We start from the raw sequence: 72,089 nt of genomic DNA on the forward strand, positions 1-72,089 counted from the left end.
TTGTGCTGCCCTACTAGACACTGACAGGTCAGAATATTATTTGCACTGAGAGTCACATGAGTCAAAGATTTCCAAAGTTCAGTGATGCAACACTGAGCTAATGTTATTAATCCCCTCTTTCATAATGTTCATCTCTATTCCATCAAAGATAAATTGAGAAAATATGATAATCCTAAATGTTGCACAGAGTTACAGGCAATAAAATGTTGTCTTTGGTCCCCTGCTTACAAAAGAGTGGTTGGAATACTAGTTGGCTATGGCTAGACAAATGTATAGATCCAACCTAACATTTGTTTTCATTTCTGAATAACAGAGTTGTCTGCTGCAGAGAACCCTGAAGAGAGCATTGAATACCCAGGTGTAAATATGCTTTTCTGTCCTCCATAAACATATTTGTCTCCATTGATAAAGGCCATCTACTATATGCAACCCAAATTTGGGGGTGATTCATTCTCATTTCCATTCTGGAAGGAGAGTTAGATCAGCCCTTTGATGGAGTAAATATCTGACCATTTCAATGATAAGAAAGGGTCACATCGTATTTTGGGATTGCCGATAAACTTTCATGTTTGTGGGTTGTAAGAAATAGGGATACTAGTTAGAGGAGATAAAACCCTACTCAAGCAGCAACCACAATGCTTGTCAGGATGAAGTCACAAGCGAACCCAAAATTAACCTGTGCTTTACCTTCTGGTAGCTTGACACAGACCAGCCAGGCTTAACGTAGAGGCAATGTGTAAAGTATTCATGCAGCATTTCAAACAGTAAAAAAGTGAAAACACAACACAAGATAAATCTCATACCACTTAAGAACAATCTAATTAGTAGAACTGGAGATATGCAATTTGAACGATTTAGTTAAAATAGAGCCAAAAGCACTCAAGGCTATCTGGTCCCTGTAGCTCAGAACAGAAACTCAAGTCAGCCTGGGATTTAGAATGCAGGTCTTCTTTCTCAGCAAGCAGGTTAGCAGGTGGCAGAGCAGCTGAGTAGGAGGGCAGCCGAGTGGGAGTTCTTATGAGAGCAAAGCAGCACAACAGTGCTTCTTCTGTGGTATCCACAGGTCTAGGAGTATACTGAAGAGTTCGGGGCATATTTATGAAAAATACATGTAGTGCAATGCAGCAAGTTACCTTGTAGCACTGCGTGACAGGGAAAGAGGAGGAATGTGTTGCATTTAAGTCAATATGACACATTTTTGTATTTTCCCATTGCATGCAGGAACGTTTTTGTGCAGGAAGCAGCATCTTCCTGCACAACAACAATCCCCTGAGGCATATTCCTCTATCTATGTGTCCTGCAAAATACAGCACATAAAGAAAGATGAAGTAGCGAAGACAAATAGACATACTTTTCCACATTCTGCCTCCCCTGGGAAGACATAGCATTTTGGTGCATTCTCAGGTTTACCAGTTCTGAGAATGCACCAAAATCCATGGGAGTTGTGTAGAGACACCCACTCAACACCCATGGAAGATGTTCCCAGCGCAGAATAAGGCAACACAGAAATTTGTGCTGAATTGATTTACTTCACATTTATGAAGTCACTCCGGGCTACAGAAAGTGGCCTTGCATGGCTTCATAAATTGCATTTGGTGTTTGGGTTGTGCATGTACCACGTTGCATGGTGAAAAATCAATGCAAACCTGCTCATAAATATGCTCCTTGGTGTCTGAGGTTCAATGTTTATACTATTTTGGAGTAGTAGAAACTTCTAGAGGTTTCCCTTTGAAGTACACCATTTTCCTGCCTCCCTCGCTGTTGCTCCAGACTAACTACAGTGGGGTTGCAATTCTTTGTATGAAGGCAGGGCACATACTATTCAGGTGTAAGTGAGACTGGGACTAACTCTGTTCTCCCATCCTGCCTGTGATAGCCAATCCAGGTACGCCTAGGCTCTCTATTTTGTGTGTAACTGTCTAGGAGGAATATACAAAGACCAACTGCCAACTCCACCCAGTCATGTGACCCGCAGACAGACTGCAAGCACTAAATGGCTAGGGCAGGAAAATGCCAACTTTCCAAAAGTGGCATTTTGAAAATTGTAATTCAAAATCTGACTTTACCATAAAACAGGATTTTTATTACAATTGCAAAGGCACAAAACGTGGACTGTTAACCTGCTTTCATTTGGAAGCTTATTGAATGTAATATGATAATTCCAATGTTATCCTATTGAAGAAGCAGGTCTTGCAGTAGTGAAAAAGGAATTGAAGAGTTTTTCACTAACAGGACATGTAAAACTTAAAATTACATGTCCTGCTTTTTAATACTTTTCACCCTGCCCTGTGGGCTGTTTAGGCCCTACAAGAGGGCTGACTTATACGTATTAAAATGCAGATTTGAGCCAGGCAAAAGGTTTATTTTGCCAGGTTGAAATGGCAGTTCAAAACTGTACACACAAGCTACATGGCAGGCTTGAGACATGTTTAAAGGGCATCTAAAGTGGCTGGCAGAACCAGCGCTGCAGGCGCACTACTAGCATTTAATTTACAGGCCTGAGGTACATGTAGCATTACTCTTCTAGGGGCTTAAAGTAAATTAAATATGCCAATTGAGGAGAAGCCAATGTTATCATGATTTAAGGAGAGAGCACACACACTTTAACACTGGTTAGTGATGGTAAAGTGCACAGAGTCCTAATGCCAAACCAAACCAAACGAGATCAGGAACATATGGAGGAGTAAGGCAAAAAGACTGGGGGAAGACCACTTTAAGGCCGACTGGTCTAACATGGGCGTTCCCATAAATAGAAATTGTCCAACCACTTGAGTGGATGTACATCTGGAAATGTCCACGCTTGTCGTCAGATCCTGCCCATATATTAATGGGTAAACCCCTTTTCCTTAGCCCCTGCTTGACGGATCACCCCGAAACTTTCCAGACAGCAAGTGTGAAAGTTTGTTTTGGAAAATGTTGTGAAGATTCATCAACTGGCGCCAAAGTTATTAGCAATTTTTATTTTTATTTTATAGAAACTAGATCCTAAATATAATGACCTAGTGGCAACGGCAGCTGGGCCCTGCAGCCAACCCCTATAACAACCCAACCCTACATGGATTCCCCTTCTCAGGCCGATATCGGCCCTGATACTCTATCCCCCGGGGCCCAGCAGATTTATTTAAAAAAATTCTTGTAGAGGTAGATGCATGTCTCCCCCTAATATTGGCCCTGGGGAGTCAACCCCTTGGGGTCCATCGTAAATATTTAATTTTGGGGGGCTGTGTGGCCCCCCGGACGATCTCATTCCCAGGGATCCCATCTCCTGGGGCCTGGCCTAAATAATTATATTTGTTTGGGGGGAGGGGAGGCCATGCAGCCCCCATCCCTATGACGATCTTGGCCATAGGAACCCCAGCCTAATTATTTATTTTTTGGGGAGGGTATCCGGGCAGCCCCCCAGGCCGATCTTGGCCACAGGGATCCCATCCCCAAGGCCCACCTAAATATTTTACTTTTTTTTCAGGGAGGTGGTCCATGTGGCCTCCCTCCCCCCAAGGCAGGTCTCAGCCCCGGGGACCACATCCCCTGGACCAGGGTATTTGACCTGGGTGTCCTCACAATGTTTGAGATCATGGGGGGAGCTTGATAACCCCATTGGTCCCAGCTGGCTCCCCATCTCCTGTGAGAGCCAGCATTGCTGTCACAAAAAGGGAGATGCAAAGCAGTGTGAGAGCAGTTTCATCTGTGTGCCTACCTGCTTCTCCACGAGCAGGCACACAGAGAAAATCTCTGCTCTGATGAAGAGAGAGCTGATTGACAGCTCTCCCTTCATCCGAGCAGAGTGTTTCCTGTGACTTTGTGGCAGGCAAACAGCTATGTCCCGGGGCTGAGCACCCTGGGACACAGCAGGAGCTGTCCCGGGGGGGGGGGGGGGTTGTCAGTCCCAGTGGCCATCTGTGAGTTAATGAGAGTGGCCATGCAGCCACCCTCCAATGTGTACTTCCCCGGGGAGGTGGTGCTCCCCTGCATACAATGTGATTAAAGCCCCAGGGAGGTGTTCATCTCAGGGGCTATGGGGGGGGCCACAAGGCCCTCCTGCACACAATGTGATAGATGCCCCAGGGAAGTATTGGTCCCCAGGGCTGCAGAGGTGCCACCCAGCACCCCCACAAACAATTACACCCATTGGAGGTTGTGTTTCTTGGGACTGTGGGGGGAGCCAAGCGGCCCGCATTAACTTTGATTAATGCTCCGAGGAGGCAGTGATGGTGCCAGGGGGTCCAAAATGGACACCCTATCTATTTTGTAAGATATGGCCCAGGGAGGTGGTGGTCTCTGGGGCTGCGGGGGGCCGTGCAGCTCCCCCGCACAAATTGTGATCAATGCCCCAAGGAGGTGGTGGTCTCTGGGCTGCGGGGGGGCCAGGCAGCCCCCAGCATTAACTTTGATTAATGCCCCAGGGAGGTGGCAGTTCCCGGGGCTATGAGGGAAGCTCAGCAGTCCCACATTTAAATAAACAGTGCCCCCGAGACTTCGCCCACCTGGGGGCTTCAAAATGACAAAGCTCAGGAGCCCACGCCTCATTTATTTTTAAATATTTGTTGGATCCGCAGATCCACCGTGAATCATGCAAAAAGTGTAAAAAAACAACCTATTTTTCTCTGGGGGGTTCCCTCTGGGTGACTCTACCATGACCCTCTTTGTATTATTTTGACACTTTTTTCTGGGTCTCAACATGACTGCCAACACCTCCTTGTTCTAGTGTTGGCAGGCAATCAGAACTCAGCACGAGATTGGGAGGGGTTGTGACTCCTTTGCGTCCCTATATATACAAATTTGGATTTTCTTGAATTTCAGGAAAACTACTGAATGGATTCATACCAAATAACAAAAAGACTCCTTTCTGCTAAATTTTGTGTAATTCGATCCAGTGGTTTTGGCACTATCGCTGTTCAAAATCCCTATGGAAAAATGAATGGGGAAAATTCGTTTTGGCACCTCTCTTTTTCTCTGCCCCTGCTTGATGGATCACCCAGAAACTTTCCAAACGGAACCAAAGTTATTAAAAAGAAAAACAAAAAATGCTTTATCTATAGAAACTAGGTCGTAAATAGTTTCTACAGATAAAGAGTGTATATATATATATATATATATATATATATATATATATATATATATATATAATAATGTAAACAATTCAGAAACAAAAAAATGAAATCTTTACAATTTAAAACCCCAAGAAACACATTTACTAAAAATACTACAAACGTTAAAATAAATATTATAAAATATAAATGAACAATGAATTAATGCTATAAAATCAACTTAACCAATATTATGAAAACTATTGGAGTCTAAGAATCAAATATACTATTACTACTATACTTCATGCAACAGTAGGGAAAGTGATGGACTTCGAAGGGGTTGAACTATACTATTCCTACTCCAGTCAGTGCAGAAGTAGGAAAAGTGTTGGCAGTCAGGGGGTTTAAATTTTATATTCCCAATCAGGTCTAACCGACAGTAGGGAAAGTGTTGGACTTTGGAGGAGTTAGACTTCCTATTTCCTCTCCAAACAGCACCACAGTATAGATAGCATCGGATTTCTGAGGGGTAAAATTTACTAGTCCCACTACAAATAGTGCAACAGGAGGGAAAGCGCTGGACTTCAGGGAGGTAAAATTTACTAGTCCCTCTCTAGTCTATGTGGATTTTGGAGGGATAAATTTACTATTCCCATCAAAGAGTGCAAAAGTGGGAAAAGTGTTGAACTGCAAAGAGGTTAGTTTTACTATTCCTACTGTGCTCAAAGCAAGAGTAGGGAAAGTACATTTTACACATGCAAGAAGAAACGAAAAACTCAATATAAAAATATTAAACAACAAGAGGTATATTTGCATTAAAAATTAAAAACAATTGATAATTTATATAATAAACTCTTTATCCCATAAAATAATTATTTACCAATTAATAAATAAATGTTATTCAATTATTATTGAATTAACTTCTCACCCTTTACTCCTACAAGCCTAGCAGCCCACACTTAAATTATAACTTAAAAAATAAGTAGTCCATAAATGTACATGTTTAAAATAATTTAATTAATTATTTAACAATAATTGGTAACTAATTATTACTTAATTAACTTCCCACCTCAGACCCTTACAATCCTAGCAGCTTGCAACTAAAATATAACTAAAATAAATAAGTATTCCATATTTAAATATTTAAAATTCAATAAAATAATAATTTTTAAATAACAATTAATAGTTAATCAATTGGTAATTAATTAACTTTCCGCCTTCAACTCCTACAAACCTAGCCTAGCAGCAACTGAAATATGAGAGAAATAAATCCAGTATTCTGTAATTTAAATAATTAAATAAATAAATGATTAATTAACAAATAAGAATTGTTAATTTAATATCACTTAATTATCTTCCCACCCTAGACCGTACAAACCTAACATCCTGCCACTCAAATATAAGCAAAATAAATCAGTATTCCATATTTCACATGATGAAAAATCAATAAAATACTTAATTTATAATAAACTGTCAATTAATTATTATTTAATTAACTTCCTACCCTAGGCCCATACAAACCTAGCGGCCCACAACTAGAATATAATAAAATATGTATTCCATAATTTATGTATTTAAAATTCAATAAAATAAAATAATTAACAATGAATAGTTAAGTTTTAATTAATCATTACTCGCTTAACTTCCCACATTATACCCCTATAAACCCAACAGCCCCCATACACCATATAAGATCAGTCTTACATAATTTACAAAATAAATATAATCATATAATTAAATTAAATATATTAAATGATTCATAATTAACTTCCCATGTTATCCACCTACAAACTCAACAACAAACCACTGCAACAGTTTAGATTACTATTTAGATTACTATTAATAACTAAATTCATTTTTGAAATCACTTAAAATTACAAGCTATATTTAAAAATAAATAACATTATATAACCAATAGTATCACATAAAATTACTATATCAACTAAAATACTTTAAAATAATAAAAAAATGATATTTAAAAAAAACTATGGGGGTCATTACAACCCTGGCGGTCCGAGACCGCCAGGGCTAAAAGGACGGAAGCACCGCCAACAGGCTGGCGGTGCTTCTAGCCCTATTACGACCGCGGCGGAAGTGCCGCGGTCGCACCGCCAGGGCCAGCGGTTTCCCGCCGTTTTAGCCCCGGCGGTAATAATCCGCCAGGGCGGGGATTATGACACCCCTACCGCCAGCCTGTTTCTGGCGGTTTGCACCGCCAGGAAGAGGCTGGTGGTAAGGGGTGTCCTGGGGCCCCTGGGGGCCCCTGCACTGCCCATGCCAGCCCCCTAACAGGATCCCGGCCAGCTTTTCACTGAAAAGCGCGATGGGTGCAACTGCACCCGTCGCAAGGGCCGCAACACCAGCGGCTCCATTAGGAGCCGGCTCCTATGTTGCGGCCTCATCCCCGCTGGGCTGGCATGCGCAAACTTGGTTTGCGCCCGCCGGCCCAGCAGGAATGTCATAATGGGTGCTGCGTGGGCCGCACAGTGGTTACCGCCTGGCGGGCGGCGGTAGCCACCCGCCAAGGTCGTAATGACCGCCTATATTACTTACCTCAAAAACAATATATTGTCAATGCTCTCAATGCATCAGGGTATCTCTATGTCATGATATTTAATTTCTGATATTTATGTCTCCCAATATTTTAAACTCAATATTTTGTCTAAACACCTAACCAATAAAGCCATGATGCAATGAAGCAACAGGAAACTAAGGAAGGTTGCATTACATTTACATTAATGGGAGCTTCTTATATGTTTTAACTGCCAATGTTTTGACATCATTTAAAGACAAACAAAACAATAAGAACAGAAAGCGTTACTACCACTAGTTCCCGAATGTCCTCATCCCCTTCATCACAAGTGAAGTGAACCTGCCTCGCCAGACAGAAAAAAAGAACAGAAGAATGCTACTATCACCCCTCTACAAAAGGCTGGAACCTATATGGACAGTACTTACCCAGCATTCTTCCTGTTCATTCTGACAGTAAAGGACTAGGAGAAGATCCCGCCTGCTGGGCTCAGGCTGCCATATTTCTGTTTTGACTGGCCTTAATTCCGGCCTGGTGGGAATGCTGGCTGGTGGCAGTGAAGTACGCATCTCCCTGCCTGTAGGGCTTGGAGGAAGAATCCGAAAGTCATTCTGCTTCAATATATGGCCAAACTCTATCCTCTACAAGATATGTAGCAGTCCTTGCCAGATTCCATACCTATTGATTTATTTGTAGCAAGTCTGGTGGGGGAAAGCTTTTCTAGTGGAAGGTGCTTTCATTACGGACTCAACAGATTAAAAGGCTAAGTGTGTATTCTGGTTCACAATTTGCCCTTCGGACAGGCATCTATGGAAGTTATGTGGCCCAGTCACTGACTGCAGACGTTAAACAGTTGTTTAATTCATAGGAGGATTCCTCAGATTCTTCAAGACTGCTGGATTACATTCAGAAGCAGGTGGAATACATTTCAGACATTGCCTTTGATGTAGTGCTAGCTACAGCCTTGTCAGGGGATGCTTGCATTGCTGCTCGAAGCAATTTGGAGCTCCAGGTCTTCTTCACACATTTGGCCCATAAAGCTTCCACATTCTGTTTGCCTTTCTAGGGTACACAGTTATTTGAGGCAGAGTTAGAGCAGAAGCTTCATAAACTCTTTAAGTAGAAGAAACATTGTTTGTCTTTGAAGGCTATTGTAGATGTTCCTCTAAAGGACAGGGGAAAAGGCTTATATTCAGTTGTCTTTCTAGAAGAAAGGTCCATGGGAGGATTTTGTATAGTGCTAGATCTGAAGGGCCTCAAGTATGTGTGCACTCTGCCCTTCTAAATGGAGACTCTGCAGAAGATAATTCTGCTTGTTGTCAAAGGGCATTTCATGTGCACATTAAATCTCCAGGACACCTATTACTATATTCCAAACCACTCAGATCACCAGTGGTTTCTGAGATGTTGCATCCAGTAGAGACACTTTCAGGTCACGGTGTTCTCTTCAGGCTGAAGTCAGCACCCAGAGGCTCATATTTAAAAAATGTTAGCGCTGCATTTACGTCATTTTTTGACACAAAAGCTGTGCAAACTTACAAAGTATAGTTGTATTTTGTACGTTTGCACCACTTCTGCATCGAAAAATGACGCAAATGTGGTGCAAAACAAGTATAAATATGGGCCAGAGTGTTTACAAACATGGTTGCCCCATTGCGGTGTCTTATTAGAGGCATTGGGGGAGTTTTAAGCACTAGTGAGAACAATGTGAGGCCCCCCTCCCCCTCAACAAATAATCACATTTATACAAATCCAATTATATTAAAACTCCAGTGAGTAATATTGGCGAAAATACGTCCTTGAAATTTAACACAAGTTTTGCAATGTCCAATCCAATCCAAAAGTTTATTGAAACAAATCTTCAACTCCCACGGCAACAATCCATGGAAATACACTCCAAGCCAGCCAACACGTGTTTCGTCCTGGGTAACTCTTAAGTCCCAAACGACTTCTTCAGGGCTGGAAATCGTAAACACATTATTCAAGTTAAAACCAAAATGCTCAAACTCCATAATTAGATAAAGTGTGCCAATCCCAGCTGAACCAAAATTGGATCCCTTCACCATGTGAGAGGAAAGAAATTGAGTCTGACAGTAAAGAATTATTAACATCACCACAAGAAAGATACTGTACCCTAATAACACCACATAGGTCACAAATAAAAACCAATACACATGCTCCCAATCACCAAATGCCCACCAAATTCTACATGCAACCCCAAATTATGTGAAAATATCAAATATCTCTAATCTATGAACACACGACCTGTGCATCATGCTGCATTAATCCTATATATATTACATGAGCACTACAATAGTGAACTAGCAATAATTATCATTGTTTTATAGCTAGTGTCTGTTAATCCACAGAAGTCCCTAACCGTACCTCATAAACACGAAATCCAGTACAACAGAAAAATCCTTCCCATTTTCATAGCTACTGCCACTAAATATGACAGCTCAATACAATTTATTCGCACCTGGTCAGACAGAAAAGAAAATACACCATGTTAATAATTCGTAATTATCAATTTTTAATTAGACATACTCTAGAAACACAACCTAAATGCTTATTTGAAGTACCCAATACATACGACCACATGCTAGATATCTCACCTTCAGTTCAAGACCCCATGTAAATACGACAATTTGATGTATAATTGCTTCCATCCAAGTACTAAAACAAAAAACAAAAGACCTCCGTTTGGTATAATGATCCTCAGTTTCAAACCATATCATATTTCTCCTGTGACATCCTTCTCCCAATCACTTACCTATCACAATTCATCCGCTTGATGGCGGCGCTCCCCTATTCGGAACGCTGTCTTGCGAGTACGCTGACACGCGAACCCGGAAGTTAAATAGACTTCGGGGAATAACATCAGAGCTTCAAACTAAACACAGAAAACGGACAAAGGTCCGTTACTATGGAGATGGGACCAAAGGTTCCCAAAAGTGTTGAAGACAAAACGCAATTAGTCCAATTCGAATATAACAATTGTGCAAATACAGCATGAGGAGCTCCAAGGCTACAATGAACAAATTAAGATTGCACCTCCCAACATCAAACTTAATCATATAAAATATTAAGCAGAATCAATCCTATCTGAATAACCCACTTATTTCTGAAAAGAACAATCCTAGTTCACAAGACCCCACACATCGATCCATTACATCACCACCATTGTACAAAAAAGAAGCCACCTGCTTCACTATAAGGCATACTTAATCGGAACCTCCGTCCAAGTCATACATCAATTCGCTTTTCTATCCATATTCCCTTATGCTTTTGGGATAGCATTCTCTCCCCATTCCTTACTATACACTATTCAATAAACTAATAAACGTATTTCCAGTGGTTTAAAGAAGAAATCCTGCTGGACTCCGAGATCTGTAGGCATGAATACATTTGATAAATGTTTTGACCTAGTATGTCAGGATTATGATAAGTATTTGGCTAAGAATAAATATAGGCAATTCTCAAGAAACTTAAATCCGGAGGAACTAGCTGCACTGCAAGTACTCAAACAGGATAAAGACATTTTTATTAGACAGGCAGACAAGGGTGGGAATGTGGTCCTCATGAATAAGGCAGATTATGACAATGAGATAATGTCACAATTAAATGATAAGGCGTGTTATGAGAAGATTTTGGGGAATCCCATTCCCAACTTGGTATACATGATCAATAAAAGGTTATTTACTTGGCAACCACGAGGGTTACTCAGCAAGGATGAATTTCTTTATTTAAAAGTTGATTATCCCAGATATCCATGTCTGTATACACTACCCAAGGTGCATAAGGGTCTGCCGTTTCCGACGGGAAGACCAATTGTCTCGGGCATATCAGGCCCTACGGAGAGACTTTCTGAATTTATAGATTGTTTTTTACAACCTATGGTTCATAATCTTCCGTCTTTTATGAATGACACCACACATATTCTTAGTATTTTGAGTGATGTAGAGTGGGAGAAGAATATGTTATTGGTCACATTGGATGTAGTATCCTTGTATACTTGTATCGAACACGAGTTAGGACTGGAAGCTATTCGATTTTTTCTGAACAAGAGATCAGAAAGCTTGTGGGAACACACTGTAATGATAATTGAAATGGTTGATTTGATTCTCACTAATAACTTCTTTTTGTTCAACAATGAGTGGTTTAGACAAAAGCGAGGTGTTGCGATGGGCTCCAAGTTCTCTCCCTCCTATGCGAATCTTTTCATGGGTTGGTTTGAACATAAATGGGTATGGGGTCCGGAATCCACTCAATGGCAAACCTATGTACTGTTTTGGGGTCGGTTTATAGATGATTGTTTTCTGATCTGGACGGGTGGGGAACAAAAGTTGGTTGAATTCTGTACCTTTTTTAATTCAAATAGCATGAATGTGAGATTTACATATCATTTCAGTTCAGTGAACATTGAATTTCTAGATGTAGAGGTTGTCATTGCGGAGGATAAAATTCAAAGTAGACTTTTTCGCAAAACTACAGCTTGCAATTCTATTTTGCATGCTGAAAGTGCACACCCTAGACATCAAGTAACTTCGATTCCCTTTGGTGAACTGGTGAGAGCACGACGCAATTGTAGTTTAGATGATGAATTTTTAAATCAAGTGGATGACATGGGCAGAAGGTTTAGAGCACGAGGTTACTCGAATAAGGTGGTCAGAAGGGCACAATTTAGGGCCAAACGATTGGACAGGAGTGATACTCTGAGAATCAAAGATTCAAACAATATGGTTAACAAATTTAATGAGGTTCGACTTATTACGGATTTCAATGATGCCTCTCTAATTCTAATAAGATTCATGACCAAACATTGATGACTCAATGAAAGACTTAATTCCAAAGAGAGTACCTACATCATATCGGAAAGGTAGGACACTGAAGTGTATTTTGAGCCCTAGTTTTACTACTTTGTCTCCTATCAGGACTTGGTTATCCACACGTACCTGGGGCTTTTTCAAATGTGGCTACTGTGGTGTATGTCGTTGGGCATGCCATAATATTAAGGAATTTTCTATGGATGGGAGAGTTTTTGGAATCTGTTCAATGATCAACTGCAATACTAGATATGTTATATACATAATACGATGTAAATGCACCCGAATATATGTGGGGAGCACAATACGCCCACTGAAGGTTAGAATTGGGGAGCACATTCGGGTGCTCAAAAACAATGATGTAAGATATCCAATAGTGGCTCATATTACAACTTGTGACTCACAATCAGCTCACAAAAGCTTTGAATTTTTTGGATTAGAACATGTCCCTCGGGATCCGAGAGGTGGTAATAGAGAACTATCCTTACGTAGGAGAGAGGCATTATGGATAATGAGATTGAAGGCCGTAGAATTCGGCCTAAATTCTGACAGGGAATTGGAGTTCTTTCTGGGGGATTGAAAGAGTATTGAATTATGTGTATGATGATGTATCTGAACCTGGTAAATGTATTTCTTGCTGTATTATTGCAATGGTGATGTTTTTTATTGTAATTGTATGACATTTTATGGGGGGCAGTCATTATAATTGGAGTTACTAACCAAAATTCTCAAATGAATTGTCAAAAAATTCTTCAAATTTGGTGGAGTGATATGAAAGGTGAATATTGTAATGGGGGTGACATCAACAATTAATACTTCTGCCTTCTTCTTACTAACCAGTTGAATTTGTAGGACTGGCTTTCTTTATTGAATGGTGTATAGTAAGTAATGGGGAGAGAATGCTATCCCAAAAGCATAAGGGAATATGGATAGAAAAGCGAATTGATGTATGACTTGGACGGAGGTTCCGATTAAGTATGCCTTGTAATGAAGCAGGTGGCTTCTTTTTTGCACAATGGTGGTGATGTAATGGATCGATGTGTGGGGTCTTGTGAACTACGATTGTTCTTTTCAGAAAAAAGTGGGTTATTCAGATAGGATTGATTCTGCTTAATATTTTATATGATTAAGTTTGATGTTGGGAGGTGCAATCTTAATTTGTTCATTGTAGCCTTGGAGCTCCTCATGCTGTATTTGCACAATTGTTATATTCGAATTGGACTAATTGCGTTTTGTCTTCAACACTTTTGGGAACCTTCGGTCCCATCTCCATAGTAACGGACCTTTGTCCATTTTCTGTGTTTAGTTTGAAGCTCTGATGTTATTCCCGGAAGTCTATTTAACTTCTGGGTTTGGGTTCGCTTGTCAGCGTACTCGCAAGACAGCGTTCCGAATAGGGGAGCGCCGCCATCAAGCGGATGAATTGTGATAGGTAAGTGATTGGGAGAAGGATGTCACAGGAGAAATATGATATGGTTTGAAACTGAGGGTCATTATACCAAACAGAGGTCTTTTGTTTTTTGTTTTTTGTTTTAGTACTTGGATGGAAGCAATTATACATCAAATTGTAGTATTTACACGGGGTTTTGAACTGAAGGTGAGATATCTAGCATGTGGTCATATGTATTGGGTACTTCAAATAAGGATTTAGGTTGTGTTTCTAGAGTATGTCTAATTAAAAATTGATAATTACGAATTATTAACATGGTGTATTTTCTTTTCTGTCTGACAAGGTGCGAATAAATTGTATTGAGTTGTCATATTTAGTGGCAGTAGCTATGAAAATGGGAAGTATTTTTCTGTTGTACTGGATTTCGTGTTTATGAGGTACGGTTAGGGACTTCTGTGGATTAACAGACACTAGCTATAAAACAATGATAATTATTGCTAGTTCACTATTGTAGTGCTCATGTAATATATACATAGGATTAATGCAGCATGATGCACAGGTCGTGTGTTCATAGATTAGAGATATTTGATATTTTCACATAATTTGGGGTTGCATGTAGAATTTGGTGGGCATTTGGTGATTGGGAGCATGTGTATTGGTTTTTATTTGTGACCTATGTGGTGTTATTAGGGTACAGTATCTTTCTTGTGGTGATGTTAATAATTCTTTACTGTCAGACTAAATTTCTTTCCTCTCATGTGGTGAAGGGATCCAATTTTGGTTCAGCTGGGATTGGCACACTTTATCTAATTATGGAGTTTGAGCATTTTGGTTTTAACTTGAATAATGTGTTTATGATTTCCAGCCCTGAAGAAGTCGTTTGGGACTTAAGAGTTTCCCATGACGAAACACGTGTTGGCTGGCTTGGAGTGTATTTCCATGGATGGTTGCCGTGGGAGTTGAAGATTTGTTACAATAAACTTTTGGATTGGATTGGACATTGCAAAACTTGTGTTAAATTTCAAGGACGTATTTTCGCCAATATTACTCACTGGAGTTTTAATATAATTGGATTTGTATAAATGTGATTATTTGTTGAGGGGGAGGGGGGCCTCACATTGTTCTTACAAGTGTTGGGTTTAGCTTAAAACCTGGAAGGGATGGGTGTTTTCCCTTGTGCAGGCATCCCATAATAATCATTATACTTTGGCCGACTTATATCTTGAGCGCCCTTTGTTCCTCTGCACTACACCCCATCAATTGTACTAACTGAGTTTTAAGCACTAGTGTTCTCCTCAGAATCTATCCCCATTGGATTGCACTTTGCATGATGTCGTCCAATTTTTGTTGGAGTGTTTTGAAAAGAGGCTGTCCATTTTCACCTTACGTGCTCAGTGAGCAGGTATTTGGGCTTTGGGCTCCATGGGGTAACCTTTCGGGCACAGAGGGCTTGATTGCTTGGTTACTATGTAGCTTTTCAAAATAGTACCGGCATACCTCAACCACCGCCTTGCCTTCTATATACCCAACAGACATCTCTGCTCTTCCCAGCTTGCCCTCACAGCAGTTCCCAAGATCTTGAAAAACTCAGCAGGAGGAAGATCCTTCTCCTAACTCTCAGCCCAGGCATGAAATACACTACCTCTCAAACTCAGACAGATTGCATCACTGAAGCAGTTCAGGAAGGACCTCAAGACCTGGCTTTTTGATTGAGCAGCACGCCCACAATCAGTGCCTTGATACCCTACGGGGGATTAGCTGTACTTTAGAAGTCACTGATTCATTGATTGATTGATTGATTGGCTTGACATTTTGAAAGTCATTACTCCCTTTATGGAATCTGCCCCTGGTATTGAGCATCTTGGGCCCGTATTTATACTTTTTGACGCTAAACTGCGCTAACGCAGTTTAGCGTCAAAAAGTTTAGCGCCGGCTAACGCCATTCTGAAGCGCCATGCGGGCGCCGTATTTATTGAATGGCGTTAGCCGGCGCTAGCAGACCGGCGCTGCCTGGTGTGCGTGGAAAAAAACCACGTACACCAGGCAGCGCCGGCGTAGGGAAAAATGGCGTTAGGGCGTCTTAAAATGGTGCAAGTCAGGTTGACGCAAAAAAAATCGCCTCCACCCGATTTGCGCCATTTTTAACGACGCCCAGACGCCATTTACATGACTCCTGTCTTAGTAAAGACAGGAGTCATGCCCCCTTGCCCAATAGCCATGCCCAGGGGACTTATGTCCCCTGGGCATGGTCATTGGGCATTGTGGCATGTAGGGGGGCACAAATCAAATTATAAAAAAATTATTAAAAAAAAAATATATATACTTACCTGAACTTACCTGAATGTCCCTGGGATGGGTCCCTCCATCCTTGGGTGTCCTCCTGGGGTGGGCAAGGGTGGCAGTGGGGGTCCCTGGGGGCATGGGAGGGCAGCTGTGGGCTCATTTTGAGCCCACAGGTCCCTTAACGCCTGCCCTGACCCAGGCGTTAAAAAGAGGCGCAAATGCGGGGTTTTTTGCCCCTCCCACTCCCGGGCGTGATTTTTGCCCGGGAGTATAAATACGACGCATTTGTGTCGCAGTCATTTTTTTAGACGGGAATGCCTACCTTGCATCTCATTAACGCAAGGAAGGCGTTCACGCAAAAAAATGACGCTCTTTCCTCCTACTTTGGCGCTAGACGCGTCTAACGCCAAAGTATAAATATGGCGTTAGTTTTGCGCCGAATTTGCGTCGAAAAAAACGACGCAAATTTGGCGCAAACGGAGTATAAATATGCCCCTTGATATCTCAACCCTTTATGCCACTGGAGTTGGCTAACAATAGGATTTTGACATTTAAGGTTATTTTTCTTGTAGCGACACATTGGTGAGTTGGGGGCTCTTATGGCAAGAAAACCTCTCTTGACTTTTTTTTTAGGATGGTGTGGTGCACAATTGGATTTAGCTTTTGTTCCCAAAGTCTCCTCTCATTTTCATAAAGACCAGAAAGTGGTTATTCCTGCATTATCTCAGGGAGGATGTTCAGCAACAGAAGTTCAGTTGAGTTTACTAGATGTTAAGAGGGCTCTCTTAGAATATCTAGACAAGACTTAACCATTTGAAAGTCAGATTCCTTGTTGTTGTCCTTTGCTGCTTCTAATATAGGGGATAAGACTTCATCCTTGTCCATAAGAAGATGACTCGAGTAGGTGATATCTTTGGCCTGTTCTTCGTCAGAGAGCTTCATGGCATGTCCACCAGGGGGTTTTGACTACCTGGGCTGAATTCAAAGGGGTTCACATTTCAGAAATTTGTTGTGCTGCCACATGGGTGACTCCCAATACTTTTATCAAATATTGCTGTTTACAAAATGTGATACATGATGAGGTTATTTTTGGTATGGGGGTTCTAAACTCACTGTTCTTTTATGTGTGGGCCTTTACAGTTTAAATAAATCACTGTGGGGTGCCACAGTTTGATTGTGGTCTCCCTGTTGATTTATTTCTAGTACATAGGCTGTTAGGAAATGCCTCACTTGTGATGAAGGAGAAGGGGACAAGGGGGACTAAGGGTAATGGTTTATTACGTCAGACACTTATGAAGGAATGGCTCATTACTTACCGGTATTCTTCATTACTACTGGTCTTGTTATCCTCATCCCATTCATCACTCCCCTCCCTCCCTCCCGGACTGCCAGCCTTCATATGTTGTGGCCTGGTAGCCCAGGCATGGTAGTCCGGGGGAATGCTGGGTAGGTGTTGCTTATATAAGCTTCAGCCTTATGGGGGGCAATATTAGCATGATGCTGTTCTTTTTTCGATCTGGTGAGACAGGGTTCACGCTAAATGTTCACCTCCTAAAAGTGTTGCACAGAAACTACTAATTTAAGGGTGAACTTGGGGGTCACCTGTTGGGGGACATGGGACTATGTAAGAACAAAGTAGGCACACCTTCTTTGGAACTAGAGCAGTGTTTTGAGCTGCTGCTACACATTTCATTTCTGTGATCTCTCTAGCTCAAGTTTTAAGTTAGAAAGTTAGCACACACACTGAAGAAAACAAGTTTTTAAAGAAAGTAGGCACCTGTTTCCAGCCACCACCAGGCACACTCATTGGAACCAGCTTCAAGACTCAACTATTATGTTGCAATGTTCAGTCTCTGTGATGACACAGGGAATGTACTGTTAGACTTGAAGAGTAGCAGGACACTGAAGACATAGCACCAAGCTGCGTTCTGGCTTGTCTCACAAAAACAGATTTTGACAAGAGCTCAAACTCCTTCTGTAGTCCATGACAAGATGATGGCATGCACTGTGTCATGTAAAGCGGTACCAGGTCTGGAGCACCTGCACACCCTCTGTCAATATGCACCTGGGCTTTTTAAACAAAACACGTCAACAGAGTATAATGGCCTCCCCTAGCTACAACTGTCATTGAAGGTCACAAAAGCCAGGTCCAGGAGTCGATGGCACTGTAAAAGCTGTGCTTCTACCATCTCAATTTAGCACTGACCTAAAGGTCTGGATGAGAAAAGACACAAATTGTAGACAACCTTCTGGATGGTCAACATATTTTACTCTCCAAGATGGAAGGATTGGCTCAACACACAGGTCAAACGTATTCCTGCATTTGGGCTTAGAAACCTGTGAAGCAAATGAAGATATACACCCTATTCGATAGCATGACAGAGAAAAGCCATTTTATGTATATGCATATATATTACCTAGTGCCAGTCGCCAGTAGGCAGTTATAGTTAGTGCCATGTTTCCATAGAAAAACAGTTTTTTAACTTGTCTATATCTTTAGCACCGTTTGATGAATGCTCGCGAAATTTCCCCCCAAAAAAGTGTGCCAGTGATTCTTGTTGTGCGCAGAAGGTTTCAGGGTAATCCGTTAAGCAGGAGCCAAGAAAAAGGGAGGGTCAAAAATGTTGCATTTTTCATGTTAATTCCCACAGGACCTTTAGAAACGACTACAGCCCAAACCATTTTATGTAAGGACACAAAATTTGGCAGAAAGGTAGGTTATGGTATACAGATTACACTTTTGTATATTTGGTGAAAATCCATTCAGTAGTTTACGAGAAATTAAAGAAAATCCAAATTTAGCTATCAGAGGTCGCAAATAAATCGCGAACATTCGCGAATATTTGTGAATGCACACGTGAATAGAAGTGCTCTAATTGGCTGGCTACAACCTGAACAGAAAGTTGTGCCCACCATTTTAAGGACTCAGGACACAGTCCATGGGGATGAAAAACAAAATGAAAAGTAGCATAAGGGGGCAGGGTGAAGGTACCCGGACCCCAGGAGTGTGATATTGGGATGTTTGAGGTTCAAATTATAGGTATACAATGATTTTTCATCACCATGCACAATTTTTGTGAATAACCGAAATTAATTGGGATTAATCGCACATTAGCAAAAAATGTTGTTTTAAATTCACACTCATTCATACATCAATTTATTCAGTCAGAGACTCATGTGCCCACTCACGCACCCAGTCAGACACTCATGCTCCCACTGAAAGCCACTCATAGACTCCCACAACCAATTTGAGACACACTCATGTACCCACTCACAAACCCAATCAGACACTGACACACCCACTCACAGACCCATTCAGACGCTGAGGCACTAACTCACAGACCCACTCAGAACCTCCCACTCCCACTGACAGACCCACTGAGACACTGAAGCACCCACTCACAGACCCAATCAGACCCTCCAGCACTCACTCACACACCAACTCAGACACTGAGGCACCCACTCACAGACCCAATCAGACCCTCATGCACTCACTCACAGACCCACTCAGACACTGAGGCACCCACTCACAAACTCACTCAGACCCTAATGAACCCACTCAGACACTGACATACCCACTCACAGACCCACTCAGACACTGACACACCCACTCACAGACCAACTCACACCCTGACACAGTCACAGACCCACTCAGACACTTGCGCACACTCAGAGTCCCACTCACACCCTCATGAACCCACTCACAGACCCACTCAGACACTCATGCACCCACTCACAGACCCAGTCAGACACTGATGCACCCACTCACAGACCCACTCAGACCCTTACGCACCCACTCACTGACCTGCTCAGAACCTTACACACCCACTCACAGACCCACTCAGACACTCATGCACACACTCACAAACCCACTCAGACCCTCATGCATCCACTCACAGACCCACTCAGACACTGAGGGACCTACTCACAGACCCAATCAGGCCCTCACGCACTCACTCACAGACCCACTAAGACACTCATGCACCCACTCACAAACCCACTCAGACGTTCATGAACCCAGTCACAGACCCACTCAGACACTGACACATCCACTTACAGACCCACTCACACCCTAACACACTTAGTCACAGACCCACTCAGACACTCGCGCCCACTCACAGACCCACTCACACCCTCATGAACCCACTCACAGACCCACTCAGACACTGATGCACCCAATCACAGACCCACCCAGATGCTTGTACACCCACTCACAGACCCACTCAGACCCTCACGCACCCACTCTCAGACCCTCTCAGACCCTTATCAACCCACTCACAGACCTACTCAGATGCTGAGGCACCCACTCACAGACCCACTCAGAACCTCACACACCCACTCACAGACCCACTGAGACACTGATCCACCCACTCACTAACCCACTCAGACTCTCATGCACCAACTCACATAACAACTCAGACCCTCACACACCCACTTTCACACCCCAACAGACACTCTCACACCAAGAGAAACGGTCTCACACCTACTCTCACAAAAAGAGAGGCAGACAGTTCGGTTGTACATGGTGTGGGTTTGGGTGGGTGTCAGGGGTTGGCTGCTGGCCCTATGGCCGGCTGTGCGCAGCATGGTGGTTAGGTGGTTATAGGTGTTGGCTTGCTCTGCCCTGACCTGCGGTCAACTAATGCTGGGGTTGGGTTGTTATAGGGATTGGCTGCCGCCGCACACAGCTAAAGGTCATGCGTGATGGTGTTGGATTAACATATAATAATAAGAATTACTGTATGTTAAAAAAACATAGAAATTCACTGAAAAAACTAAGATTTCTGGGGCGTTAAAGTTTGAACATAGAATTAAGAAAACCATGGAAATTCATTTAAAAAAACAAAGGTTTCACGATTACCACACAATTTACTGCACCCATGACATCTTCAATAACATCATTGATAATATCAATGTAGTGTTTGCAGCAACACTTTTGACAAATAACTGTGCATGGTGGGGGCGAGTTACCTTAGTGCATGAGTTAGAGCTACCTGAGATAATGCTAACTATAACAGGTGAATTTCTATGGTTTTGTGCATTTAATATGTGTACCTAACTATAACGTCCCTGTAACCATTGTTTTTTTGATAGAATTTCTATGGTTTTCTTAATTCTATTTCCTAACTATAACATCCTTGTTACCTGTGACCTTTGGTGTATATATATATATATATATATTTATAAACGGATTTGCATTCACCAGTGGGTAGTTGTAGTTAGGGCCATGTTTCCACAGAATTTTTTTTTTTGACTTGCCTATATCTTTGGCACCGTTTGACTAATCTTCCTCCAACAAAATTCCAGAAAAAAGGATGCCAGTGCCTCTTGTTGAGCAAAAACTGAAAGTTTTGGAGTGATCCGTCAAGTGGGGGCCGAGAAAAAGGGGGGGGGGTCAAAAAATGTGTACTTTCCATGTTAATTTCCATAGGAGTTTTGGACACGACTACAGCCCCAGCTGCTGGACGGAATTAACCAAATTTGTCAGAAAGATAGTTTTCGGTACACAGATTACACTTTTTGTTATTTGGTGTAAATATGTTCAGTAGTTGTTGAGAAACTTAAGGAAATCCAAATTTGTATATCTGTGGCCATGACAAATAAGAACAAGCTCATGCAGAGATCTGCAGAGCTCTGATTGGATGCCAACACTTCAAACAGGAAGTGTTGGCAGCCATTTTGGGACTAGGCTTTAGCCGAGTCCCAGAAAAAAAGGTAAAAAAGGGGCCGGGTAGGGACACCCTGACCCCTTAGCTCTGCTACAAAGAATTTGTATCAAAAAATTAAAAAAACCAAGCAAGGGCTCTTTTGCTTGTTTTACTAAAGCCCCCGGGTGGGTCAGAACCTGAGGGCATGTAAAAATAAAGCAGGGGTGCACAGAACCCCCCCCTCCTAGGGCATTTCTATTCCCCAGGTACACTATCTCCCTGGGGCTTATTAATGTTATAATGTGGTTAGGCCCAGCGTCCCCGGGAGACCGCCACATCCCCAGGGCTAAATTTACATTGTATGTGGGGGGCCACGTGCCCTCCCGCAGCCCTGGGGACCACCACTGCCTTGGGGCTTAATTTACATTGTATGCAGGGGGACTGTGCAGCCCCCCACATCCCTGGGGACTGTCAGCTCCCCAGGGCTAAAGAAATAATGTATGCATGGTGACTGTGTGGCCCCCTCCATAGCCATGGCGACCGCCACCTACCCAGGGCTTAATAAATTACGTAGGTCGAGGGGCCACATGCCCCCCTGCAGCCCTGGGGACTGCCAGCTACCTAGGGCTAAGTAAATTATGTATTCAGAGGAGCCACATGGCACCCCCACACCCTGGAGACTACCTCCTCCCTGGGGCTAAAGAAATAATGTATACGGGGGGTGCGTGCCCCCCCTGCAGCCCCAGTGCGACCACCTCCCCAGGGCTCTTCATGTCCCTGGGGTCAGAATTAGCTGGGAGAAGGGGGCCGTGAGTCACACCTCCCAAAAAATAAAAAACATATTAAGCCCGAGCCCTGGGGGATGGGGTCCCTGGGGCTGAGATCGGCCAGGGGAGGGAGCCACATGGTCCCCTTCATCTATTTATTGAAGGCTGGGCCCCATGGGAGGGCGTCCCCAGGGCCAAGATCAGCCAAGGTAGAGGGGCCTCACAGCCCCTCTCCCCCAAAGTTGACATTCAACCAACAATGTAGCACTTACTAACTAACTGGTAGAAACTTCTCCAGATGGATAGAAATTTTGTGCAAATGTTTGAAAAACGATCTGAAATCCTTCATGGAGTGCAATCACAACCACAAAGACCCTTTCACGCCTACTCTCAAACACAGACACACACTCTCACAGCCCCTATCACACCCAGAGATACCCTTTCACACCTATCCACAAACCCAGAGAGAGACAGCTCCTGTGGTCAACTCCAACCGTGCACAGCCAAAGGCCAGGGTTGGGTGGTCTCTGTGACCAACCCATCCTGCCATTGATTCCAATCCATTTTATTGATACTCACAGTATCAATACAATTGGACACAAACTCAGAAGAATAACTCAAGACCAATTTACAAAAGTACTTTAGATTTTTATAAAATGTTTAGGACCAGGATCGTCAATATACGGAAAGTACTTATTTTCTTATTAATTTTTAAAGTTTACAAAATGTTCAGTGTTTGTGCATATTTACACACATAAAAATCAATTGGAAAATCTTTAAAAATACATATAAATCAGGCAATGCTCTGACTACTTAGAAACACATTGCAAAGTTGGACTTAAAGGTAAGTCTGCTGGGTCCCCTTGGAGCGTTGAGGTTACAAGGGGTTAGGGACTCTTAGAACACAGATGGTTGGTTGATGCAAGGGCCAGGGAGGTTGGATGCAGTACAGATGGGTGAGCCAGGAGTCGTGCATCTTAGCGTCCTTGGAGTCAGGAGAGGGTGAATTTGAGGGTGGAGTTCAGGTCAGCAGGGCACCTCTGAAAAGTGATTCTTGGGTGTCCTGGTGTCCCTTGGCTGCTCCTTTTTTCTGGGCTTTTGGGAGTCTGGAGTGGACTTTTCTTCTGTGTGTCCAACATTGGGGGTCAGGTACCCCAAACAGTAGTACGCCACAGACCTGGAGAGCAGCAGTGCCACCAAACTTGGCATGGTGGCAGGCCTTGTCCTTAAGTATTGTTGTACAGAATTTGACTGGGTCTAGGTCAGAAGCTGGTCACTTTACCAGATTTCATGGGTTCCTTGCCTGCAGAGTGCAGGGAGTGAAAACTTCACTCAAAGGAAGTTTTTCAGTGCTTTTTAGAAGGCTGGAGGTGCTCTGGGGTTTTGTAGAGTCCTTCAATTTTCCAGGCAACACCGCAGTGGCGATTGTCGAGTCTTTGGAGCAGCAGGCAAAGTTTGGAGCCTTGTGCAACAGGACTCCAGTTCTCGTGCTTTGGGTCTTCTTTGTTCCTGGTCTTCTTGGGTCCATCAAATCTAACCGCTTGGTGCAGGGATGCTCTGCAAATATTGCATTTAGGAGGTGTTGGGGGGGTACCTGGTAGTGGCCAATGGGCTACCTACCTTAGAGTGGTACCAGCCATTAAGTGACGACTTCCTGTGGAAAGAGGTCACTTCCCTAACCCAGATTGGATATTTTCCTACCATCTAAAATGGAGGAAAATAAAATGGAGTGGTCACCTCACCTGCCAGACCTGCACGGTGGTGCAGGCAGAGGATGGGACTGCTCTTATCATTGCTAAGTTTCCCACCTGTTTTCCTGCCTGAAGTGGGGGGAACCATTGGAAAAATCTTCTGCTGCTATCAGGAGAGGCGGAGGTCAGATTTCAAAGGTGGCAAAGCCTTTGAAGCTGGCCCCTGGTGCAGGGTACGTGCCTGAAGGAGGAGGTGTAACACTGCCACCCAGGAAAGGATTTGTGTTCTGGTCCTTGAGAGTCACAGGCTCTCATCCCAGGAGTCCAGAATCATGTCTGATGGTGGCAGGCTGGCTAGGACCAATCAGCAACCAGGCCAAGTTTTGCAGGGGTTACCACTAAGATGCCATCTGGGTAAATTGTCTAATAAACCCAACACTGGCATCAGTGTGGATTTATTATTCTGAGTTGTTTGATACCAAAATACCCAGGGTTCAGAGATGGCATCATGAAGCTGGGGACCAGTGTCCAGCACACGCATTTGCTATGGCTTCCCTGTACACTTACTATGTCTTAAGAATTAGTAAAGACTCAGAAGGGGCATTTTTGCTCATGCACACATATGCCTTCACATGTATTATAGTGCGCCTGCCTTAGGGCTGCAAGGCCTGCCAGAGATGTGACTTACCTATATTGCATACAGTGTTAGTCAGCACAGCACTCTTGGTGAGTGCTATGTCAAGTTTGTAACTTTGGATTCACCTTATCATGCACTTGCAATGACAGTCTGCATGAGGCTGGTGTGGGCCCTCTCAGAGTGGCAAAACTGGTGGTGCAGCTCTGAGGGGTCATCTTCAGTGCCAATGCCTTAGGTACCAGGGGTACCATTAACTAGAGACTTACAAAGGTGGCTGAAGTGCTAAACATGGTACAGTTTTGGGGAAAGAGCTCTGGCCCTGGGAACCTGGTTAGCAGAGGCCCAGGGCACTTACAGTTTGAAACCACATCATTTTCCAGGGGAAAGGTGCCTGGGGGGTAACCATGTCAAAAGAGGCCTTCTAACACCCACTCAGACCTTGATACACCCACTCACAGACCCCCTCAGAACATTATGCACTTATTCACACCCCCTCAGGCATCCACTCACAGACACACTCAGACCCTCATGCATTGACTTAAACACCCAGTCAGACACTCATGCACACACACTCACATACCCACCCAGACACTGACATACACACTCACAAATGCACTCAGACACTCATGTACTCACTCACAGACCCAGTGAGACCCTGATGCACCTACTCACAGACCCATTCAAAGACTCATGTACCCACTCATAGACCTACTCAGACAATCATACACCCACTCACACACCCACTCAGACTTTCACGCACCCATTTACAGACCTACTCAGACACTCATGCACCTACTCACAGACCCACTCAGACTATCATGCACCCACTCAGAGACCCACTCAGACACTCATACACCAACTCACATACCCACTCAGAATCTCACGCACCCATTCACAGACCCACTCAGGCCCCCATGCAACTGCTCATAGACCCACTCAAACAGTGACACACCCACTCACTTAGCCACTGAAACACGGACATACCCACTCACAGATCTACTCAGAGACTCATGCACCCATTAACAGACCCAATCAGATCCTCATTGACCCACTCACAGACCCCCTCAGAAATCACACACCCACTCACAGACCCACTCAGGCCATCACGCACCCACTCACAAACCCACTCAGACCCTTATGCACCCACTCACAAACCCACTCAAACACTGATGTGTCGACTCACATAGCCACTGAGACACTGACACAATCACTCAGAGACTCACACACCCACTCAGAGACTCACTTAGAACCTCATGCACCCATGCAAAGACCCACTCAAACACTGGCACACCCACTCACATAGCCATCGAGATACTGGTGCACCCACTCACAGACCCACTCAGAGACCTATGCACCGCACCCACTCACATACCCACTCAGACCCTCGTGCACCCACTCACAAACCCTCTCAGACCCTCAAACACCAACTCACAGACCTACTCAGACCATCATGCACTCACTCACACCCCCACTCAGACACTCATGCACCCATTCGGAGTCTCACTCATATAGAGACATGGCCACTCACTTTAACTGTTATATATGCAGTCACAGACAAAATCAGAGTCAGATGTTTTTAGAGTTATTTAGAAAGTGATATCCATGGTATGTTGTAGAAAATGTCTTATATATCTAGTTATACATTTTGAATGGGCTGGTGTCTATTGAATGCCTACTTTTGTTTGACGTAGTCATGACTATGTCGCAAAGAACACAATGTTGTGACTATTTAAAAAAATTGAAAAAATATATTTTAATGAAGAAAATTTACAAATTTGGGCAATAGGGTGGCCCTGAGAAGAGCCTTTGTGTTCATTGTGAGTAAGTGACAGTTACATTTAAGACCAGATGCGTTCAGATTGGAAAGAAACACCTGTTTGCCTTTGTGTATGAAATGCACACCCTCACTTCTATAGATGCCATCCATGTCAGAGCGCAGGCTGTTGTTGTAGATACAGCCCATTTTATGGTCTCTGAGGAACGCATAAAGTTTTATTAACATGTTTACTGGCTTTGTCAATATGTTGATAAAATTGATTTGACCAGTTCCATTTCTTCCTTTGGCATATGTTGGAGTACACCAAGACAGTGTGAGGAAAAAAAGACATAATTTGTGCAAAGATATCTTTCATTAGAATTTCCAGTCCTACCCCAGTCAGTGTACCTAGGTCATTTCCACCATATTGGACAATCATGAGGTCAGGGGATTGGTAATCCACAATGCTTTGAACCATAAGGAGCAATTGATGGCCCTTTAACTCTTTCTGGTCAATCCAATTAATGTCCACATTAGCCTAATCTAAGTCTCTGTCAATACCACTCTTTCTAGCAGCCCCTCTAACCCAAAAGACATAGCTGTGGCCCACAATCCACACTCCAAACATGTTGAAATGAAGCAGCAGTATCAGACAGGCTTGGGCTCAATGAGGTAGTTTTGATAATGAAAGGCAATTCAAATGGAGGTGTGCTTCAGGTTTAAGAAAACATTTTATTGGATGCTGTGAATGTGCTAGCAAATAAAATTAGGTAGTGTCTTGAAAAGATTAGTTATTTGATCTATAATTGGCTCTGGTAAAAATAAAAATAAATGTAATGCAGATTTGTATATGCTTTTCAATCTGTACAGTAAACCACACCTCCTGCAGCTCATTTTGTAACTAATATGCCCCTTCTAGAATGTGCTGTGAACTTGTACCCTACTGGTTGTAGTGGGCTGCTGTGGAGGTTGTGCTAAGAGCATATTGGAGGAAGGGTGTTAAAGAAAGAGTTCTGTCTTTTAAAAAAGTAAAGGTGTTTCTACTCTTTATTGTTTAATGAGTGTTTAATTTCCTAGTGAGGGATTGCTAATAAATTGTATTATGGCACTGTAGTCATAAAAATACAATTTGGAATTTGGACACCTTTTTTTTGCAATTTCATCATGACAATCGTGAATAAGATGCAAAAATGTACAAAAAATCCACCATATTGCGTTTCTTTAGAAAAGTGCATGAAAGGGTGAACACATCCTAACGGGGCTTACAAAACTAGAACATGAAAGGTATGTTTTTATTTGTTGACTTTCACAGCATCAGACGGTGCAAAGTTGAAATGGTTGCCAGTCATGGTTGCTTTGCATGAGAGTGGTGTGTCATTCTTATGCTTAATTTTCACAATTGCTGGGACTATTGAATCTATTTCTAAGTGAAAAATAATTTACAAACAAACTCAATCTTCAGGTATGTAAATTACATTTCTAAGATGAAAAAAGTAATTACAATGTATATGTCCAAGTGAGAATGTTAAAAGAGTGCACAATATATAGAAATGTATTGAAAGTACCTGAGATGATATGTGAGTGGTAGTGTGGGTGCTTTTATTTATTTGTTAATAAGTGACTAAGATGCAATTTCTCTGAGGTGCAGACTATGTGTGTGAGAGGATGTTTCACAAACTGTTGACATGGAACTACATATTGCACAAGTACTGCTTTACTGCATGGTCTAATTACTAGAAAATAACTGTACACTAAGGTTTAAACATATACCTAACAATGTATTAGTGAAGGTGAAAGTTTTACATGTCTGTACATGTTTTGCTGTTCTGAAAGATTGTTGTTCTGTAAATTCCGGGAGTTGTGGTCATATTAATCCTATTTAAAACTAGTTTTACAAGACTCAGAACTGAAAGGGAAAAACATGCACTGTAGGAGTATATGAAGCATGAAGTTGTGAAAGTTTAGAGCAATGTACTAGGTACTCTTTAGGGTGATTGTTGGTAAATTATAAGGCAGGTTTGTATGTGATTAGATGTTAAGATGTTTTCTTTAAACTCATACTGAGTTACATGTGTAGTACAAGACTGCTAACCATACTTAAATATGCAGTGTTCAAATATAGGTGAACAATCAGTATCAAATGCAGTTCCAGACACAACCACATGCTCCTCTATTCCCTAACAAAGGTACTAAGGTATTTGTTCAGCCACTTACATACCCATTTAGAAAGCCATAGAGGTATTCAAACAGAGAGACACATACCGGTACAATTACTGTAACATCTCATAGCACTTGGTAGGTGTTTTTATTCATTCAGTGAGAAATATGGGGAAGAAGCAACATAATCTTGTTATATATGTAGACAAGTACTGCTTTAATCATGGGTGAGGCCCACTAGTGCAGAACCTGTGAGTGGTGTGCACTCTCACCACCCAGTCATGTTGGTGTCTAAAGTCCATTTGTCAGGTCATAAACCCACGTTTTAGTGGAAATAACTCTGACAACTGTTTATATTGCTAGTTAACTATTTAAAATATTTAATGTGAAGCTGTAGAATTAAAACATAAATGTACCTTTTTTGTTACTTTTCAGATAAAACATTCTAGTTAACTATACAGACTTACATTGCCGTCAAAAAGTAAGCAAAAAAAGAAGCATGGACAACAACTACTAAAGGAGAAAAGAGCAGCTGGTAAGAGAACAAAAACATTTCTTAAAGACAGCAAAATGAAGTAAATATAAAACAATGCATGAGATCAACTAAAAGTTAAAGAATGTGGGGCCAGATGTATCAAATGATTTTGCATTTGCAAACGGTGCGAATCAGTAAATTCCCCTGTTTGCAAATGGAAAACCGCCTTTCAGGATGTATGAAAGGCAGTGCAATTTTAAGGAATCACAATTTTTAGCGATTCCCTAAAATTGCAACTGTAAATAGGGAGTCGCAAATTGCAATTCCCTAAATAGGAAATCGCAAATAGGGAATTCTTATTTGCGATTTCCACAGCACATGTATCATGCATTTCCTAAATGTGAATTTGGCATTTAGGAAATGCAATTACCACAAATTCAAGTTTGGTGGTAAGCATGTGCAATTTTGAAAAATGCATTACAAATTCATTTTTAAAAATGACATGTAGCGCATACATGCCCCTTGCGCACGTATGTGCTTCACATGTCCACAAATATTTTTTTGGCGTGCATCAAAGGGGGCCTTAGGCCCCCATCACCCTGGGGTTTGCACTAAATAATTTGCGAATTCCTGATAGGAATCTGCAAATTAGTTAATGCAAAACCATTCGCACCTATGAGTATGCAGGCCTCTAGGGACGAATGGAGTCCCAATCCCTAATTGCGATTCGGTAATAGCGATTGAGACTTTTAAGAAATCGATATTCCCGAATTGCAATTTTCATACATCGCATTTTGCATTTCTTAAATAGCGATTTTGAAAATGCAAACCGGGATGATGATACATCTGGCCTGTGATATAAGAAGTAAAACAAAATCCTACAATGAAGGACAGAGTTGAACCCGAAGGCAGCGCAGGCTCAAGGAAATCAGAGTTAGAATGTGTTCTGGCAGAGTAATTCAGAATCTAATGAGAAACATAAAAAAGTATAAAAGAAGGAGAGAAACTGTTGCACAAAAGGAATGTGTTGAGGATGTGGTTGATAAGGCCCTTACTCTGAAAAGGAAGCTATTTATTTGATTGTAAACAGAATGAAAACACTAGATAAAATAGTGTTGAGTTTGAGGAGAAAAAGTCAAAAGAAAATATTAGTCAATGGAACTAACTTTTGCAAAGTTTTCAGTGGTGAATTGAGGCATACTTCTAGTACTGAGACTTCCTTTAACGAAGGGAGCTACTTGCAAGAAAACACCTCAGTGCATGCAGTTGAAGAATCTGGACAATGGTATGAGATGAAAGATGGTTCGCCTATTGATAAAGAGGTAGTGATGTCTAAAAATGTAGAGGAAGCCGTAGCTGAAGAGGAAGAGGGAAGGTGTAGACAGGCCCCTGTAAATACGTGGAACTGTAGCAGTATTTGCGGTGTTCAGCAGAAATCAATTGACATATTGAGACATTTGCTACATATTTTTCCATGCAACAGTCTTAAGCAGAACATTTACATTTTCAAGGATTAGATCCATACAAAGTAAGGAAATGTACAAATCTACAGGGATATTCACTATCAAAGAAGGGGAGCCAAAATACCTTTCTTCATTTTAGAATGTCAGCAGTACACCACTCTCAAATGCTAACTTTAGTTTTGGAGTATTCACCATGTGAAGACTCCAGTGCTATGTTTAGAACAAATGAATAGAGCTCTTTTGCATGGTATAGTGGCAGAGGTAGAAAAGTTTGTGATGATGTACAATTTTGTTTCTTTCGACCTGAAGATTAGTGTAGGGAAATGGAGATTTGATATCTGGAGGTGTAACAGAAAAAGTCACAGGGATTACTAATGATAACTTTCATGAACACATTAGAAAGTTTAAAATAGTCTGTTCAGAGAAACTAGACTATGGGGGTCATTCTGACCCCGGCGGGCGGCGGGAGCCGCCCGCCTGGAGGGAACCGCCAGAATACCGCTGCGCGGTCAAAAGACCGCCGCAGGTATTCTGGGTTTCCCACTGGGCTGGCGGGCGACCGCCAAAAGGCCGCCCGCCAGCCCAGTGGGAAACACCCCTCCATGAGGATGCTGGCTCCGAATGGAGCCGGCGGAGTGGAGGATGTGCAACGGGTGCAGTGGCACCCGTCGCGTATTTCAGTGTCTGCAAAGCAGACACTGAAATACAAAGTGGGGCCCTCTTATGGGGGCCCCTGCAGTGCCCATGCCATTGGCATGGGCACTGCAGGGGCCCCCAGGGGCCCCACGACACCCCTCACCGCCATCCTGTTCCTGGCGGGCGGAACCGCCAGGAACAGAATGGCGGTGAGGGGGTCGGAATCCCCATGGCGGATTCCCATGGGCAGCGGAAAGTCGGCGGTACACCGCTGACTTTCTGTTTCTGGCCGCGGCTATACCGCCGCGGTCAGAATGCCCGGCGGAGCACCGCCAGCCTGTTGGCGGTGCTACCGCCGACCCCGGCCCCGGCGGTCCATGACCGCCGGGGTCAGAATGACCCCCTATGTTTGTATATGTTGTCGACACACTCACTACAAGAGTCAAACTTATTATGTTATTGTGTATCAAAAACTAAAGAAAGAAATAGAGATAAGTGGCAAGAATTTCAAGCTTATTTACTTGTATATGAATGCTTTTATTGTTTCACACATCAAACTATGGCCCTCATTACAACCCTGGTGGTCGGTGTTAAAGCGGCGGTAATACCGCAAACAGTCCGGCAAAAAAAATAAATGGAATCATGACCATAGCGGAAACCGCCAACATAGACAGCCACTTTAACACTCCGACCGCCACTGCGGTAGAAACAAACACCGCAGCAGTAACCGCCAACAGACAGGCGGAAGACAATGTACCCCTCACCGTATCACAGGAGGCCTATCCGCCACCTTTTCCGGGGCGGAACCAACGCGAACAAAAAGACAGCGGAAACAGTACACAGAAGGGAAAACACGCACCTCTCCACACCCCACGAAGAACCAGGATGCCATGGAACCCGAATTGCAGATGCTGCCGATGCTGGTCTTCCTTCTCTTCTATCAGGAGCACCAAAGACGGCGGCGACGACCACGGTGAGTACTGCACCTACAACACGGGGGAGGGTGAGGGAAAAGAGAGTGACACACACACGCAACACCCCCACCTTCACCCACATCACACATCATACACACAAATACATGCAGCAACATTACACATTCACCCCGCCCCTTTTGAACGCAAGGACAAAAGGAAATGATTTGAATGAATGTAATCATGTGAAATCTCATTATCAAAGTTCAAAATCCAGTATATACAATTATGTACACCAACTACACAAGTCCAGATAGTGCACCAATCATTGTCCGTGGACCACTGGGCCCAAAATGCATGGGCGAAGCCCACACTAGATACGTGACTGGAAATGGAGAGAACACTGCAGGGGCATCAGATCGAAATAAAACAGGCACCTTAGGGGAAGGGGAGGTGGGCACCTCAGCCAGATGAACGCACAACACCACTGCTGAACGAGGGGGCTCTGTGCCCACTGCTTTATCCTGGGGAGTGCAAGGCCACAGTCTCTCAAGTCTCTCCAGTGGGTGGGTTGCCCACTGCTTTATCCTGGGGAGTGCAAAGCCACAGTCTCTCAAGTGGATAACAGTCTCCACTGGTTCTGGAGGGGGCCTGGTGCCCAGAGTGCTTCAACCTGCCAAGGACTGAGGTAGTGGAAGTACCTCTCCACTGGTTCTGGAGGGGCCCTGGTGCCCAGAGTGCTTCATCCTGCCAAGGACTGGGGAAGTGGATGCTTTTCTCCACTGGTTCTGGAGGGGGCCTGGTGCCCAGAGTTCTTCATCCTACCAAGGACTGAGGTAGTGGATGTATCCCTCCACTGGTTCTGGAGGGGGCCTGGTGCCCAGAGTGCTTCATCCTGCCAAGGACTGAGGTAGTGGATGTCATTCTCCACTGGTTCTGGAGGGGGCCTGGTGCCCAGAGTGCTTCATCCTGCCAAGGACTGAGGTAGTGGATGTCATTCTCCACTGGTTCTGGAGGGGGCCTGGTGCCCAGAGTGCTTCATCCTGCCAAGGACGAAGGTAGTGGATGTATCTCTCCACTCGTTCTGGAGAGGGCCCGGTGCCCAAAATGCTCCATGTGCAGTGTGGCCGGTACAATTCACTCACCTGGGTGTGCGTGGCACAACATTGGCGAGGTACAGGTAGCATGATACGCCATGGAGGCAGCGACATACCACACATTGCTGCGGCTTCGCATTCCATCTGCAGGTGCCAACAGTGATGACAGTGATGCTTCATGGAAGCTGCCCAGGGTCCTGGAATTCACCACCAGCCTTGGACGACTGACCACTGGGGATTATAGGCATGTCAGTGGTGGTGCCACTGTCCGAGGACGTTGCGGGTCCGCTGGTGGTGCTTGCGGCGGTGTCTGTGGTTGCAGTGCTGGCGGCAGTGTCTGTGGTGGTGGGGCTGGCAGCGGGGTCTGTGGTGGTGGGGCTGGCGGTGGTGTCTGTGGTGGCAGTGCTGGCGGCAGGGTCTGTGGTGACAGTGCTGGTGGCAGGGTCTGTGGCGGCGGGGCTGGCGGCGGGGCATGTGTCAGCGCCTACTGAGGGAGAAAGCAGGATTTCTCCTGCAGCCTCGGATGGCTGCCCACCGAGGAAGAGGCTGGGGACTGTCGCATCGGCTGTAGATGTGCCGAAGGTGATGCAGGCGGCGGTGCAGGTGGCGGTGTTCGCCGCCGTACGGTTTAGCGTGGACGTGGATAGAAGGTGTGACACTGGTCCCTCAGTCTGTGCCATCATGCCCTCTCCTGACCTGCCCTTCTGTTTTTGGCCCTTCCCCACCTTGGATGGTGCCGCAGTTGTCTTGCGACTATCCCCTTTCGTTGACCGCTTGGTGGCTGGTGGTTTCGGCTTCTCCCTCTGGGATGTGGGCACCTTTTTCACCTTGGCAGGTTGCGGAATGTCCTTGCCCTCGCTACGTGGCATACTGGCAGCCCTGATGGTTCTCCATGACCCTGCAGTTGCTGGCACCACTGTGCCTGGGGATATGGTGCTGAGGTGCTGGGCTGGGACCTGGAAAGCCTGGCCCTAGGGGAAGGACTGGGGGAGGTGTAGGGAAGAGGTCAATGTTAGCCAGGAAAAGTGTTTTAGACACACTGGGACAGGTAGATGGAGGGGGTTTGGGAGTGGAGGAAGAGGTAGTGGTTGTAGGAGGTGTACGTCTGCTGAATTTGGGTGAAGGTGCATGGGCTGGAGGCTGTTGTGAGATAGATGGCTGTTGGGTGGGTGTGTGTCTGCGTTTGTGTACTTTAGGAGGAGGGCTCACAGACACACTGGTAGAGGACACTGGGGATGTGTGAATGATAGTGGGGGTGGTGATTGCACGTGAGCGGTGTGTGGTGATGGGCATGCTGGTGATGGAGGTAGTGGCTGAGGATGTAGTCCATGCAGGTGTGAGTGGAGATGAGACTGGGAGGTAGGAGTGAGATGTGGAGGAGGGGGACACAGTGGAGGAAGTGGATGTTGGAATGTGTGCATGGGTATGTTGCTTGTATGAGTGCCTGCGGGATGTGTGGTGCTTATGTTTGCCTGAGCCACTCTTGTGTGTTGATGTGTGTGCATTCTGGTCTGGTGGTGTGATTGGGATAGGCAGAGATACAGGGGATTGGGTCTGGGTGGAGGCGGTTGGAGGGAGGAGGCTGGACACAGGGACAATGGCTGACATCAGTCCTGAGGCCAGAGCCTGAAATGCTCTCTGTTGGGCTGCCTGACCAGAAAGAATGCCCTCCAGGTATGCATTTGTTTGTTGCAAATGCCTTTCATCACCCTGGATGGCATTCACAATGGTAGACTGCCCAACAGTCAGGGATCTCAGGAGGTCAATAGACTCCTCACTGAGGGCAGCAGAGCTGACTGGGGCAGGGCCTGAGGTGCCTGGGGAGAAAGAGATGCCCATTCTCCTGGGTGAGCGGGCTCGGGACAGACACTGAGGGGTTGCTGGGAGGGCGGTGCTGGTAGGTGGGGTGGCGGCTGTACCTGTTGATGCGGTGGGAACAAAGGGGCCCGCCACCGCAAGGGAGCTCCCATCAGAGGAGGAGTCGCTGTCACTGGTCTCTGCTCCTGTCGCCGCTGTGCAGCTCCCCTCCGTCCCACAAGTGGCTTCAGACTCCGTTGCTTCACCCTCCAGGGCCAAGTGGGATGCAGCCCCCTCCTGCTCCGGTGCCAATGCTCCTCCACCTGATGATGCTATTGCACACAACAACAGGGAGACCACAAAAAGGGGGGGAGACAGAAGAAAGACATGTTCAGTGCATGCAACACCACTACCTTTGGCGGACACAACAGACAGTGAGCAGCCCTCTGCACTACGCCATGCACTTATAGTTCTTAGATTTTTCACATGGCTATGGGGTACGAGACCTAAGCCCAATTGCTGCACACCTGGAAGTCACAGGAGCCTGACTAGGTGTAGATGGCTCTTACCACTAGTGGGGTATGGGTGCCACATAGCCTGCCTCACAAGGGACCTTGCCTACCAAGATCGCCCGGGCCTAGTGGAACCCACTGCCCACCTCCCCCGCCCAGACACCTTGTAATGCGCACAGAGTCAGCTGAATGAGAGTGTACTCACCCCCTTGTGGCTGCTGTGATGCCCTCAAGCGCCCATCCAACTCCAGATAGGCCACCGCCAGGATCCGGAACATCAGGGAGTCATGGTGCGACGGGCACCCCTCCCACATTGGGAGGCCATCCCCAGCTGGGCCTCCGCCATCTTCTTGCTCCAGCGGCGCAGGTCCTCACATCTTTTACAGCAGTGGGTGCTCCATCTGTGGTAGACCCTTAGGGTCCAAACATCCTTGGCGATGGCACGCCAAATAGCCTTCTTCTAGTGGGCACTGACCTAGAGGAATGGTACAGGGTGAAAGGACATTACTCACCCGGCCGGACCATCATACTCATTGCCCACCAGTTCCCACCCATGCCATGACACACATACACTCACCATCCGCACATGTAGGCCTCACAACCCCCATGTATCTTCCATCCACACCACTCAAAGCAGGCATTGCCAATTCAGCATGCTCACAATGTACTCACCTGTTTGTCTGGAGGACCGTACAGTTGCGTGTACTGGGGGAGGACCCCATCCACTAGTTTCTCCAACTTCTCTGAAGTGAAGGCAGGGTCCCTTTCCCCAGACACTGTAGCCATCCTTGCTTCCAGACACAGGTCACAGCAGCACTTCCAGTGTAGGTCCTCTCCTGTTTGAGGTCAGGTATCAAGTGAGTGAACAGACAGAAAATGACGGTCACGTCCGCTGCGGTGCGTACCGTCACTGCCGGCGTACATCGTCATTGGCTCCTCGGACCCATAGGGCCCAATGTTAACCAATGCTGAATTGCGCCACGGTCTTCGACCGCCAACCGCGACGATGTAGAACGCCAGCGCAGTTACCTCATATCCCCTTGTCCCACCTTACAGATCAGGCAGCCGCCTTTTCAGGGGGCCACATGGCATTAATAATAACTGCATCACACCTATCTAGGCCTGGAATTCACACAGTTATAGGCATATTGCGGATTTATACATTTCTGCAAATAACATTTTGGGATACCTCAGTGTTGGCTGACTCCTCCATAGGGCACGTCTGCTGGGGCAGGTGATGAGATGGCGGCATCCTCCGGTGTACAGACCCTTGGTGGACCTGTCGACAATGGAAGAGAGACACATCATAGTCACATACAGACTTGATCGTGCAACAATCCAGGAACTGTGTGCCCAGTTGAAGCCAGACCTGATGTCAGCTATCCGCCACCCCACCGGGATACCCCCTCTAGTGCAGGTCCTGTCAGTACTCCATTTCCTGGCAAGTGGTTCCTTTCAAACAACAGTGGCCATTGCATCAGGGATGTCCCAGCCAATGTTCTCTAACGTGTTGTCCAGAGTGTTGTCTGCCCTGCTGAAACACATGCGTAGCTACATCGTGTTCCCTCAGGTGGAGGATTTGCACACAGTGAAAGGTGACTTCTATGCCCTGGGACATATCCCCAACATCATTGGTGCCATTGATGGGACACATGTGGCATTAGTACCCCCACGCAGGAGTGAACAGGTGTACAGAAACCGGAAGAGCTACCATTTGATGAATGTGCAGATGGTGTGTTTGGCAGACCAGGACATCTCCCATGTGAATGTCAAGTTTCCTGGCTCTGTGCATGACACTTACATTTTGAGGAATAGCAGCATCCCTTATGTGATGGGGCAACTCCAGAGGCACCGTGTGTGGCTAATAGGTGAGCCCAAGGTCCCAACACAGTTGACATAGGTGTCTGGGTATGGGGTTGTCCCTAAGGGTTAGTGTGTGTCTAACGGTTGTCCCTCAATACTTGCAGGTGACTCTGGTTACCCCAACCTGTCATGGCTACTGACCCCAGTGAGGAATCCCAGGACAAGGGCAGGGGAACGCTACAATGAGGCACATGGGCGAACCAGGAGGATGATCGAACGTACCTTCGGCCTCCTGAAGGCCAGATTCCGGTGCCTCCATATGACAGGTAGTTCCCTATACTACTCACCAAAGAAGGTGTGCCAGATCATCGTGGCCTGCTGTATGCTGCACAACCTGGCTTTGCGACGCCAGGTGCCTTTTCTGCAGGAGGATGGGCCAGCTGGTGGTCTTGTGGCAGCTGTGGAGCCTGTGGACAGTGAAGAACAGGAGGCAGAAGAAGAGGATATCGACAACCGAAACAACATAATCATGCAATACTTCCAGTGAGACACAGGTAAGAAGATGTCACTGCCTCTCACATTTCATACTATTGTTGGAGCTAGCATAAGTCTGTCATTTTCACTCAGTGTATGGACCCTGACTTGTCACTTTGCCTTTCCATTTCACAGATGTCGGTCCCACTTTGTGCCCTCTGCTATATTTCCTCCTGGCCTACAGCTGTGTTACATCGGTATGTGCACAAGTAAATTGACATTGCTATATTCCATGGTTATTGCAATTACACTTTTGTGAAAGCACAGACTGACTCCAGATTGTTTTGTGATTGAAGTGTTTATTTCTGTGCTAATATGTGGAGAGGGTTGTAAAATGGGCTGGGGTGATGGTGGAGGAATGTCCATGGCAGAGTCCAGTCTGTTTGTTTCACAGGTGCATTGTCCAAAGGGGCATAGGAAGTGGAGCAATGGCAGTTTAAGGATGGACAGGGTGACAAAGTGGGACAGAAGGGTGGTATTCAGGGGGGTCTCATTTCCTGGTGGGGGTCTTGGCAATGTTCTCTGTCTTGTTCCTGGATCTCAGGGACCGTTTGCTGGGTGGTTCTCCATCTGCAGGGGGTGGGGTGCTGGTGTCGCGTTCCTGTGGCGGTGCCTCCTGTCCACTAGCGCCGGTGGAGGTGGAGGGCTGTTCATCATCCAAGCTAGTGTCAGGGGCCCCTTGTTGTGCGCCACTGTGTCCCTCCTGGTGTTGACAAGGTCTGCCAGCACCCCTGCAATGGTGACCAGGGTGTTGTTAATGGACTTCAAGTCCTCCCTGATCCCAAGGTAGTGTTCCTCCTGCAGCCACTGGGTCTCCTGAAACTTGGCCAGCACCGTTGGCATCATCCCCAGGGAATGATGGCAAGCTCCCATGATGTTGGAGAGGGCCTTGTGGAGAGGGGGTTCCCTGGGCCTGTCCTCCCCCTGTCGCACAGCAGTCCTCCCAGCTTCCCTGTTGTCCTGTGCCTCTGTCCCCTGAACCGTGTGCCCACTGCCCCAGGTCCTTGATCGTCCAGTGTTAGAGGGGTTGTCTGGGTTCCCTGTAGTGGTGGACACACTGCTGATTGACGTGTCCTGGGGACAGAGGGATGGGTCCGCTGGGTGGGTGCTGTGCTGGTGTTTCCTGAGCGGGGAGGGTCTGTGGTGGTTTGTGACTATGTCAGGGGAACCGACTGTCCCGAGGTCCCTGATGGGCCGGGCTGGTCATCTTGATCCAGTTGTGCAGAGCTGCTGTCATCACTGTGGGTCTCTTCTGTGGGGGGACTGGATATGTCTGGCACCTCCTGTCCAGTGAGGATGGGTAGGGGTCCTATAGGGGTGTAAAAGCATGATTATTGCATCTGTGTGTGCCATTGTGGGCAATCGGTGAGTGATCCTGTACTCCAGCGCTTGCATTCTTGGCTTGGTTCTTGTGTGATAGTTGGTTTGGGGTCTGTGTGGGTATCTGTAGAGGACATACTTTGGTGATGGGTGTCCATGCATTGGTGTTACACGCAGGGCTTGGTTTTGGGATGTGTGGGTTGTGTTGGTGGGGTATCTGTGGGTTGTTGGGGTGATGGGTGTGAGGGTAAGAGTGGGGTATGTGATGGCATGCAGGTAGGGTGGGGGATAAAGTAGTAAAGATTTGCCTTACCAGAGTCCAGTCCTCCTGCGAGGCCCTCAGGATACAGTATTGCCAAGTTTATCTCCACCCATGTTGTTAGTTGTGGGGTAGGTGGTGGGGGTCCACCGCCAGTCCTCTGTACTGCAATCTGGTGTCTGGAGTCCACGGCACGCACCTTCCCCCGTAGGTCATTCCACCTCTTCCTGATGTCATCCTGTGTTCTTGGATGGTGTCCCACTGCGTTGACCCTGTCGACAATTCTCTGCCATAGCTCCATCTTCCTTGCAATGGAGGTGTGCTGCACCTGTGATCCGAATAGCTGTGGCTCTCCCCGGACGATTTCCTCCACCATGACCCTGAGCTCCTCCTCAGAGAACCTGGGGTGTCGTTGAGGTGCCATGATGTGCTGTGGGTGATGTGTGAGATGGTGTGTGTTGTGATGTGTGTTGTGATGTGTTGGTGTGTGTTGTTTGAGGTGCGTGGATATTGTGTAAGTGATGGTGTTGTGTGGCTGCTGGTGTTGTTTAAAGTAGTGTCTCTCTCTAGCCTGCTTTCAAATTTCTGGTAGTAAGGGTTTGTGGGTGATATGGGTGTGTGTTTTATATTGGATTGTGTATGTGGGTGTGGTGTGTGTATGTGTATCAGGTGTGTGTATTTCGAATTGTCCAATGTGGTTGTGTTTTGTAAGTGTGTGTGTATTTTGAGCGCAGCAGTGTGTACCGCCAATGGTTTACCGCGGTTGAAAGACTGCCACGTGGATTCGTGGGTAGTGATAGTGTGGGCGTTTTCTTGTTGGCGTGAAGGTGTCGGTTTTGTTTTAGCCAGTTTATCACTGACCTTTGGTGTGGGGGACTTGTGTGGGTGTCTGTATTGTGGTGGATTCCGAGCTGTGGGTCGTAATACCTGTAGCAGAATTCCGCGGCCGCAGCGGTATGTTGGCGGTCTTCTGCATGGCGGTAAGTGGGATTTACCACCAGGGTTGTAATGAGGGCCTATATGTAAATATTGTTATAATACATTAGAGGACAATGAAATGGCAGCCAGAGCAATGCTGGTTTCAGCTCCACAGGAACTTCAAGATTTGAATGTTTATGAATCTATACTTTTTAGACCTGTCATCCTGGGTGTGGTCTCCCCTAACTTTGTGCCTCTACTTCCCAGGTTGTTGCTGTGTGTTGGTCTCTGTTTTTGCTGTTTTTGTTACTCTGTGAACTTCAAAACTGCTGACCAGTGCTAAAGTGCAAGTGATCCATATGTGAAATTGAATGTGTAATTGGCTTTTCCATGATTGGCATATTTGATTTACTAGTAAGTCCCTAGTAAAGTGCACTAGAGATGCCTAAGGCATGTAAATCAAATATTACTAGTGGGCCTGCAGCACTGATTGTGTCACCCACATGCGTAACACTGTAAACATGGCTCAGACCTGCCATTGTAGTGACTGTGTGTGTGCAGTTTCAAACTGCCAAATTCAACTTGGCAAGTGTACCCACTTGCCTGGCCCAAACCTTCCCTTTTTATACATATAAGGCACCACTAAGGTAGGCCCTAGGTAACACCTTGGGCAGGGTGCAGCGTATGTTAATGGTAGGACATGTAGTGAAGTGATTTTACTTGTATTAACAGTGAAATACTGTCAAATTTGGTTTTCACTGTTGCAAGGCCGAGCTCTCTCATAGGTTATCACAGGGCCTTATTTTAAATATCCTTAAAGTGCAATTTTCCTTTAATAGCAGATAAAAATATCAAGTTTAGGTCTCTGTATCCACAATTTAAAAATACATATTTTAGTGAAGTTGGTTTTTAGATTGTTAGTTTGAACTTGCCAGTTTTAGAAAGTTGGCATTTTCTTGCTTAAACCATTCTGTGTCTCTGCCTGTTTGTGGATTCCCTGTCTGGGTCAGACTGACAGTTGGGCTGTTTGTGGTTCACCTCTAGACAGTGACACAAAAGGAGCTAAGGTGCAACCTGCATATCCTGATGAGCCATCTGTGTTAGAGTGAAGGGAGGAGTGGTTATTTTACACCTAAATGCGCTGTGCCTGCCCTCACACGATGCAGTCTCCAAACCCCTGGTGTTTTTGTGGGGCCTGGTCTGGGCAAGGCAGGATCTTGTGAACAACAGAGACTTTTCTCACAAGTTGGGTGACTACAAAGGAAGAAAGGGGTATAAATAGTGGATGCAAAACTCCAGAGCTTAGTTTTTTTCAAAATTTGCTTCTGGAACCAAGAGGAACCTCTACCAAGGAGAAGAGCTGAAGAGCTGAGGAGAAGTGCCGCCCCTGCCTGTGACTGTGCTTTGGTGAGCTATAATGCAGTTGCTGCTGCTGCCTGTGAAAGGGGACAAAGACTGGACTTTGTGGTGTATTCCTGCTTGAGAAGAATCTCCAAGGACATGGACTGAGCTTGCCCCCTGTTCTGAAGTCTCAGGGTCATCTAAGACGTCATCTGCCAGCACCCGGACTCTCTGCTGAGACTCCTGCCCTGGCAGGTGATGCCTAATCCAGTCCCTAGGTCCTTGAAAGGAGAAGCTGGTAGAAAACCAAAGAAAAACCAAGTGAACTGTCTTGGGAGGACTCTGGATTGATGCCGCTGCCGAATCCGACGATGACACTTGCAACTGAATCCATGGTCCTCACTGGAGTGCGATGACCCCGCAGGCCTGACACTGCTGCAGCCTCGCTGAAGCCCGCGACTCCGTGGAAGTCGCTGTACTACTTTGTGACCGCCAGATATCAACTCTGCCTGAAGTGCGTGGATCCAGTGCTTCACACCAAAGCCGCCTCACCTCCACAGCTCCGCAGCAAGGACCCAACACCACTTTGTGACACCTGCTCTCATTCGCTCCGCAGTACCGGAACTGATGCCGCCTCGAATCCAGCGATGCTGTGATCCCCGACTCCATACACCAGCTTGTTTCTCCATTTGCACAAGGTACTGTACCTGGGGGCCCGTGTGACTCCATGACTAGTGCCATTAGTGACAGATAGTTGGGAACGACTCTGTTACGATGCCATGATAACACCTCATCTAAGCATTTTTGTTTCTAAGAGCTCCATTGAAGTTTAATCTTTAGAAATTCATAAATTTGCCTGTGTATGTTGGATTTTTGTCAGTTTTGTCTTGTTTTGCTCAGATAAATATTGGGAATTTTTCTTACCTGGTGTTGAGTCATTTTACAGTCTTTTTGCTGTATTAATGTGTGTGTTGGTACAAATACTTTACACGTTGTCTATAGGCTAAGCCTCTCCGCTCATGCCAAGCTACCAAGGGGGTCATCGGGCTTAAGCAGATGTGTTTCTTCTTTGCCCTGACTAGAGTGAGGGTCCTTGCTTGGACAGGGGGTAACCTGACTGCCAAACAAAGACCCCAGTTCTAACTATACTTCTACAATATGTACATCCATTTCAAGCTATAGTCTGTGTAGCAGCAAATGACTGGAAAATTACATCTAAATGAGCTCTGGAAAGGTCTCCTAAAGGTATAGTTGTGTACTTGTCATTAGATTTCAAGAAGAATATTGAAACTTTAGGGGTGCAGAGAGATTTGGAAGAAGGACTTGTCATTCTAGTCTATGGCGTCCCTATCAAGAGAAAAAAGATGTTAGTAAAGTAAAAAAAAAGCAACATTATATGTGCTACAAAATAATATTAACTATAAAATATAGATGATCTACAAGATATTACACATATGGGGGATGACAAACTTCCATCAAGAAGTCAAATTGAAAAGATAGATCAATCCATATCAGAAGACATTTATGAACACTACAGTATTCATTCTTTATATTCCAAAGAGATTATTGGAGATGCTATTGATCTCTTTCAAATGAAAGAAATGAAAGGTGCTCACTTAAGTATGTGGGAGAAAAGCTTAGAAGCTTGCTGTTTTCTGCATCTATTTCCTACTGGAGTAGGTGGTAGGTATGATGACAGGCCTATACAAATACCACCAGCAGAGTGCCGATCACTTAGAGGTTACTAAGAGGACCCAATATTTTGCCAGTGTATTTCCAATATATTTAATCTGCTATTTGACTGGATTTTCTTATGCAGTTAATCACATTCTGAAAGGAGGGGTGAATATTCAGAATCTGTCAGCAAGAAAGTTTGTTGAAAAGGTTAATGGAAAAGATTAAAATATGGAATCAAGCTTGATTCGTTTGATGGTATGACAACATGGTACCAACGAGTATTGGTATTGTCATCATGGCGAGGTGAAATACTTGTTGAAAAGCCTAGGAACACCTACTTGGTCTCTGACACTCAATTCTGCACAGTACGTGTGGGATGACATTCTTGATTTCTTACGAGAAGCAAATTCAAATCTAAAAGACATCAATTTAAAGATACCAAGAGAACGCTGCTTATTGGACCCAGCAAGCATTTGCAGATATTTTAACCACATCTTTCAAGCAATGATGGCTTTCATCTGCAACAAAACTAGTCCTCCTCTTGGTGAAGAGGCTGATTTATTCTGGCACAAAGAGTACCAAGCTGGAGGCACTCCACATATTCACATGCAGTTATGGTAAAAGATGGGCAAAGTTTTGCTATGGTCTTGTCGATGAATCGTAAAACCTGATAGAACCTGTGGATATTTCAAACCTGTTGGATGTATACTTTTGAACCATCAATAAAGATTATTTTGAAAAAAATGCCCCAAGTTTGGAACAGACACTGATGATTCTGTCTTGCCTTTCATAGAACAGTATTTAACATGCACCATTCCAAAAGAAACTGCTGACAAGGGATTGAGATAACAAGTTCTATGATTTCAATATCATAGGTGTGGTAAATACTGTTGCCAAAAATATAGATCACTAGCAAGATTTTACACAAGATGTTGTTTTGGATTATCATGACCTGTCATCTCATAAGGAAGACTGAAGAGCTTTTTGTCAGCAGTCAGACACACTCAAATACAAAAATCACCAAGAAAAGAAGCATCGAAATATATAAATGACAACTCTTTTATTCCGAAGATGTGAAATGCATACATGGATGTACAATTTGTTGCAGATAACTCCATTGTTATTGCTCGCTATGTGACTTTTTATTTAACAAAGTAAGAGAAGACAGAGATAAAAGAGGTGCGGGAGAAGATTTCTGCAGAAAATACTCTTACCAAGAAATTGTAGTTTCAGTTTGAAATTGATTTCCCACAGGGAAGTTGGATCTTATCAATATGCAGATAGATTTAGCTCGGTGAGTTTGTTCTTGAAGCCTAGAGAAATCGTGTGGGTAAGGCTAGGCCTTGCAAGCAGTCATAATAGAGTAATGAAGTCTTTCCAGAAATACAGTACCTTTCAGAAATTGATTATATGCTGGATACATACTACCCAAGAAGGAGTCTCCATCTTCAAAACATGTGCCTGTAAGAAATACTTCGGCATCATACATATAAAACTAATGTAACTGAAAACATAAAAGAAGGAAGATTTGCAGTCCTTGGATGTGACGGCTGTTTGGTGAAACACAACAAAAGAAATCTAATTAACCACAGAAAGCTTAGCTGCCAAATTTCAGAAAGAAAATAGTTTTTCTACTTGGCACTTTTGCACCTATTCAAACCATGGCATGCTGAATCAGATTTACTTGGATACTGTGACTGCTATGAAGACTCATTCAATGCTTTAAAAGATAGTATTCAGTGTTCTGTGTTTCCAACATACTTGCAAATGTTAAAAGATCAGATTGTACAGGAAGAAATAATTTTTACTGAAATAACCAAGGAGAGTTCACAAAGCAGCCAAAGTTCGGCACCAGCAAGTCAAGATCCTCTTGGAGAACCAGTAATTCAAAATGAATCAGCTATAGCTATGAATAAGGTGGAAATTCCAATGCAACAGGCAAGAGAGGAAACTGTGGATTTCAAACAGTTAGTGGAACAACTGAACAATGAACAGAGAGAAACTTACAATGATGTGAAAGATAAAATAGAGCTTGGATTGCTCCACTAGAAGAAACAATGTGACTGCTCTTCCAATAAACAATATTACTATACATCAGTGGACAAGCAGGCCCTGGGAAAATCTTTCTGATTAAAGTTCTCACTGGTTATCTACAGAAGGCTACAGTTTCAAATGTGTCATGTGTAGTAACAACACCAACAGGATTAGCTGCACATATCATTACAGCAATTACTCTACATCGACTACTAATGCTACCTGTTGAACATGACAATAAATTGGAATACCAGAAATTACCTGATGGCACTTTCTTTGAGGTATCAAGAGTACTGAAAAATCTGAAGCTTCTACTCATGGGTAGAAGCAGCATGGTATCGAAAATCTGCTTTACAAAGCTGCTTTATCAAGAGCCTATTCCCAAATAACATTACAGCACCAGAACTAATGTTCCATTTCATTAAAGAAGACATCTATAGTTTGTTTAATGTCAACACTTCAAGAGTGTTCCAACTTCAATGAAAAATTACTACAACTGGAGAAAGAAGAGATTTTGCAATTTACAGCTGTTGATAAAATGGAACATCGGGAAGTCACAATATTTCTGACAGGTAAATGCAATACAAATTGGATTCTTTGGAGGAATCAATATCCAAGAAAGCAGGATTAGAAAAAGTTTTTATGTGTCTGTAAAAATTATTGAGTTATCTTGTGACGTAATTTAAATGTTGAGGAAGGCTTAGTAAATGGTGCAATGGCTAAAGTTATTGATTTCATTAATTTGCCAAACGGAGATGAGGTAGAATATTTGGGTATAAAATGTGATCCGATAGATGGTGTGAAGAAGATTGGCTGATGTATTGTATGGTTTTTGCTTGTAAAATACTTATATGTCCGAGAGAAACAGTTCCCACTCCCTCTAGCATATTCTGTCACCAACCATAAATCACAAGGTTTAAGTGTAGATGCAGTTTTAGTTTATTTTGGAAGCTCTGTATTTGAAGAAGGAATGTCATATGTAGCATTGTCATGAATTAGAGCATTGTTTGGTTTGTTTTTGATTGACTTCAATGAGAAGAAAGTTAGTGCTAATGCAAGCTGTGTGTGAGAATGATTGGTTAAGAAGTCTATACACTCCTTATATAGCCCAGTGCCCTATTTATGAAAAATTGATAATCTACCCAAAGAGGAAGATTACAAAACAGTTTACAAACCTTCAAGAACAGAAAGCACAGAAAGAAAACACAGGCAGGCTAAGAAAATTGGAAAATGACAGTGACATTGTAGGTTACTAGTTGTAAACCACTACAGGTATCTACTGCTATGTGAATGTTGTTCTCAATGTACTGTTTCATTTACTACATGTAGTAAACCAAATTGAACACAATTCAGATAAGAGAATGTTTGCTGCACTATATAATTTGATGCAAGGTTCAATGGGTGACAGAGGTGTAATATATTCTGCTTCAGGAATCCAACATCTTTTAGATACTTGTACCGGATCAGTAACGTTTACTATCAACACTCTACAAGATGCAGAAGATTTTATTATGGTCATCTTTAGAGTCTTAGAACAAGAAGAAGTAAATATTGATGATTTATTTGAGGTCAATCACAAATGGAAGAATGACTGAGAAGACTGTTCTTTCACATCTAGTGCTGTAATCAATCCTGAACAATTTCTCTGCTTAACATTACCAGATTCAAAAACTGTTCCATTTGACAAATTGTACAGAAATGCTAACCAAATATGACATGCCTAACTGCAGATCAGACGTTGTGTCTACATTGTCTGTACAAACAAATTCCTTATAGTAATGCTACAATGATGCAGAACAGATGTTCAAAATTGGAAACTCAGATTACAAACTTCAAAGCTGTGCAAATGTCACTTTTGAGAAGAACTTTTACTACTTTGGCTATCATCTTTCAGGAAGGAGTTTATACAACCTCCGGACACTACACCATCTATTTAAGGAGTGAAACTGGATGGACAGAATGCAATAACATCAACCTAAAATACAAACCAAAACTTCCATTCAAACTACCAAACTCATATCTTTCTTCTAAGGAAGAATTCTGGTTAAAGTAGTGGCGTACAGTTTTTCATCTAGTTTTTTTTAGACATTATTCAGCCTATTAAGGGTAATGTTTTTAAAAAAGATCTTCAAAAATCAAGAGTCTTTTTAATGCTGAAGAAAGGACTTACTATAATAACTCTATACAATATTCTCGAATTAAAGTCTCAAACTGCATGGACATACTGCATGGAGCGACCTCTGACCTGTTTTAGGTCTAGAGCTCGCCCCCCACGTCCGCAGCACCAACCTGCTGTCTCCTGCCTCTGACCCCCGCCCACGCTGCTGCTAGCGTGTTCGAGGCCCTCTTCCACCCGCAGGCATCCTCCTGCGCCTCATCCCTGGTGTCTAGTGGGCTCTAGTAAGTTCACTTGACCCGTTTGCCACTTTCCGCCGTCCTGTAAGTGTTTTTCTCATTTTTCAGTGCCTTGCCTACTTGCGCTTCTGCCCCCGTCGTGCCCCTTCTGATTGTGCCACTTTTCGCCGTCCTGTAAGTGCGTTTTTACTGTTTTTCAAGCGCCTCGCCTCCTGCGCATCTGCCCCCGTTGTGCCCCTCTGATTGCTGTTTCCCCGATTGTATACTGTGCCATTAGTGTATTTCTGTGACTGTTTTCAAATTGTGACTGTTTTTAAAATTGTGCCCGACTTTTTTGTGCCTTGTTTTTCGTGTTTTCGCCCCTTGTGCGCTCCCCCTTGCTCTCCGCTCCCTGCCGCTGCCTCCCTGCGGCCCCGCCCCCCTCGCGCCCCCATTCGCCGCTCCCTCCCGCCTCCCAGCTGCTCCTCCCTCCCCCCCTCCCTTCTTAATGGCTGATGCTGCGCGTCTCCTTGCCCTCAACCCTGGCCCCTCCACAGAGTGCTTCCTGGCCACCCCGAAGCACACCAAAGGACCTTTTTCCTGCCGCACCTGCAACTTCTCCTGCAACAGAACAACGAAGCCAGCAACAACCAACACAAACCACCTGCACTGCATCCTCCTCAACACACGCTCCGCACGAAAATATGCCATCGAGCTCTGGGACTTGCTCGACACCACCGCCCCAGACGTGGCCTTCCTGACCGAAACCTGGTGGAACGACTCTTCAGCCCCTGACATCGCCATCGCCATACCTGACGGATACAAGATCACCAGAAGAGATCGCACCAACGGAATCGGCGGAGGGATAGCCATCGCTCACAAATCTACCCTCAAGATCCACACCCACACGGACGACACCCTCAAGACAACCGAACACCTCCACTTCCAGATTCACACGGACCCCAACACTACCCTCAGAGGAACCCTCATATACCGCCCTCCAGGACCAAGAGCCCCCTTCAGCGACACCGTCTCCGACCTCGCAAGCACCCACGCCCTCGCCTCTCCAGACTACATCCTCCTGGGAGATCTAAACTTCCACCTGGAAAACAACAACGACGCCAACACAGCATCACTGACCACCAACCTCCTCAACCTCGGACTCCGTCAACTGGTCAACACTCCCACCCTTATCGCCGGACTCACGCTTGACCCACTCTTCACCTCAAGCAACCACATCTCTTTCAGCCACACCTCTGAACTCCACTGGACCGACCATCACTGCGTCCACTTTACCTTCAAGAAAAACACCGAACACCACTGCATCCCTCTACCGCCTCACCGCCGCTGGGGAAAAGTCACCGAAGACCAACTAACCAGCACACTCGCCAAATACCCACCACCCGACCCCACCGACCCGAGCACCGCCGCCATCAACCTCCATCAATGGATCCTCAACTGCGCCAACACCTTAGCCCCACTCAAGAAACCCACCGCCAACCAAGAAAAGAAAAAAACAGCCTGGTTCACAGACGAACTGACCACCTCCAAACGCACCTGCCAGAAACTCAAGAAGAAATGGATCCTCGAGCGCACACCCGACAACCTTACTACCCTCAAGGACGCCAACCATGAACACCACCAATGGATCCGACTCGCCAAGCGCGCCCACTTCACAGAACCCCTCAACAACAACGCCCACGGCTGCAAAGAACTCTTCTGCATCATGAACTCTCCAACCCTAACGCCAACGTCAACGACGTCCCTCCCTCCCAGAAACTCTGCGACGATCTCTCCACCTTCTTCCACCAGAAAATCGCAGCCATCCACGACAGCTTCAACACCGCACCTCCGCCAGACCCCACCCCCGACGACTCCTCCCACGCCTGCCGCCTCACCACCTGGACCCAAGTAGACGACGCCGAAACCCTAACAACCATGAATTCCATCCACTCAGGCTCTCCCACGGACCCGTGCCCACATCACGTATTCAACAAAGCCGACGCCACCATCGCCCCCAAAACTCCGCAAGATCATCAACCTCTCCTTCAACACCGCCACCTTCCCGGACAGCTGGAAGCACGCAGAAATCCAACCCCTCCTCAAGAAACCCAAGGCTGACCCCAACGATCTCAAAAACTTCCGACCAATCTCTCTCCTCCCTTTTCCAGCGAAAGTCATCGAGAAGATCGTCAACGCACAGCTCGCCCACTTCCTAGAAGACAACTCCATCCTAGACCCCTCTCAATCTGGATGCAGAAGTAACCACAGCACTGAGACCGCACTCCTCGCCGCCACAGATGACATCAGACAACAAATGGACAACGGCGAAACCTCAGCCCTCATCCTCCTCGACCTATCAGCCGCTTTCGACACAGTCTGCCACCGCACCCTGCTAACCCGTCTCCACGAAGCCGGCATCCAAGACAAAGCCCTCAACTGGATCTCATCCTTCCTCTCCGACAGAACCCAGAGAGTCCGACTCTCACCCTTCCGCTCCAAAGCCACCAACCTCATCTGCGGCATCCCCCAAGGCTCCTCTCTTAGCCCAACGTTGTTCAACGTCTACATGGCCCCCCTTGCACAACTGGCCCGTCAACACAACCTCAGCATCATCTCCTACGCCGACGACACCCAGCTCGTCCTCTCCCCGACCAAAGATCCACTCACCGCCAAAACCAACCTCCACGAGGGACTAAAATCCATTGCCGAGTGGATGAGCAACAGCCGCCTGAAGCTCAACTCCGACAAGACGGAAGTCCTCATCCTCGGACGCACCCCCTCGGCCTGGAACGACTCCTGGTAGCCCACTGCCCTCGGACCCCCACCCACCCCAGCCAGCCACGCACGAAACCTCGGCTTCGTCCTCGACTCTGCTCTCACCATGTCCAAACAGATCAACACCGTCTCCTCTTCTTGTTTCAACACCCTCTGCATGCTCCGCAGGATCTTCAAGTGGATTCCAACAGGAACCAGGAAGACGGTGACTCAAGCCCTCGTCAGTAGCAGACTTGACTACGGCAACGCACTCTACACAGGCATCCCAACGAAAGACATCAAACGACTCCAACGCATCCAGAACGCATCCGCCCGCCTGATCCTCGACATACCCCGCCGATGTCACATCTCCCCCCACCTGAAGGACCTCCACTGGCTCCCCGTGGAAAAAAGGATCACCTTCAAACTCCTCACCCACGCACACAAGGCACTACACAACACCGGACCCACCTACCTGAACACCAGACTCAACTTCTACGTCCCCACACGTCAACTCCGCTCTGCCAACCTCGCCCTCGCCATCGTCCCCCGAATCCAGCGCAAGACCTCTGGCGGCAGATCCTTCTCCTTCCTCGCCGCCAAGACCTGGAACTCTCTCCCCACCTCACTACGCCAGAACCAGGACCTCCTCACCTTCAGGACACTCCTCAAGACATGGCTCTTCGAACGCTAGCAGCACCCCCCCCCCCTCCCCAGCGCCTCGAAACCCTGTTGGGTACATAGCGCGCTTTATAAATTCACTGATTGATTGATTGATTACTCCAATTTCAGAAGCCTTAAACTGAAACCAACAAATGCCTTCAAAACTCAAAAAATGGCCCCTTTTGTTTTGCCAACCAAACTTCTATTTCCTAATTGAGAAAAAAACTACTGTGAGGGATTTTGTGTACATGGATCATCAGCAGTCTAATATTCAAGAGCGATTTACATTTATTTCTGGTATTGTACCAGATATAAGAATATAAGAATTGTTTTTAAAATATGCTTGTTTAGATTACTATAGTAACTCTTGAAAAAAATTAATGAGATGTAGTGAGTGCAATGCATAGTATCACTTATTTGTAGTTATCTACTGTGCAGCTTTGGGTGGGTTTCTGCAATCCATTGATTTTTTTCCCCATTGTTTGAAGATGATGCTTTGTACAAACCATTGTTTATGGTGAAGAAGTGTAAAAGCTGAGAACGCTAAAAAGGTTAAAATTATATTTTTACTGCACTGTAATATAGTCTTACACTATAAGCAATGACTATTCTTATGGTTTTGTAACTTTGAAGATTAAATACTAATATATCATTATCTGCTTTTTTCCCAAGAGCACCTGCAGTTAAATAACATTGAATGGCTCAAAACATTTCTTGAAGCACATACATTGTGCTCAGAGATACTATGAAGAGTGTTTTTACAGATACACTGCTTTTGCCATACCTTTCCATTAGTTTCTTTTGCCTATTTCCTACTTAAATTTCCAGTTTAATACAACCAATTTTCAGCTAGCCACACAACAACATAATCAATCATTGAAGCAAAAGTTTATGTAGACACACACAACCAATCACTTACCCATGCAGCCTCTCAGAGAAAGAGTCACTCAGTGATAGAGCCACTCACATACCTACTGTTTCACTCATACAGTATTTTACAACTCACTCATTCACTAAAACAGCCATTGATATATCAATCCAGTCACTCCCAATGCAGTCACACACTGTCTCAGTCAGTGATACAGTCCTTCAGACACCTACTCACTCAGTGTCATACCTACTCTCTCACCTGTACAGGTACTCACGCACCTTCTGACTAACCTATACAGCCACTTTTACAGCCACTAACTCACCCATACATCCACTCACAGTAGCATTCACTCACCCATATAGCATCTCATACTAGCACTCACTAGCACATATAGCCACTCACACAGGCACTCACTCCCCCATACAGACACTAACACAAGCACTCACTCACCAATACATCCACTCAAACAACCATTCACCTTCACATACAGGCACTCACACAACCTTAATCTCTCCAATACACCAACTCACACAGCTGGTCACTAACCCAAATAGCCACTCACACAGGAATTAAATCACCCATACATGCGCTCATGCGCTCAATCAATCACCCATAGACTATGCATGCACTCATTTACTCACTCATACACTAATTCAATCACCCATACACCACTCATGCACTCACTCACCCATACACCACTTATACGCTCACTCATATATTCACTCTTGCACTCACTCATCTATACATGCACTCATACCCTCTTTCAGTCACCCATGCACCACTCATGCACTTAGACAGTCACCAATACACCACTCATACACTCACTCACCCATACACATACTGATGCAATCAGTCAGTCACCCATACACCGCTCATACACTCACTCACTTATCCATACACGCACTCACACACGCTCTCAGTCACTGATACAGTTCTTCAGACACTCACTCACATTTATGCTCACTGTCACACCTGCTCTCTCACCTGTACAGGTACTCACACAACCTCTCATTCACAACCTACAACCCCTTACACATTCACTAACTTACTCAAACAGGAACTCACATTAGGACTCACTCATACAGCCATTCACATACCCACTCACTGACCCATGAAGTTCTCAGACAACCTCACACTCACCCACAAAACCTCTTACACAGCCATTAACTCAGCCATACAGCAACTCCCATTAGCATTCACTCACACATGCAGCCACTCACACTAACACTCACTCACCCATACAGCCGCTGACACAGCCCTTCACTGAACCAAACAGTCAATCACATAGGCACTAACTCACCTGTACAGCCACTCATGCACACTCTCACTCACTCATACAGCCATTCACTAACCTACTTACTCATCCATGCAGTTACTAATGCTATTACTCACGTGCCCATACAGCCACTCACACTAACACTCACTCACCCATAGAACCAGTCAGACACACACTTACTCTCCCAAACAGACAGTAACAGAACCATCCACTTACCCATACAACCACTCACACAACCATTCACTCACCCACACAGTCACTTACACAATCACTCAGTCTCCCATACAGCCCCTCACACAGCCACTCAGTCAATCAGCTACTCATTCACCATGTCACTCACTCATAAAAATACTCACACAGTCACCCACTCATACAGTCATTCACAGGAGCGGCTCACGGCATGAGGCAGGGGCGGGGCGGCGCAGGGAAGATAAAGAAAAATGATTTTTTTTTTAAACGTACCTGAATATGCTGCTGCTGCCACCACCACGCAGCTCCTTTTTCCTTCGCCACAGGCATAGGCTCCCAGCCTGCCCTGCGGTCAATCTGAATGCTGCTGTCATGCTGCTGGAAGCATGAAAGCAGCATTCCGATTAGTTGGATTACCCAGCCAAGGCTTTCCTAGGCAGACTGGGAGAGTCTGCCTGCTCTCTCCAACCTGGCACTGTGTTGCTGGGTTGAACAGAGCTTAGTGTGCATGTATGTTTGGCCAGCCTTAGATGGCCGGCCAAACACACATGGGTACTGAGGGAGAGTGCTGAGCACTCCCCTCTGTGCTCGTCATGGACCATGGCCCGCCCCATCTACAATACAACAATAATAAACATAGTGTATTACCATTGTATTGTAGAAGTTTGGCAGCTGCTGCTGGTGGGGTGACGCTCATCCACCCTAACGTAGGAGCCGCCCCTGGTCATTCACACACCTACGGAGTCACCCTTGCAGTACTCACACAACCTCTCAGTCACCCATACAACCCATTATAAACTCACTAACTCACCCATACAGCAACTCACTAACACTCCCTGACCCATACAGCCACTCACACTAGCACTCACTCACATATACAACATCTAACTCTAGCACTCTCTCACCCATAAAGCCACTCACACAGGCACTCACTCTCACATACTGACACTCACACAACTATTCACTCACCAATACAGATACTCACACAACCACTCACTATCCCATGCACCCACTCACACAGCCACTCACTCACCCAAGCATTAACTGACACATACAGGTTCTCATGAACTCAGGCAATTGCCCATACACACACTCAAGCACTCACTTGCCCCACCCATACATGCAGTCATGCACTCACGTATTCATACATGTACTTATACACTCACCCACCCAGACATGACTGCACTCAGTCAATCAACCATGTAGCTCTCATGCATTCATGTGATCACTAACTCCCCCATACATGCACTCATACACTCAATCACCCATACACCACACATACACTCACTCACTCACCCATACTTGTACTCATGCACTCAGTCACCCATACACCACTTATGCACTCAATCACTCACCCATGCACTACTCATACATTCACTCCCTCATTCATATAAGCACTCTTGCACTCACTCACCTGTACATGCACTCATGCACTCACCCATGTATGCACTCATACACTCTTTCAATAACCCATGCTTCACTCACACACTCACCGACTCATACATGCACGTATGGGCACTGTCAATCACCCATATATCACTCATGCATTCATTCAGTCACCCAAACACCACTCACACTCTTACCCTTACACCACTCACTCACTCATACAAGCACGCATGCATTCTCTCACTCACCCATACAGGCGCTCATAAACTCACTCACTTATTCATACATGGACTCATACTCAGTCATTCACCCATACACTACTCATGCACTCATTTACTCACATATACATGCACTCATAAACTCAGTGAATCACCCATACACCACTCAAGCACTCACTCAATCACCCATACACCACTCATACACTCACTCACTCTCTATATAGTGTACAAAAATGAAGTTCACTGTGAAGAGAGTCCAACCAATCCCAATTTGGTATTCATAGGTGAAAAGCAGAGCTCCTAATGCTCTGTTTTTATGGTAGTGTGAGCAAGCAGTTAGACTAATGCAGGAGATGTCCTAAGTATTTGTTGTACTCACAGTATCAATAAATGTGGACACATTTTAAGACCAAGATCACCAATATACGGTAAGTACTTCTTTTGTTATGATTTTTCAAAGTTTAGAAAAAGTTCTGTTTTTATGCTTCATTACGCTCCACAGGAATCAATGGGAAAAACTCCACATAAAATCACTCAATTATCTCACAAATGTCACCTTCTATTTTTTGGTCAAGGTTGTTGAAGTGTCCAATGGGCCAGGGATGCACTCTAAGTACTGCATTCAGGGGGCTTTAGTGGTAGTACCTGGTATTGGCCAATGTGCTGCTTATCTTAGGGTACCTACACCCAATAAGTGACCACTTCCTCTGGGAAGGGGTCACATCCCTAACCCTATTTGGCTATTTTCCTACCTTCCAAGATGAAGGAAAATGAAATGGAGAGGTCACTTCTCCTGCCACACCTGAGGGGTGGTGAAGGTTAGGGATAGCCACTCCTCCTATCCTTGCTATGTTTCCCACACGTTTTCCTGCCTAAAGTGGCGGCAAAACTGTTGGGCAGCCATCTGCTGCTCACAGCAGAGATGGAGGTCAAATTTCAAAGGTGGTAAAGCCTTTGAAGTTGAACACTGGTGCAGGGTGCCTGCCTGGGGGAGGAGGTGTAACACCTCCACCCAGGAAAGGCTTTGTGTTCTGGTTCCTGAGAGCAAAAGGCTCTCACCTCAGAAGTCCAGAATAATTTCTGGTGGTGGTAATCTGGTTAGCACCAGTCAGAAACCATTGCAGGGTTGTTCGGTGTTGCAGGGGGCACCTTACCCTTGGGATACATTTTATAATAAATCCACCACTGGCATCAGTTTGGGTTTATTATTCTGAATTATTTGATACAAACCAACCCAGGGTTCAGAGAGGCCATAATGTAGCTGAGGATATCATAATGACCAGTGTCCAGCACATGCATTTTATATGTCTTCCCTGTACACTTAACATGTCTCAGAGTTAGCAAAAACACATTAGGGGCATATTTTCTCATGCACACATATGCCCGCAACTGCATTATAGTGCATCCTGCCCTAGGGATGTAAGGCCTGCCAGATGGGTGACTTACCTATATTGCATGCTGTTTTAGTGGACAGGGTACTCTTGGTGAGTGCTGTGTTGAGTCTGAAGCTTGAAACTGTGGATACACCTTGCATGCACTTGCAAAGAGAGTCTGCTTGTGTCTGGTGTGGGGTCTCTCAGAGTGGCACAATTGGTGCTGCAGCACTGAGGGGTCCTCATCAGCACCCATGCCCTAGATACCAGGGTTACCATTCACTAGGGAATTACAAAGGTGGCTGAAGTGCCAAACATGGTACAGTTTTGGGGAAAAGGGCCTGGCCTTGGGAACCTGTGTAGCAGAGGCATGGAACTTACACTTTGAAACCACATCATTTTCCAGGCAAAAAATGGGGCTTACAGTGTCAAAAGAGGCCCTTTCTCATACTCACTCATACATGCACTCTTGCACTCACTCACTCATCCACACACACACACTCATACACTCTTTCAGTCACCCATGCACCACTCACACACTCACTCACTCACTCATACATGCACATAGTCACTCACCCGTGTACAGTCATGAACTTATTTAGTCACCCATGCATGCTGCTTTCTTACATACATACAAACAGACAGTTTATCTTTTTTAACCATAAAAAGGTGGTTCTGAGAAGAACCCTTTTTTCTAGAACAGTGTTTTTAATTATTTGTTTTAACTTTATGTATTTTTTGTGAACAAAATTTGCACCAAGGATAATAGAAATTGTAACGTCAAAAACAAAAACAGTCCAAAAAATGGATGAAATTATAGCAGAAATTACAGGTGTGTAGCCTTGCTTCATCCAAAATAACATCTGCACACTGGTCACTGGCTGTGAGGGTGGTGCTACAGTCATGGCAATAAGCACCAACTCTCCTTCCCTCTGGTGACATTACTGGACTCTGCTTCTCCACTTGCACTGGCACTCTCTACCCAGCACCAGATGGTACAGCTCTGGAGGTAGACAGTTGCTCTCCTTCTCTCTCTTTCTGTGCCCTTCTAAAATGACTTTTATGATAAGTAGTAGAACATATAAGTTGTGCCACATGAATATTTTTGGCACTGCCCTTGAAAGAATTGTATTGCACAATGTGCACTTCACCAATATTGCCACTGTTTTCGATTCACCTGATGGTATGATGAAAAAAGTCCATGCTATACTTTGTTTTTTAGCTGGTGGTTCCTCATCAGAAGAGTCTTCTGTTTCAGCTGGTAACTCCTCTTCATGGAGTTTCTTATCCTCTTCCATTCTCCCTGACACCATTTTATTTTATAAAAAATGACAAAAAACATAATCAAACACAGTTCTGCACTTTAAAGTACAGGAGAGTTCGCAGAATGATCCTAACAGCAAGTGAAATCCTCAGGAAGGAAGAAACACGTGGGAACTTCCTTTGAAGGTGAATGAAAAGTTTCTTCTCCAATCACATCTCTTTGTTTCTGTGTTGGCCGCAAACACCAACGTCATTGCGAAAACCTACGTCACCATTGAAACAGAAATACACTTTGAGAGTGCTTTATAATAAAATTAGCTACAGAAATCTGTGTTTCCACATTATCTTAATAAACTACTGATGTCAAGTAGTAATTAAAATATGTTCACACCTGATAGTCACAATTAACTGCACCACCAGAAACTACATATCACAATACCCTGCATCGTCGTGAACAATGGTGGCATCGCAAACAACGGCGGTGTCGCAATCATAGCCATTATATATTTTTTAACATTTTGATAATAGGCAACTGGAACTCTGTGCAGGCAATACCTACTTTCCCCACCTGGCCATCCCCATACTTATAAGGTTAGCCCCATGTGATAGAGGAGAATGTCACAGCAGAAACTTACATAAGGGTGATGTATGAAACACCCTTCATAATGTCAACACAGTCAAGTTACGTTAGTAGAGCAGTGCTACAAGATCCACTCTAACACACATACACCCAATCACAGATTCACTCACTCAGACAGTAAAACACTCATACACTCATTCACACACCCACTAAGAGACGTATGCACCCACTCATAGACCCACTGAGACACTCCTGCACCCAATCATACACCCACTCAGACGCTCATGCAACCACTTATGAATCTACTCAGAGACTCATGTCCAGCCACAGACCCACTCAGTCCCTCACACACCCACTTACAGACCCACTTATGCACCCACTCGCAGACCTATTCAGACATTCACACACATCCTCGCAGACCCACTCTGACACCCATGTACCCACTCAAAGACCCTCTCAGACACTGATGCAACCACTCAAAGACCCGCTCAGACACTCATGCACACATTCACAGACCCACTCAGACACTGATACACTCACTCCTATAGCCACCGAAACCCTGACGCACCCAATCAGAGACCCACTCAGAGGCTCATGCACCCGCACACACAGCGTCAGATTAATTCACCCACTCACAGACCCACTGACAGACTCATGCACTCAGTCACAGACCTACTCAGACTTATGCATCCATTCACAGACCCACAAAACATCTCACACACTCACTGACAGACCCAAAGACCAAAGATTATAGTTACAAAAATCAATTTAAATATACTCAAAAAACCAAAGGTTACAAGTACATTATAGTTAGGAAATAGAATTAAAAACGTTAGAAGTTCACTGAAAAAAACAAAGGTTACAGTAATGTTATAGTTAGGCTCACACTCATGCAAAATCAGTAAAATTAATCAGTTATAGCTACTTGAGTTAACTATAGCTTACGCCCCCACAATGCACTGCGTATGACCTTACATATTACATCACTCATGACATGGTCAGTGACATCACGGATGACATCATCCAGTGAGTGTGAGGGTTTTCTAAACGTTTTTGAGTGTTAAGCATATATACCAAAGTAATAGAAAATTTAAAATCGTGTCCTTTCTATACTACAAATGAGTGATACTATTTCTAACACATATTATAATATGCCTAAGAATTCTCTGTAAGTTGCTGACTTTGCTACATTCCACAATGCCCAGTTGCAAGTGCGCTTTTGTTCAGGACAACTCTTTTATATATATATAATAGAGATATAGATGTATATGGTTGGCTAGGGTGGGCACCTCAGCCAGGCAGGGACCCCCAGTCTAGTCAGGGCAAGGGAGCTATACACTGAAGATAATCCCTGCTCACCCCATTGGTAGCTTCACACGAGCAGGCACCTCAGTTATAAGAGTAAGGGCCCGCTTGTGCCCCGAAGGCACTACAGGGAGTGCTCTCATCCACGCTTGCTCCCCAGCTCCTCATGAACTCTCCTGCTTCAGGGAGGGGGGACACACACAGAGTGACACAGGGGTGCCTCTTTGCACCAAAGCAGACCAAAACAAAGCATTTTTCACTCACTGGAACAGTGAAGCAAGGAACACTCTTTTCGAGCTCCACTCTGCCCACAGAGATAAAACATTGTTCCTCACACGCTATATGAAATAAACAAATAAAGCACTTCCTTACTCACTGTTGACCCTACAAGCACTCTCCACATGCTCAACATGGGCAAGGGGCACTCAACTCATTCCCAGCAGAAGGTAATAGAACCAGAGCATTGGAAATGCAAGGAAGCAGGGGGGCACACCACCCAGCCACTGGAGACAGCTGTGGGGGCACAAGGCTGCAGGGCCAGGCAAACAGACCAGCACAAGGGCCCAGAAGAAAGCAGTGGCAGTCCCTCTACTGACCTAGCAGGTCACAGGTCAGTTCAACAGCCGAGCAGTCCCAGGGTGATTCCTTGTAAGTCACTCCAGCAGCATCTAATATTCAGTCCAAAAAAGTGCCCATCAGTGTCTAAAAATGTGGGTCCAACCCCCCGTACTTATACTCAGTTTGCACAGTTTCCACAAAGGTGAAGAGTGGGTTCCAACCAGTTCTAACCAGTTCCAGCAATGTCACCTTCTTCTCCAACACTGGCTCCAGACATCTGTACGGGTAAACAGCTGTCACCCTACCATAGATGTGGTTTGGAGTTAAGCTGCAAAAGCACCAGTTATAAGCACAGGGATTTGCCCACTTTCTAAAAGTGGCATTACAACAATGGTAATAAAAAATCGATCTACACCAGTAACCAGCATTGCTTGCTTACACCACCCCTCTTAGATTACACAATACCACTTAACCATGTGAAAGGGCATTCCCAATGCAATCCTTTTGAGGGAGGCAGTACTTGCAGAATTGAGAAACAAAATTAGCTATTTGTCACTACTAGGACAGGCCACACAACAGATCAAGGCCCGTATTTATACTCCGTTTGCGCCGAATTTGCGTCATTTTTTTCAACGCAAATTCGGCGCAAAACGAACGCCATATTTATACTTTGGCGTTAGACGCGTCTAGCGCCAAAGTATGGGCAAATAGCGTCATTTTTTTGCGTGAACGCCTTCCTTGCGTTAATGAGATGCAAGGAAGGCGTTCCCGTCTAAAAAAATTACGGCGACGCAAATGCGTCCTATTTATACTGCTGGGCAAAAATCACGCCCGGGAGGTGGCGGGTCAAAAAACCCCGCATTTGCGCCACTATTTAACGCCTGGGTCAGGGTAGGCGTTAAGGGGCCTGTGGGCTCAAAATGAGCCCACAGGTGCCCTCCCCTGCCCCCAGGGACCCCCCCTGCCACCCCTGCCCACCCCAGGAGGACACCCAAGGATGGAGGGACCCACCCCAGGGACATTCAGGTAAGTTCAGGTAAGTATAATTTTTTATATTTTTTAAAAAATTTTGGGTGGCATAGGGGGGCCTTATTTGTGCCCCCCTACATGCCACTATGCCCAATGACCATGCCCAGGGGACACAAGTCCCCTGGGCATGGCCATTGGGCAAGGGGGCATGACTCCTGTCTTTACTAAGACAGGAGTCATGAAATGGCGTCTGGGCGTCGTAAAAAAATGGCGCAAATCGGGTTGAGGCGATTTTTTTGCCTCAACCTGACTTGCCCCATTTTAAGACGCCCTAACGTCATTTTTTCCCAACGCCGGCGCTGCCTGGTCTACGTGGTTTTTTTCCACGCACACCAGGCAGCGCCGGTCTGCTTGCGCCGGCTAACGCCATTCCATAAATACGGCGCCCGCATGGTGCTTCAGAATGGCGTTAGACGGCGCTAAATTTTTTGACGCTAAACTGCGTTAGCGCAGTTTAGCGTCAAAAAGTATAAATATGGGCCGAGAAATGGCGTCTGGGCGTCGTAAAAAAATGGCGCAAATCGGGTTGAGGCGATTCTTTTGCCTCAACCTGACTTGCCCCATTTTAAGACGCCCTAACGTCATTTTTTCCCAACGCCGGCGCTGCCTGGTCTACGTGTTTTTTTTCCACGCACACCAGGCAGCGCCGGTCTGCTTGCGCCGGCTAACGCCATTCCATAAATACGGCGCCCGCATGGCGCTTCAGAATGGCGTTAGACGGCGCTAAATTTTTTGACGCTAAACTGCGTTAGCGCAGTTTAGCGTCAAAAAGTATAAATATGGGCCCAAATGTCCTACCTCTTACTTACACCGGACCTTGCACATAGGGCTAGCTAGGTACTACCTTAGAGGTGAATTATGTGCAGGAAAAGAGTCTGGCAAGTAAATTTAGATGCCAGGTCCCTGTGACAGTAAACTGTGAATGGAGGCCCTGCAGTGGCAGGCCTGAGACAGGTTTGAAAGGTTATTTCTATAGGTGGTACAAGCTGCGCTGCAGGCCCATTAGTAACAGTTAATTTACAGGCCGTGGGCACTTTTAATGCCTGCTGAGAGCAGGTGTTAAAAGGGGGCATACCATTATTTATAATGGACCTTTCTGTACTCTGCAGGAGTAGGGCCAAACTTTTGGCACTACTCTTGCAGAGTACATCAATAGCGTAAAAAAAAATGATGCTATTGCCCCTGGCCCTGTGCCATATTTTTAAAATGGCACACATATGGTTGTGGTGGGGTGTTAAGGGGCACACGATTAGAAGGGAGAGCACATGCACTTTAGCACTGAACAGCAGTGATAAAGTGCCAAGGGTCCTAGAACCAACAAAAAAGGGTCAGAAACATAGGAGGAGAAAGGCAAAAAGTTTGGAGATGACTCTCCAAAAAGGCCCAGGTCCAACAATATATACATATATAAATATTACTTCAATGCCCACACCATTTGGTCTGGAATACAAAATTGCAAAACACCTGATGTGTAAAGGTGAATTTGTAGTATAAATTTTAAAATGTAGCTGTGACAAAGTCTAAATTGGAAGTACAATACTGCAACCACACAAAAGAGTCTTACAGCATTTAAGGGCAATAAGGAACAAAGATTACAGCTACCCACTCGCTAGACATTTTTGGAAAAGACATGATGGTAATACTGATTCAATACCTGTTCTCAGTAATTGATTTGATCCCCAAGAATTTAAGGGGGGAAACAGACTAGAGGCAGGTGCATCTGTAAATTAGATGCTCAGTGTTAGACCTGACAGCCTTAGGGTGGTCACCCTTAACTTTATCCCTGCCTCCCTCCACTTTGTGGATACCGTTTTTGCTGGTTTTAAGACTCTGTGCACTTTACCACTGCTAACCAGTGCTAAAGTACATATGCTCTCTCCCTTTAAACATAACATTGGATCATACCCGATTGGATTATTTAATTTACTTATAAGTCCCTATTAAAGTGCACTATATGTGCCCAGGGCCTGTAGATTAAATGCTACTAGTGGGCCTGCAGCACTGATTGTGCCACCCACTTAAGTAGCCCCTTAACCATGTATCGAGCCTGCCATTGCAAGGCCTGTGTGTGCAGATTCACTTCCAAATCGAATTGGCATTGAAATGTACTTGCCAAGCCTAAAACTCCCCTTTTTCTGCATATAAGTCACACCTAAGGTAAGCCCTATGTAATCCATAGGACAGGGTGCTGTGTAGACAAAAGGCAGGACATGTACCTGTGTAGTTTACGTGTCCTGGTAGTGTAAAACTCATAAATATGTTTTTGCACGCCTATGAGGCCTGCTCCTTTCATAGGCTAACCTTAGGGCTACCCTCATATACTGTTTGAGTGGTAACTGCTGATCTAAAAGGAGTAGGGAGGTCATATTTAGTATGGCCAGAATGGTAATACAAAATCCTGCTGACTGGTGAAGTTGGATTTAATATTACTATTTTAGAAATGCCACTTTTACAAAGTGAGCATTTCTCTGCACTTAAATCCTTCTGTGCCTTACAATTCACGTCTAGCTAGGTTCAGTTGACAGCTCACTTGTGCATTTACTCAGACAAACACAGAATGCTCAGCCTAACTTCCATACATCTGCATTTTGAATGGGTCTTCCTGGCTGGGAGGGTGGAGGGCCTGACACTTACATGTCAAAGGATAGTACCCTGCTCTCACACAAAGGACTGCTACACCCCCTACTGGGACCCTGGCAGACAAGATTGAACTTAAAGGGCATTGTGTGCACTTCTAAGCCACTCTTTGAAGTCTCCCCCACTTCAAAGCACATTTGGGTATTTAAACAGGGCCTCTGCCCCTACCAAATCAGACACTTCCTGGAGAAGAGAACCTGAACCAGAATCTGCAACCTGCCAAGAAGAACTGCCTGGCTGCCCAAAGGACTCACCTGACTGCTTTCTGTGAAGGACTGCTGCCTTGCTGTTGTCCTGCTGCCTTGCTACTCTCTGGCTGTGGTGAGAAGTGCTCTCCAAGGCCTTGGATAGAGCTTGCCTCCTATTCCCTGAAGTCTCAGGACCAAAAAGACTTCATCTCTACAAGAAGAACTCCCTGTGCTGTGATAATCGATGCACAGCCTGCCAGAAACAACGCACAGCCTGCATCGCGGTGAAATATTCACCGCAAGCCGAACCGGAATGACCAGCCCGACTTCGCAATGAGAAGATCGACGCAGCGCCAGCGTAATGACTGGAAATTCGACGCACAGCCCACTGGATTGACGCACAGCCGAGCTGGAATGACACAGCCCGACTTCCAGAGAGGAATCGACGCAGCGCCTGCCGTGCAGTAGAAATTTCCATGCAACGCCCACTGGATCGACGCAGCCCCTGTGACTTCATCCTGTCAGTGCCAGATTTAAATGCATTGTCCCCAGGCTGACCGAAAACCCCACAACCTGAAGAGGATCCACGACTGAGTGCCAGAAATCGACGCAAAGCCTTCCCTGCGTGAAAAATAAATGACACATCGCTGTGTGCGGACCGAGAAATCGACGTACACCTCCCTGTTTTCAACGCATCTCCTCCTCTGGGGTTTTTCGCAGAGATTTTGAATGCAAACCAGGTACTTTGTGCTTGCAAGAGACATTTATTGCTTTTAAGAGACTAAAGACACTTTATATCATGTTTACAGTGATATCTCAACATATACTCATTGCACCTTAATCATTTTGACCTGCATCTTATCAGATACATATTGTATATTTTTTTCTAAACACTGGGTTGTGTATTTTTGTGGTATTATACTGTGTTGTTGCATGATTTATTGCACATACTTTACACATTGCCTTCTAAGTTAAGCCTGTCTGCTCAGTGCCAAGCTACCAGAGTGTGGGCACAGGATAATTTGGATTGTGTGTGATTTACCCTGACTAAAGTGAGGGTCCTTGCTTGGACAGGGGCTAACCTGACTGTCAACCAAAGACCCAATTTCTGACACGCAAGAACCAAGCGGTTTGAATGTAGATTCTGAAATGCATGTGCTTATCATGGTCTTCTCTCCTCACAAAGGGAGCCTAAGTTAGAAGAGTGAAGGGATTTTAACAGTGGATTTTGTTTTGTGTATTTTTAGGACCCCATCTTCAGAATGGGAGGAAATGACAGCCAGCGCCAGAAAATACAATCATTCAGGATTTGAAAGGTGATTGATGATGTAGCCCAAGTGGACTTTAATGCTTGTTAACTAAAATGTTTAGTATTAATGAGCTACCCGGATAGAAAAATGTGTGGAATGGTTTATTAATAGTTTCATGCATTGGGTAATATTAGGAAGGAATATGTTCCAAAAAAATAATAGTTGCGTTTGTTATTGAATAAAGTCTTTTCTTTATGTTGAGTATATAGGTAGGCCTATTTGGGTTGTAGTACGAGGTGATAGATCACCATTGAGTTTCCCATTAATGTTATGATTTTTAGGTTATGAGACAAATGAATTGCAATATTGTAATATTTATTTTGACTAATTTCCATGTGTGTATTATAGACTGAAAGGTCAGGATGTTTCAAAATGTCTTCCATGTTAGAGAAATGAAAAATGCCCTTTTTAGGGTCGAGCCTGCGTTGCGAGACGCTTTAGGGTTTAGAAAAGGGCTCGGAGCCCTTTCGACGTCACGTCAGTGTTTTTCATTGGTTCGTGGGCTTGCCTAATAAAATCTGCTTGCTTTCATTAGTCGAAGGCATGCTTACGTCATGCCTTTTCCGTTGGCTAGCCCTCCTCGAGTGCATCGACCAAGTACAGAAAACATGCGAGGTTCGCTGTTTTCTGTCCGGCTCTTGGACTACTTTTTCTCTAATTTATTAGCGCGATTTCGCTTGGCAGAAGTCGAGCGCTTTACATAGTTAATTGCACTTTTTCGGTTTACGTACATAAATGCACTGTTGCCGATAGGTGAAAAGTCGGTTTAGGAGTTTACAACGCTATCAGCTCTAACATGAGCAAACGCGAGACCCGTTGCATTGTAAATGCTTGTTTATGTTGTTATTTGTTTTTTCTGTTATATGTTTAAAACTGTGTGATATCATGGTGGCCGTCATTGTGATCAAGGTCTGAGAGGGACTAAAATGCATTTTGCCGGAGATAAAATAAAGTATTAAACATTGCCAAGCTGTGAGTGCAATATCTCTATGAGGAGCGGTTGGGAAATGGATTTGTAAGCATGCAGGCGTCACACTGTTATCGGCACCAGTGGCGGTTTCGTGCATGCCGACACTGCCGTTTTTGGGAAGGTCAATATATGTATATATTGCGTGTTAATCATATATACCAAAGAAGTAGAAAAGTTAAAATGGTATACTTTCTGTACTACTAATGAGTGATACCATTTCTAACATATATTATGTGAGTGGCTGTGTGACTGTGAGTATCCCTTTATAAAATAAAACATTCACAATAGTTTGAATGCAGGCTTGGAGCCCTGCTAAAGAACCTTTCAGGTAGGTGACTCAGCAGTGGATGAGTCAATGTGTAATTGTTCCAGTAATTATAAATCACCCGCGCCATTAATTAAATTCGAATGGCATTTAAACGCTCTGAGGTAATGTTTGCGAAAAGTTAGAATGAAGATATGCTAAATAAATATGCAAACGAAAAGCATCTTCAAATATTTCAGTAAAATGTCGATATAAATAATTGCTATCTGTATCCTCTGATGACTTGTGACAGAGTAAGTATCAGTTCCACTCTGCTCTTTGCACATATTAGAGTTCTACCAGATGTTTCTTCAAGCTTCACTGATGCTGGGTAAAGTAAAATGTTTCTCAGCCTTTTGTGCTGTAAAAAGCATTGCAAATTCGCGAGTGCAGATGGCTTCACACTGAGAAAAATACACAGAGCCAAGCAGCATTAAAAGTAATTTGTATCAAGAAAATCAATCAGATTGAAAAACACATCAGCTTGTAAAAAATCATTTTTAAAATTTGCAAAGTTGTACAGCAAATCATTTTTGGAATACTTGACCGCGTGAGGTGCTAAATTAAATAAATATTGAACAAAACCTTTCATATTATTGTAAACAGTGATGTGGAAAAAAAGAGAAAGGTGTGACATTAGTAAGTAGAGTTTATGACAAAAGAGAAAAGGGGCAGTTATAACCAAACTAGCAGTGCTTAATTTGAGCTGGTGTTTGCCAGTGGGGCACACCGGCACTCATTGTTGGGGACCCACTCATTTTTTTCTCATCAGACATTTAGCGACAGCAAGAGAGTGGAAAAACACACACAGGCGAACGAATACGGAAGAGATTGACGGAAAAAGCGTCTCAAAGGGAGAAAGCAGGATCCAGCACGAGTGTGGAAGGCATTAAAGTGGATTAAAGATGCACGAGTTGATTCAACACCACGCAACCTCGACATTCGGCACGCTGATATTGAATACGGACGGCTGAAAACTTCTTAACAGAGCTTGGTCACCGGTACTTCATCCTCTGCAAATTAAGCACTGCAAAAGAAGCAAATGTTCAATGACGATGTTCTCTTGAACCAGAGGTTGAAGTGGGCAGGATCTAATGGGGACAGCATTCTTATGCTTTTTTGTCTCATAACGAACATTCCAATGCAATTCCTTAAAAAAAGTGTTACAAACTGGATACTCAGGGTCGTGACTTCGCTAATGATGATGGTGAAGAAAGGACCAACTGAAGGCAAGCCACGAGGAGGGGGACGAAAAAGAAAATGAAACCCCTTTTAGAGATGGAATATGATGCAAGGTATCAGAAGAACGTGGAAAGTTGTTAAACGCAGTGATGGGAAAAACTAAACGCTGCTGAGGGGAATGCACTTGTCATCCACTGATAGCCGTCACTCACTCTTGGGTATAAACACCAAAGCATTGCCCCTTTAAAAATGTGCTCGGAAGTTTTATTAATGAAAACAACCACTTGAGTGTAGTAGCTGACCCTCTCCTTTGTTTTAAAACGTCGATCCCTTGCCTCATTGTTAACTCAATTACTTATTTATGTAAGGAAAGGATGCAAGGGACTTACAATAAGAACAATATGTTAAAATATTAGCTTTCTTCTTTCTGTATAGTCTTCAAATAGTCAAGAGACTGCTTCAAACCACTCCTCACTCATTGCTGTAAGGAAACACCCTGAAACCTGAATAACAAAGAATACTTTTCGCATGTTGTTTGTCATGTTTGTCTTTATATGTATATGTATTTCAGGCTCATTTGAACTCCTAATACTAGATGAGACACCTAGTGATAAATAGGCAGCCCCGGCGAAAGCCTCTTGAGATTTATGGTAACTAGTTAGGCTGGAACATGTTCGCGGAATCTGTGGTGGTAGGCCACCAATTAATTACCTGTTCCATCCTCTTCTTGATTTTTAATCATGTTTTGTTCGAGGACACCAAGTGACGATGAACTATTGGAACGGCCATTTCAAGGCAATTTGGATTCACTAGACTCGATACATATCAGAGGCGGCCGTCACCTAAACTGAGCCATGTGGTACCCTACAGGACGCTGGGGGCGTGCCATGGATGTTTTCACTGATCTTCACCTATTAATGTTGGTTAGTCAGCAAAAGAAATCTGAAGACATGGCTGCCGAAATCTATGAAATATTCCAGAGTGTGCCTTAGCATGTCATGCTCACCTGTGTCACAAGCCGCTGAGGATCCTAGGGGAATGGGTGGGCATGAGTCCCTATCCTATAATACACCATAGTTATCATCCAGTATACTTAGGTAATATCCAGAATAGACGAGAGAGTGGTATTCCACTAGCAGTTCTTTTTTGATTTTGGGTGACCAATTGGTTGGAGGCACACCTCTCTGTGTCTGAGATTGCAAATGGATTGAGAAAATGCTGCAGTCAAGCTTAGGTTTTTTTCAAGGAGGTATTGGCATACCATTTAACAGATCAGGGCCATTGATTTGTGATAGTGAGACACTGGTTAGCCCTAGTTTCTTTGCAGAGACGAAAATTGTGTTCAGTAGTGCTGACAGGGAGTACATCTTGGTTATACTTGGTGGGATTTGGAGTTTTATGAATCTGGCAAATGTGTTTGTGTTGATGGAGGAAAAGGTGCCATGTGTTAGATTTAGGTGATAAAGATACGTTGTGGTTGGGGTTTGGCACATAGTTGTCCCATTTGGCAGCAGAGCACTCTGCATTTAGAGATTAAACAGTCACAGGAAGTGAATGGAGAGTGGATGGTGTAGCCGGACTAGAGTCATTGGTAAAATGGTCCTGCAAGATGTAAGGACGGACAGAGACATTTGCAAGCTTATACGCTTTGCTTGACGCTTTTGGTTTGGTGTATAGTATGGGCGATTTCTCATCTGTACTTGTAGAGACAATTTAACATGATTGGCTTCTCTTTTTAGCTTAAGTTTCAGTCATAAGCTAGGTAGGGTCTGCTGCTTTTCAGATTGTAATGATGTACTCATGTGAAGTCTTGTTGATGTCAGCTCAGAGATCTGGCTGGCTGGTTGTCAACAGGAGGAGGTGTCTAAGTGCAGATGTTGCGAATGCCAATCAATGAAAATCATATTTCCTTGATTAAGGTTCTTTGGGAGACAGAAGGATAATGATCTAAAAGTGAAATGGGATGAGATAGTGATCGGATCAATACATATTATTATTTGAGGAGTTGTACAACGTCCACTCCAGCTATAAGGAGGTCCAGGATCCTCCGTTTGGCATGTGTGGGAAATGAGTGTCAGAGCAGATTGTGGAGTTTTATGATGTTCTCAAGTGATATGAACCATTGCATTTCGAACAGTCCAGTTTGTTAGAAATGGGGTTTACAGTCCATCTTAATATTATTCAAAATTATGCAATTTGGAGACACTGTAGTCAGCTATTGAGTCAACACATTTTGATTGAAGTTTGAGACATTGGTGGATGAAATTTAGATACCAATTTTACTTATGAGTCATCTGCCTGCTGTTGCAGTGGAATTTATTTTGGCTTGTGATTTGAGGGTGGCACTGTCATGATTAATTTGTATGATACGAGACTTTATATGCGTAGCCTTATCTGTGTTTGTGCAGTACCACCTCCTCACCATTCCAGTGTGTGAAGATCTTGGGCTATGACAGCACTAAAGGTCAGTACATATGTTCATCAAGTACTCTGGTATCAGGACCTGCCTTGCCTTACTATTGATGCCATAAAACACCAGGAGGAGTTTCATGTGATGATGCAGAATTATATTTGTAAGTATAAATGGGTTCACATGAAAAGACCATATTTGTGTATCACTATAATGAATGTGCTGGAAGGAACTGGGCATGCCCGGAAGGCCATCATGTTGATTAGTTATTCAGTCCTGCATAGAACTCTTTGCTTGTGGTCCTCTTTTGGGTGGCCTGTGTATAATGTTTGGGGAGCATATATCACCTGATACAATCCACTTCTGCAAGCATCCATCCAACAATGTCCCTGCGCAACTTAGCTGTGCAAATTATGCATGAGTTTAGCAATTTATTTTGGGCTTAGACTTTATAACTATTCATCTAATTATGCTTCCCTCACAATGGGTATCTTAGTGTTGGTTTGGCATCTTGCATAACGTCCCTTTTGAAGAAGTCTTTATTTGGTATGAAATAATTCATCCATTCAAACAGATAAGCACCAATACATTAGTTAAAATAACAATAAGGTAATATACAATAAAAACAACCATCAAGAATATAAACAAATAAAACCTCATTCATAAAAACAATAAGATAAAATAATTAATTCTAAAAACTCTACATTTTTATGCCAAGTAGTAGCTCCCTTCAAAAATGATCCCAGCCCCCTCCACACCAATACATCTGAGGCCATTTGCAGCCACATAAAAGCAGGACGATATTGCACGAAACCCTTGGGCCTTAAAAGAGGTAATAAAAAACAAGTTCTAAACGGTGCATAAAAAACACAAAATTATGTCAAATGGGGCAAGGTCTGTGAGGACACCCCATCACAGGGGCAGGGTCTAATAGATTTTTCCCCATACTGGCCCAGCGGCAAACATAGATTACTTCTAATTATCCCCAAACGAAATCGAGTAATAAGACACCTTTCCCTCACATCATATATCTCTAAGAGATAGCGCTCAGGGCGCACCCCCATCTTTAACATAATAAAATCCCTGATCGATTTTTTTCCCTAAGGCCTCCCGCTCCCTTTTAGTCCCCTGGATTCTCAGAAAATTATCCTTAACCCAATGTTTATCACGACTAGTCAGGCACTCAGGATTTTCAAACAAATCAGGCCACCCCAAATCATGGGCCATCTTTCTTATATACGTCAGCCAGGGAATGTTCTTTACATTGTCACAAGCCAAACAATCCCTTAAAATATCCCTATTAAAAGTAGCATGTTCGTTACCACAAATACAAATCCATAACAGAAGGGGAGCCAGCTGGATATTGTCTTGCACAAACTCAAGATCTAATTCCAAATGAAGGCAAAAAACAGAAATATTTTGGCCAACTCCCAATACCCTTCTACAGAAATGATTTTTTTCTACAGTAGGGGCTCGGGTATCCATATACCCCCAAAGTGCAGCACCCTACAGCAGGACAGGGAGGCATTTCCGCCTGTAGATTTCAAGCAAAGGCTTAATAGGTTTACTTCCTACCCTTACAGCAAAGTCAAAAGTCGCACCAACTGTAGCATGAAAAAGCACACCCCTTCTGGCAATACAGGGTTTCCAAGATCCTTTATCATCAAAGATGGCCCCCAAATATGGGAACTCGTGGACCTTGCTAATGATTTGATCATCGATCCTTAGCTCCCCCACCCTACTCAAGGGTCTTCCACAAACCATAAAATGTGATTTCTTATAATTAATCTCTAGACC

Source organism: Pleurodeles waltl, chromosome 1_1 (genome assembly GCF_031143425.1).
Source record: "Pleurodeles waltl isolate 20211129_DDA chromosome 1_1, aPleWal1.hap1.20221129, whole genome shotgun sequence".
Lineage (NCBI taxonomy): Eukaryota > Metazoa > Chordata > Amphibia > Caudata > Salamandridae > Pleurodeles > Pleurodeles waltl.